Genomic DNA, 70,569 nt, shown 5'->3' on the forward strand with positions numbered 1-70,569 from the left:
CTTTTGTGTCCTGTGTGCTTCTGTAAACATCCAAAGATGTTCGCAGAAGCAGACACATCCTTGAAGCCTTCCCTTCAGTGGTACCACTGCTTCTCCTCTTCCCATAGTGAAATATTTGCGCACTAGAAGTCCAGATTTCACAGAGATGTAGACAGGCCCATGATTGCCAGATCCCAAGATGCTAAACGGGCCACTTTGTTGATCTCTAGCCCTGACACCAGCAAGCTTAACAAGGTCAAATAGCAAGGTGGTGCAGTAACTCATCCTCCCTTCTGACTGATTGTCAAGTATATACAGCCTTGGTCTCACCAGCAAGCCTGCATGGCTACAGTAGTCTTTTCACTAAGCAGTTTATCTATGAAACCTTCCAAAATGGCTACCAGAAATCTGCCACGATGCTCACGATCTTGTAGCCATGGAGATATACGTGATTCTTCTGATCTAAAATTTCAGAAGTCTGAGAATCTCTTGTTCTCCTAAACAACTCTAGCAGCCAAAATTTTTAGCATATTTTCAGAAGTCCAGTTTCCAGAGTGATTGAAGACCTCCTCAGTAAATATGACACAGTCCCAGAAGGGACTCGAAGAGGTTTTCTGTATTTGTGGGATTACTTTGATTCAATAGTAGAAGGAAGAAGCTGATTTTTAGAGCTCTTTTTTTATCACTTTCCAACCTATATTCATTGCAATAACATATGAATGAATAAAGTTATCAGCCTAGAGCTATTGGCTTCCCTATAGATTTGAGAAATGAGAAACACAGAGGAGAATCTCTGATTTGAGACTTTGAAAGAAGTAAATACCCATCTCTTTTTCTCAATAGAGACAATCTTCGGTAATATCAGAGTTACAAAGCAGGGGAAGAAAAAGCTCCATAAATTCACAGATCACTAAAGCTCTAGGCCTGGCATGTGGATCTGCATAAGGTGTGGTTGGTTATGAAGGAGCCAGTGCCATTAGCAACAACCTAGTGGTTGAAGTTGGGAAGATGTCCTCTGTTTTTAAGAGAGCCATCACCAAATTCTTTTGTCCATCCTCCCAACACCCTTCAACAGCCTGGTGGAATGCAGCAGATAAGAATTGGTTTTATATTAAGCATAAGGTTTCACAGACAAACCTAGCTTGTAAGAGTTCTTTTTTGTCAACTTTGTGATCACAACTAGTTGCATGGAATTAATCACTTATATTGTCACTTGGAAATCAAGAATAAAAGTGCTAATATCTGGAAGCTGGAGAGAGCAAGCATATGTGTTATCTACTGAGAAAGACAGGTAATATGCTCTGGGAAGAGAAAAGATCTGTGAGGTATTAGTGTTAGAAGAAGAATTAGAATGAAACCTAAATGAGAGGATTTCAAAATAGAACAAAAATGAAGAACAGAAGTGGGAAAACACAGTCAAATGCTTGAAACAGAAGCATCAGAAAACAAAAGGATGAAAGAAAAACTGGATATAGATAATCAGATAGAAAAGTTGTATTTGTCAGGATGATATATAAAGGATCTTTAAGTTTTGAAAAAAAATGAAAAGAGAGGAGGATCTAGTGATCAAAAATATCAGCAGATCTAAATGGCTAATGGAAAAATCCCAGTCTTGAGGCGTATACTCATACTCAATCCCAATCATGAGGCATGTATGTATGCTTAGCTCTACCTCACACAAGTAACACCACTGAGTTCAGCAGTAAGCTCCACCAGTGTAAATCACACTTCTCCCTCTCTTACACCCCCAGTTTCAGCAGATGCAGCCACAGTAAAGACTGGGAAAAAAGAAGACAGAAATCAAATGCAATTTCCAATTCAGATAAAACATCAGACTGTTAAAAGTACTGAAAGAAAATACTTCTCCTTTATCCTCACAAATGTGGTTCCAAATAAACCTAAAGGGCAGAAAGGGGAAAATTAACATACTGTTACACAGTTTAAAATGCTTTTATTTTAAAATATAGACTGTTCGGATTTTAAGAGGTCTTGATGCCCTGCAACAAGCAACTTTATTGCTAATTAAAGTACTGTGCTTCATAAATTTCCTTTTCTTATTTTTGTTATTCTCTGCAATTAACAGGATCTCTGAAGCGATTCCAGAAGCAGTAATAAATTAGTTCAATAAACTTCACCAAAGAAGCAAAGTAAACTTCACATTTCAACAAAATTGCTTAAAATCCAGAACAGACTCTGGAAGAGCACAGTGTTTACCACTGGTATTTATTCAATGTTTTTTTAAACTTCGCTTTATTCAAACCCGTTCTGGATATCACCCAAGAGAGCACCCTGTAGCATCCCAGCATGAGGCTGCTGACAGCCCACCCTTGTTCAGGCAGGCAGGCAGGCTCCATGCTGCTCCACCAGCCCTTCTGCTTCAGCCGGCACAGGGTGGGCTGCTCCATCATTTGCGCTTCATGCTTTTTTTTCAGAGAAGAAATAGAGAATAAAGGAAAAAAGTTGGTTTTAAGCATTCATTTAAAGATTTGCCATCTGAATGCTCTGCATTAATTTCCTTTAAAGCTGATCAGTTATAACATTATTTTCTGTGTATTAATTTAATTTAAAGCTGATCAGTTATAACATTGTTTTGTCATGTAATTGCTTCTTTTTCAAGTGTTCTGGGTTCTTTTTACTTTTATTCTTCATTGCATTTTACGTGTCAGTATATTAGAATGTCACAGTGCTGTCTGTAACTAAAATATACTGGCAATAAAAAAAAACCCCAAACTTTCTAGATATTGTAGACAGTCTGATTCTTCTCTGTTTTGGAGGTGTGAGAGCTGTGCTTGGAGTGCACATGTCTTTTTTAATTTCTTTTGAACACTACTTTTGGTTTTAAGTTCTTGAGTTTGTAAATGATAGACAAGCACACAATTGTCACTTAGCAACCAGCTTATATTTTATTTCAGAAACACTGTCTTGTATGTGATAATAGGATTGTTAAAACAGTTCCTTGTTATGACTGGCATGCTGTGCTCACCTTGCTTCTTACTTGGTTTAATTTTTGCTGTTGGGGATCTCTTAGTTTGCTGGTAAGTGGAGCATGAGGGAGCAGGAGAAACAAGTGGAGATGCCTCATCTCATGGAGGAACTGCCAGGCAGTTGTTTTCTTTTGTATGGAAAAGAACTCATAAAATCCAGAATCTCATTTAGGCCCTGACCCTGTAATGAACTCAGCAGAGTCACAGGGGTCCTGGGACATAGGAAAAGCTATAGGATAGAGAGCCTTGGACTGCAAATGCTGATAATTCAGGGTGCTGCACAAAACCTGTTGACCTGATGTTATTTAAAAGGATAGTTTGCTTTATGTTCGCTATCAGAAATTTAGCTGAATCGTTTAGGAGCTTGTTAACTCTTCGATTAGCTACCTTACAGCTGAAAGCCCCTAGAAAACTTTTGACACCCCACCCCCCCCCCTTTTTTGCTGGCGCTGTTCCTTTAAAGCAGCGTGACCTGATGGGATACCTGGCTGTGGTTTATAATACCTGCTGGAAGGGCTGCCTGCCTTCTGGCAAGAGTGTGGTCCTAGGAGTATCCTTAGACTATGGATGTGGAACAGCAAGGTTAAGTGACAGTGCTTTTCTTTTGATGCTTATTGTCAAGTAATTGTTCTTAGAGAGTTAGCAGGGGGCTTACTGGGTTTTTGGTTGCTTTCCAAGGACATTACCTGTAGCCATTTGCTAGCAGTTACTTTATTGTGTTGCCAAAAGAGTTTCTGTTGCTGCTAGGTCTGTCATATGAAATGATGCTGGTTTTCCTTGTCCTGAAAATAAAGAAAGGCTGAGCAGATTTGCTCCAGCAGAGTGGGTTAAAGAGCAGTCTATGACAAAATGGCTTTCTTTCCAGGGAGCATTCTACAGTGAGGTAAACTTAATTGGATAAAATGCAGTTTCCTAAAAAAAAAAAACAACAAAAACCAAACCTCTGACCTCATTTCTTTATCCTGCTTTTCTATATTTCTCGATTTATGGTGTACATTCTTAAAGTTAAGTGTCACTAAGGCTTGTGCTGTGGTTTGCTAGTGCATAGTTAGGTTTTGTGTAGCTTTCTGAGCCCATGCATGTGTGATAAGAGGCGAAAGGGCAGAAAGGAAAAGGCTCTGTTTCCTTCTCTCACTGACTGTGCTGAGGGGTTTTTCCTCTTCTCTTCTGTGCTGACTTCTTCTGGGGCCTAACAAAAAAGTAGCTAGACTTTGGGATGCTGCTTCCAAATGTCAGAGTGAAGAGGTCTGAGACCAAGACTGTGGGGAAAGGCAGTTCTGCACTTTCCCAGTTGCTTTCTGATGCTTTGCTGTCTCCTGGAGCTACCTCAGCAAACCTCAGGATTTTGTAGCAACAGCCTTGTAGGACTGCCAGAGCAGTGCCTAGATAGGCAAAGCAACCTGGCATCTAGCAATTCTTTTTTTTTTTTTTTTCTTTCTTTTTAATGTAGTGGACATCTTTCCTATGTAGAAAGTAGTAGTAGCGCAAGGGAAAAGTCTGAGGTACTACCTCTGTCTGCATGTACTTCTCCTGAGGCTGTAGAACTTAAAAACAAATAAGCCAACAGCTTCAGGAAGGAAAAAATAAGCATCCTATTGCTGGGCTATGTACATTTGTGAATGCTCTAGGCTTCAGCGGTGTGGCATGCCCTCATTACAAAAATGGCCATCTTGAAAGCATGCTAATATAGATTAATGAATATTCAAAAATAGTTTGTTTATTCAGCTTTGCCCATCGCAGATTTAAGGTCTGCGGTTGGACCATGGTAGTATCTTTTGTTAGCATACAACATTCTTTTAAGTTTTAGGGGGTTTACGTGGCTTTGTTTAGCAAGGCCTTTGCAATCTGTAGAAGCCATTCTTTGTGAACTGAGGAGAGGGGACAGAGGAGATGGCCTAAGAGCTGGCAGCACTCTGGTGCCATAAAAGGTGTGTGGCTGCTTCCATTTTTTGACCAAAACATTGCAAGAGGGGAAGGAGAAAGGTGTATTGAAGAGGCTTAAAGAGTAAAATGATGACAGCAGTGTACTGTGTGTACTATAGAGGGGGCAGAGCATCAGAACAGGAGGGAAGGACAACCCAAGAAGGTGGTCATCTGGACTTTGTGTCTGTGTGTGTGGGTGTTGTTTGGGGTTTTTTTTTTTGTTTGGGTTTCGGGGTTATTTGTTTTAAAGTCAGGTTGAACAGAAAAGTTGCGCTAGGCAAGAGCTGGTCTGTTGGCTGCTGGTAGTGAATGGTCCTGCCTTCTTGCATCTGTCTTCCAAGATCAATTGGTTTTAGTTACATATATTGACCATATGTTTCTTCTGGTATATTAGCAGGAAGGTACACTGGAGCTGACACTCAACTTTAAAACCTACTTATGATTGTATTAATAGTCCCTTAGAGAGATTAATTGATACTGTCTCAAAATGGTTGTTTCACACTGTCTTCTTGCAGGAAAACAGTATTTTTTGGAAGATGATTGATTCACAATGCTACCTCCTCTTTCACAGACTGACTGCTATTCAGAGGGGTTTAGTCTACCTAATTTTTCTGAGTTCACAGCCCCACTCTAGTAAATGTGTATATGTGGCAGGTCACAAGAAATCAGACACCTACAGTTTCTTGAGATTTTTCCTGAACTGAATATCTTATAAATTAGTTAGTATGTAACACTTGATAAGCATGTGGTCAGTAAACTTCTGAATGGCTCTGAATAAAGCCAAAATTAATCCTGGTTTTAATGTTGGAGGATGCAGCCTTTTTTCCAAAGCCAGGCTTAGAAGCTCTGTGAGTCTGAACGCTCTGAATTGAGACACTGTTTCTCAGAAACACATGGTTTTGGTTTTTGGCTTTTTTAAACAATAAAAGCTACTTCTTGAAAATGGGGAAAGGGGGATTCCTGCCTTTATGGGGTCAATGGGTGCTCGCCCTTTAAAGGGTGACTAACATGGGTTGTGGCTGATTTGTGATGTCCCAGTGTAGCTTTGCAGCCCTTCCTTCTGCTTGGTGGCATTGCTGAAGTACTTCATCTTCGTCCAGCACAGGAAAAGCAAAATTGCATTGGGATCTTAAAAAGGACTTGTGTACTGACCCTTGACTGACACACCTGGAGGCCCAAAGGGTACCATAGCAGAAAGGGGAATGCTATGCAGAAGTGTAATAAGAGAAAGATGCTATTAAGGAGGAACTAGCTAACCACACTGGTGCCAGAAACCTGAATTTTAGTCCCTTGAACTCTGTTAGCTCTACTTGTAATCAGGCACTAACCATCCTTAGGTCTGAAACCATCCTTAGGACCTAACTGATCTAGTTCCTGTGCAAATAATAGGCCTTATTATGGCAAATGACCACCTCGTTTCTGAGATGAATTGGACCTCATTTGATATTAAAATATCATGGGAAGATTAGAGATAGTACAAGGCAAGGTCAATCTAGTTCAGCATCCTGGCTCTGATAGTGAGCAGTAGTGAATGTCAGGGAAAGAGAGGAGCACAGGGCAAATGTAGTGGTATTTATCGAAAACAAACTCCCAACCTCCTGGCAGAGTATCTACAGATAGAGCCTATCTATAGAGAGGAAGTCTTTGGGCTAAGAAATCATCAGAACTGACCCTTTGTCATGCAACCTCACTTGTGACAAATTAGCACTTTAAAAATGTCTGAAAATTTCTGACTGGCTCTAATAATGATTTCATGAGGAGAGATGAAAAGGGAGAAGGAAAAAGACGTGCTCCACATGCTCCCTGCGATCATAAAATGCAGCAGAGTATTTTGAGAATGATGTTCCCTTTTAAAGTAATAGTGTGTTGAATGTGGAACTCTGAAGGCAATATTAATTGAGGGTAGTTGGGTTAAGGACATACAGAAGAGACCAGGAGCATATTATGATGGTCAGATGTAGGGTAAAGCATGAGAAGAACAGCCAGAACAGGACAGACAAGGCTGTAAGAGAGCTGAACTAGGAAAAGATAAATGACTGGGTCCTCCTGCAACACTGAAGGTGTACAGAAAGGTTCAAAAAAGGTTCAAAGCCCAGGTGGGATGGGACCTCCGAGACTATCCAGTCCCCTCCTGAAAGCCTGCTCTTCTTTTTGTCACTGCTTTATCACTGCTTTTGGCAAACAGGAGGAGGAGAGGCATTTGGAAGGAGTAAGGGTGAATAATGGAAAGAACATTAGGGGTGAAGCCTTAGCAACTTAAAAGCAGCTAATTAAAATCTAAAGGAGCACAAACAAAAGTGAGGGAGACCAGAGTGACTGATTTGTTGAAGGGTCAAGTCCCAGAGGGAGGATCCCAAATGACTTCTGAGAGGGGAGACTGGTGTGGAGAGAAAAACATTCTCTTAAGTTAGAAAGTAACACAGTTAAGAGGAAAATTATATATGATGGATAAATAAAGTGCATAGAATTGCATGTGTTATGTATGGGTAGATGTCACTTTCCATTTAAATGGAAAGGAAGATTTTTTTAATATATTTTGAGACCAAAGAAGGGGCAATTTTAATGGAGGAGTACTTGTGGTTATCAGCAATGATGTTTTGGTTTTCATATGGCCATCATTATACAAGTAGCAGCTTTGCAAATTAAAGCTAAAGTGCTTTCCTCTAGCACTTTGTTTCAGAAGTTCACATTATCAAACACTCATGTTTATGATATGTCTGGTATCTATCTGTATGATCTAGGAAAAGCTGAGTTGAAGGATCTACTACCTGAATTAAGAGAGGGTACAGCAATGAGGAGAGCATATCCTCTTAACTTATTTTTTCCCCTTTGAAGTATGAATAGGGAAGAGGCAAACTCCTGAAACGTAGGACTCAAAAAGGACAGGTGAGCATCTTAGAGAGTTTTTCCCCAGAGGCCAACCTGCAAGAAATATGTATTTAACTTAAACAGCAGAAAACTTGGGTTTTTTTACACTGAGAGGCTGTCATTAAGGTTACATGTCTATACCAGTTATGTGTGTATTTTATGTACTTAGCTTTATAAGAAATGCTGTTCTTACCATAATTAAATCACCTGACATCTGAAAATAACTGGGATTTCTCACTTTTATAATAATGGGTAGCAGCATACTGTAGCTTGAAAGCACAGGCCTACTACACTTGCAACTATTTGTTTGGTAGTGTAATTGAGTGGTTAGATAGTACCCTTACTACTATGGTATGAATTAATCTCCCTTTAAAAATAAAAAAAGTCAGCCTTCTAAGTGGTTTAATAGAGAGATAGCCTTAGCAACTTAAAAAAAAAAGTCATCAGGTTGGTTGTGTTAAATTTCCAGGGCAAAAAAAATTATTCTTACTTTATGTACTTGTGCATTTATATACAGGCTTGAATGCTTTAGGGTAAGTAAGTAATCTCTTGATGTGCCTCAAAGCTGTTAGCTGTTTTGTTTTTCCATGGTAACGGGAGTATAAAGCTGTATGAGCATGTTACTGAAGTAGGCAGATGTGACATTGTTTAGGAATGGGACTACATATGGGGACAGCAGCTCTAGGGTGATTCTGAGTGAGGGCATTTTCTAACACAGAGGTGCTGTGAATGTGTGCAGATGTGCTAATTTAAGGTAAGGCTTAGGGATCCAAAACCGGCCTAAAAGAATCTATCAATCTATAAAGTTTGTAGTGGTGAGAGGGATTATCGGATGATTACGCTGATGCAGCTCTTCCAGAAACATGGCTCAACATGTGATGAGGCCTGTGCCAGATCAAGGTCTAAATGTAGGGCTCTGTCTGAGGTTCAGATATGAAGACTTAATGATGTATCTTCTCTTTAAAATTTTTACATTCAAAATTCAAAAAAATAACATGGAGGTTGGACAGGCAGATGACATCTAAATTAATGCAGTTATCTGTATGCTTCAGTCAGTAATCTTACAATATTAACTAGGTGAACCCTGTTTACTTTTGTTTCTGCCTTGGCAGGACAGTATATATCAAGAGTACTTCAGCAGACTAGCTAAGATAGCTCTTTCGTGAAGAAATGGACAAAGGTAATGATTTATATTGGTGCAGCTTGATCACACACTGACCTCTCCCTAGCACTGATGCACTCTTATCCTTTTCCTCCCCTATTGAGATGACTCTGACCTACTAGAATGAGATAAAATCTACTAACTTGCATTTATAGTAAGGGAAGGGTTCTGGCAACCTTTTTCTCATCCGTACATATTGCATGAGGGAGGTCTCCCTGTCGCTGTTCCAACAAGCCATTGTGTAGTGATGAGTTGAGCTAACCTTGCTGACTGCGTCATGTTTCTTCCAAATGGATCCAGCCTGACTGAGGACAGAGCAGTGTGTGTGTACGTGCTTGAAAGAGCCCTTTCCTTGTGCAGTTAAAACAGGATGACTTCCTTGTCTCTCCTCCCTTCCTCTTGGTGCAGGTAAACATAGTTTGTTCTGGTTCAGAAGGCCACACGACCTGTACTAATACAAGGCAGCTTCATGCCAAACACACCTTCCCTTCTGTCGCACTTCATACTGATCTTCTAGTTGTTTGACTTGCTTTTCTTTTTCTGCAAGTGAAAATTAGTTTTTTATCCAGGCTCCCTAAGGAAGCAGACTTGTAGATAGTGCTGCCTTTCTGTTGATGTGAAACACTCTCTGCTGTTTGTTTTCAAGTAACTTTTGACCAAATTGGAAAAATTCAACCACAAAATACAACTTGGTGGCTGAGGAGAGACCCAAATTAATGCTGTGCAGAGGGAAAAAGGGGGAAACTGAGCAGTTTTCGTTAGCTGATCGGTTCTGTGCTGAGCTCCAGAACAGTACTGCTTGTCCACTGGAGAGTTAATGCACTTGAAAAACCTTTGTTAGCCCCAGCCTGGTCTAGTTAAAGATCAGGGCTATGCATGCCTCTTACTGCTGCAGCCCGTGAAGAAATGGGTGTATAGCTCTACTTTTGTCCTTATGTAACTGTGTTAACAAGGTTGTATCAGGGTAACTATTTTGAGTAGCAGCGGTTGTTTTCAAACCCTTCACGCAGTAAACTGTGCGGACTAGGCCCGCGATGGGTGCCCGGCAGCGAGGGGAGGGAAGGAGCTGCCCTGCCTCCGCGGCGCTGGCCTGAAAACAGGGCCGGGGCGCGGGGGGGGCGGTGGGGAAGCTGTTTCGTTGGGCTGGGACCTTATTCGGGTTTAATCCACGCCAGAAGGACGGACGGAGGCCTGCTCGGGTGACACGGTGACTGATCTCCAGTCCCAAGCGGATTATTTTGCCGAAGCGGTGTATTGGAGAGGGTACAACAGAGGTGCGTGCAGGCGCGCTTCCTGCTGCCGCGGGCCCAACATGGCGCAGGTACAGCTGTTAGCGCGGAGCGGGGCGTTCCGGCAGGGAGAGCTGCTCTTTCCCTCACGCTCCGCTCTGCGGCCCGGCGGAGCGGCCGCAGCGGCGCGCGGCACCCCACGCGTGAGGGCGGCGGGGTCCGCGCGGAGCGGCTGCGCTCGAGCGGGCATTTACGGTATGGGCGCGCGCGGGCGGCCGTTACGGTAGCGGGGGGGGGAGGAGGGACTACGTGCGCGGGGGCGGGGCGGGCAGTGCTGCGTGCTCGGCCCCGCGAGGCGCGTCTCCCTCGCGAGCTCGGTGAAAGGATTTGGCGCCAGGCGGGTCCGCTCTGCAGCTGCCGCAGCCGCACGAACCAGCCGCGCCACCCACCCACCGCCTCCCGCCGGGGCCTCGACCCAGAGCCGCCGCCGTCCGCCCCAGCCCAGAGTCGCCTGCGCGCCGCCCAGGGATCGAGCCGCCGCCGCCATGAGCTGCTCGCCCGTGAACGTGAAGAAGCTGAAGGTGTCGGAGCTGAAGGAGGAGCTGAAAAAGCGGCGCCTCTCCGACAAGGGCCTCAAGGCCGAGCTCATGGAGCGGCTCCAGGCCGCGCTAGACCAGGAGGAGGCCGGCGGGGGAGGCCCCGCCAGCAGCGCAGTTGAGCCTGGCAACGGCAGCATGGAGGGGGAGGCAGCCGAGAGCGGCGGGGGCGCCTCGCAGCTCCACCAAGGGGGAGGCACCGACCAGGCCGCGGCCTCCACCGCGGAGGACGACGACGAGGAAGGGCTGGAGGCCGCCGATGGCGACGCCATGGAGCTGGGCGAGGAGAACGGCGAGCGGGCGGGGGCCGGGGGCGGCCCCATGGAAGAGGAGGCGGGCGGCGAGGAGGAGGAAGAGGAGGAGGAGGAGGATGAGAACGGAGACGACCAGGGTTTCCAAGAGGGGGAGGACGAGCTCGCCGACGAGGAGGAGGCCGCGGCCGGGGACGCTAACGGGCACGGGGAGCAGCAGCAGCCCCAGACCCAGCAGCAGCAGCCCCCGCCGCTCCTCCAGCCGCGCGGCGCCGCCAAGGAAGCCCCCGGCAAAAGCGCTGGCGGCGCCTCGGGGCCCCCGGCAGCGGCCCCCTCCGGCCCGGCGGGTCCCGCCAAGCAGCAGCAGCAGCAGAAGAAAGCGGAAGGTGGCGGTGGCGGCGGCCGCCCCGGGGCTCAGGCCACCGGGGGTGAGTGTGCGCGGCGGGAAGCGGGGGGGGGGCGGGGGGGAGAAGAAGGCCGTTGATTCCACCCCCGGGAACCCCCGTCGCGGGGGAGGGGGGGGCAACGGCCAGGAGGGCGGTTTCCGGGGCGCGCGCGGGAGGGCGTTCGCGGCCGGTGCGAGAGCGGGCGCGACGGCGGCGCCTCCTCCGCGGGGGGGGGGGGGGGTTCCACTGCTCCTCGCGCGGCACCGCGTGCTCCGCTCCAGGCGCTGCGCCGGGCCCCGCACCGCGGGCGGGGGGGGGTCGGGGTCCCGTGAGGGGCCGTTGCGGGGGGCCGGCGGAGGAGGGGGAGGGGCCGGGGGACGCGGGGAAGGGGCCGCCGGGAAGGGGCCGCCGCGCCGGGCCGCGGGGGGAGGGGTGGCGGCGGAGGGGCCGCTGGGGCGCGCTGTATTGTGCTGAGGAGCGCTCGGCGGCGTGACGTCACTTCCGGCCTGGGCGCCGCACGGGATGGCGTTGGGAAGGCCTGGTACAATGGAGGCGGGAGGAGGCGGAATCCCTTCCCTGCAGGCAGCCGGGCGGCCCCACGCGGGGCTCCCGCCCGGGCTGCCGCGCACGGCCTGCCGAGAGGAGGCGCAGTCGTGCGGATCGCTCGGTGTCCTTGCGAGCGGCCGGGAGTGTCCTGCTTTTGGGGGGGGGGGGGGGGGCGGGGTGCGGATCTGGCGTCGCGGGAGGGGTTTTTTTGGTCCGGTTTTTTTTTTTTCCACCGCTTGGGAGCGGTCAGGCTTCTCTGTGGGGGTCTTCACATCGAGGACTGTACCGGCTGCTGCGGGGTGTACTGGCCGCTTCTGTCGCGGATCAGAGATGATTTAGCAGACAAGTTTTGACTCTTCTGAGAAAATTCGAGATACGGGTTTTTATCTTAGTACAAAATAAAATTCTTCTTTAGGGTACTACTGTTTTTCGTTTGCTGTAGGTTCTCACAGTTTCCAAAGTTGGAACCATCATACAGGTTTTTATTCCTAATTAAAGAGTTACTTTGTGTAATTAAAATAAATCACTAATTCTGTTACAGGAGATGCTAAAACAGAACAAAAAACTGGTGAGAAAAAGAGGGGAGTGAAGAGACCGCGTGAAGACCATGGCCGTGGATATTTTGAATACATTGAGGAAAACAAGTACAGTAGGTAAATGAACTTTACGCTGGGCAGCATTTTGTGAATGAGGAGAAATAAGGTACAGAAATGCTTATTTTAACTGTGTGAAAATACATGTAGTTTTAATATCTTTTGATTTTATTTTTTTTTGTTCAGGGCCAAATCCCCTCAACCACCTGTTGAAGAGGAAGATGAACATTTTGATGACACAGTGGTTTGTCTTGATACTTGTGAGTAAACATGCTTTCCTTTACTTCAGAAAGGTGTGGTGTTACGCTTTTAATCTTAAAACCACACTTTCTGAAAAGTGGGGTGAATACATTTGTTGACTTCATTACCAAGTAACTTTAAAAAAAATTAGAAATGGTGTTTCCACCCATTTTCAGTATACAAAAGCACAGAAGGATATATGGGTCTTTATATTAGCAGTAATAAGCTTGGTTTTCCCATAAAGTCTGTGATACAGAGTTTTCTGAAGAAATCTTAACTAAACACTAATCTAGTATGGAAACTAATCTGGCCAAGTGTAGAGTGAGCACAGAACACCCTAGAAACAGCTTGAGAAACTGATTATATAGCACATGAGCTTTTCACTTTAGAAAGTTCTGAGTCAGTAGTGCAGGTGGTTGCAGTACTACAACTTGTGAAGTGAGCTTCCTGCATAATTTGCTGAGGCCCTATTTATGTACCAACCAGTGGCGTATTTTTTCATGTTTTCTGATAACCAAAAAAAATCAGGTAAGGCCTTCTGAAAAATGACACATTTCATGCAACCTGGGAGTTTGTGGGGCAGGGGGGTGATTTGTGCAAATGGGATGGCAGAGAGAATTGGTCGGAAGGGCACAGAAATTGACAAGTACCTACAAACAGTGGGGGTTTTCTTGAGGCAGATTATAAATGTTACTATTACTGTGATGTACCATGACTGGGGGAAACTTTACATTCATATTCTCGAGGGTAAGTGTAAGGACTTAGTGCAGTATTAAAAAACTTTAATAAGCAATGTTTGAGCTTGTTGGATTCCTAAAAGTGCTGTGGAAGGAAAGCTTAAATTTTGGTATCATCTGGCATAATTGCTAGTAGTTCCAGGTGTGTTTTTCCCAATAAATGTTTGGAAATGGAAGGAGGTACTAGTTTACAGCCACGTAAATTGCTGAATATGCCATCCTTGACATTTTGGTAACTAAATCTCAAGTTTCTAGCTGCTAACCTGGTGAGTAGCCACCTTTGTGGGAGCTTCTGATGTTCCCAATAGCTGAGCAGTAGCTACTTTTCAGTATTATTTCTAGTAGAAAGTGTTGTTACTGGACAAACTTTGTGATTTAGTTTAAAGTGTTGACAGACTGCTTGGAGATCAGAATCAAACATAGCTTTAAGACTGAATTGTGTAACAACTTGGCGCTCTCTTTTCTGGACCATAATGATCCAGACATATAAGAGGTTTAGCACTCTTAAGGGCTTTTTATTACCCGTGTCTTAAAAGGAAGCTGTAACTTTAAATTCTGGTCTTGTCTGTTGTTATAAAAGTAACCTACACAGGTCGGTTTCTTCTGTATGATTTTATCTGGTTTTCATGCAACAAATAAAAGTTAGAACCACTTAATGAGAAAACACTTGGATCACAAATACTGTAGTTGCAACTGCGGATGGCTTTATGCAAACAAAACGAGATCTCATCCATGAGAGTGATCAGTGATATAGGGAAGACTGCACTTTGGTGTACTTAGGCAGCATGCAGATTTTATACCAGGGCAGAAGAACTCACTGCTTGCTAATTTTGCTCCTTTCTTGTAACTGTCAAATAGGTTTGGAGTTTCTTCAATGGATACCTTGCTCTGTGGAATCCAAGTGCTATATCCTGCACCTCATGTTACCATTTTGCATTGTCTTTTTGAAACCTACTACAAGATTAATTTGAAATTTCATGGTGCTGCAGCTCTGAAGATGTCTGTAAAACAAAGGTTCCACTTCAGTTCTTAAGAGTGATAGGTGAATTCATAGTGCAGATCGTGTTGCTTAGGTGAAATAGGTTCTCTTATCAATTCTGCGTGCTTAACCTATATGCATTTGACTTAACTGACTTTATTTTAATTGGCTTAATCTAATTGGACTTGCTAAATTACTATATTAACCAAAGACAGTACTATTTTCAGTACTTAAAAATACTCATGTTCTTATTTACTTTTCAGCTGCCCTTAGGTTTGGGCATGAGGGGTAAGAAGACTTGGAAAAAAGGTGTCTAGCAAATAATGCAGAAAGCATGATGCAGATTCCTTTGCTCTATATTGATGGAAATATCTCGGGTAACTGACCAAAAAGATTCAAATAGATGAGATGAAATTGAAGTTTTTAAACAGATGGAAAAAAAGTAGAGGGAATTTGGTGATAGAAGTGAAGATGGCACCTTGAAAATTATTTTTGTTAGCTAACTTTTCATAAGATTTTTGGCTGAGCTTCAGCCTGCAGCTCTATCTAGGCATGTGTTCAGTTTCTTTCCTGAAAGATGCTGAGCACTTGCTGGCAGTTTGTCTTGAAAATCACCTTTGAAAGCTGAGATCACCTTTAATGCACGAAATTGGACAGCTGTACTTTATTTTGTAATAAGAGTAAACAGAATGGTTTTTATATTAACAGATAACTGTGACCTGCATTTTAAAATCTCAAGAGACCGGTTTAGTGCTTCCTCTCTGACCATGGAAAGCTTTGCTTTCCTTTGGGCTGGAGGGAGAGCCTCCTATGGAGTTTCTAAAGGCAAAGTCTGCTTTGAGATGAAGGTGAGTTAAATTGATGTTTTATGGGAGACTGTTTTGCATGCTTAAATATAATATTGTTAATACTTGTCAAGTTTTTTTGTACTTACTTGAAACTAATTCAGGTGAACAGAACTTTCAGAAGGCCTTCTCTTACGAGCCTGTGAAATGGTTCTTGATAAAAGATGGCTCAAATTGCAAAACTGCTTCCTCTTTTATAAGAACTTCCATTTAACAAAACCCAAAAAAAAGCAGCTTGCATTTGCCCTGAATGTGTAACTTCTGGTCTCATTTTTGAACCAAGAATTTTATTTGGCACCTCATGCATCAACACTTGAAGAATTATGATACTTGCTAGTCAGAAGTTTGCTTGTACTTTCTGAAGGTTGCAGAAAGCTTGGCTTTTTTTTTTTTTAAAAAGGGATATAAATTATTTGAGCAGCCCTTTTTTTCCCTTCTTTCTTAGTCTTTGAGTTTGACTTGCTCTAAGCAGGGATTTGGGCTAGATGACCTCCAGAGGTCCCTTCTAACCTGAATAATTCTGACTTGTGTGTGCAGTGAATATGAGTATTTAGCAGGTATTTGAATTTTGAGAGCAAGAGTTCGCCTAAAGAGTAAGAATGGCAAAGAGCAATCAGCCTTGTAATAAACAGATTTCTCCAACTTGTTGATGAAAGAATAACAGAGGCACAAAGCTTGATTTTTTTTTTTTTGACTTGGTGATCTTAAAGCTTTCTTTGCATATGATGTGCCTGTTTATATAAATGCTTACTCTGTTCTCTTCCTCTAGTACTTTCAAATCTAACCACTACTGTGAGGAGTGGGTAGTGATCCCATTCTCCATGCTCTTGCATTGAGTGATTTCTGTCTGTTGGTACCTATAACTTTGGAAGGCCAGTGGAGTGAAATTGATGTCAATATTTATTGCCCTGTTCACTTTCAAATTGGTTTCACCTTGGTCACCTGACTCAAATAGTTGTGGAAACTGGTAGGATACTGATAAGTTTTTCACTTTAGTTTGGTGAAATTTTTAAAGGCAGTTAGAAAGTAGCTGGTTGCCTACAGATTCCGGTGTTTTTAGGTGGGTTTTTTTAATCTGGTTATGTCGTTTGGAAGCTGGCAACTTGCCCAGGAAGTCTGCTTACTGTGGAAAGGGATGAGTGTAGTATTTTCCCCAGTCTATGTAAAGCATTTTTTATCCATTACCACATTTTACTGGCAAAGTAATTTACTGTTAATCCCAACTTTATGGTGATTATTTTTAAAAAATACATATATATCTTGTTTTTAATTTTAATACAGTATCAAAAGGATTAAGGCTTTTGACCACTGAGAGGGGCTGCTATGACTAAGTGCTTTGAAGGTATATGGTATCTTGCGTCTTCATTGCTCAGTCAGGAGATGTAACTATTCAGTGATTGGCCTGTGATTTCATCTACTTAAGCATGTTTTATTTTTGCAGAAGGTGATTACTCAAACTTAACAAAGATTTAACCAAAGTGTAAAGGTTCCAGATACTACCGTTGCGTTTCTATCTTGTTAGTGTCTAATAAATACTACATACCTTTTAATGAATAATTTAAAAATAGGTTACAGAAAAGATTCCTGTTAAACACCTGTATACAAAAGACATTGACATACATGAAGTGCGAGTTGGCTGGTCACTCAACACAAGTGGAATGTTGCTTGGTAAGACTTAAACATTTGATTACTTCTTATTACTGATTGTGAACGTGGCTGAAGTTTCAAGTAATTTTTTCTTAAGCAGATGGGAAAAGCTTAGTGATGGTAGTCAGTGTGTTCTGAAAAGTGGTCTTAACTTGAATCGTTCACTGGACGCAGTGTGAGAAAGTTTATTACTGGGACCAAATAAAGTCGTTAAGTATTCAGGCCTGTGAGGATTACATGATTTGAGAGTTAATTCTTTCAGTGGTCAAGTATGGGTTGTGGAGAACACTCTTGAAAACCTGAGAAGAGTAAGGATTTCTCCTTTATCATGTAGTGTCATAAATAGGAAGAGGGTTTTTTGCCTTTTTTTTTTAAAGGGTGAGGCATGCTGCAAGATTTAACCAGTGAAGAAAAATTCCTGGATTAACTACATTATCATTCTTTTGGCTTGGGGGGAGAATCCTCACTTCTGAAAATACTTAGGAAGAAAGAAGTACAACTTTATTAGATACATGGGAACTGATCATAATGGTATTTATAACTAATACCTGCTGCTGAGACACAACTTTGTGGGAAATGTATATGAATTGGTTATGTTCTGATAGCAGCAGCAGCTTTCTAGTTAAGTACTTAAGTTCCACCTGAGTCCTTGTGTTTGACACTTCCTGTTAGCTTGTTCCTTGCAGCTTCACTCCTCAGCTGTTGCATAGGCTGAATGTCTGCTAAACTGCCTTTAAAATGGGGAGGGGTAAGTGCTATTGGAGACTAAATTCGGAAAGCTTTTCTGACTAACTACATTACAGGTGTACTGGTGCATAATCAGGTCTTCAGAGTTTAAAAATACTTGGACATGTCTTTATCTGGCAGTTCAGCTTTATGTCAACATGAATCTGGAACCAGCAGCATAAGGCTCTTAAAACTGGGATGGGAGAAACACTGGTGTTCCATCTCAAGTGAGAGAGTATTGAGTTCTTGAATACACGAATGAGCTGTAGCTGTTTGGGGGGGGGTCATAGCTTGTTTTGGGATTCATAAAAACATTCTGAACAGCAGCTTGCTTGAGTAGCTGTAAAGTGGTTGTATTTCTAAAAGGCTAGATGAAAATACCTATTTTTAATAAGTTTAAATTATTTCTTCAGGTGAAGAAGAATTTTCTTATGGGTATTCTCTAAAAGGAATAAAAACATGCAATTGTGAGACTGAAGACTTTGGTGAGAAGTTTGATGAAAATGATGTGATTGGATGTTTTGCTGTAAGTTTTCACTTATATTTTCTTCTGAGGAAAAACATTGAATTTTTAGACTGCTTTGATGTGAGAAGCAGTAAACCAAATACAGAAAAACTTGGATCAAGACAAGTTGTTTAACAACTTGGAGGCAGGGATAGCCAGTGTTATCAACAGTGACTGCTGTGAACATGTTACAATTTCATATTCACAGACAAATCTCTTTAAAGCCTTTGAAAAAAAATCAGATCTTAAACAAGGTGATCATTGACCTTAACTCACTTTAAAAGAAAGCTTTTAAGTAGTTCCTTTATGATATAACAGTGTTATAGAAGTTGAGTGAATATAACCAATATAGTGAAATTACTAATACAACTTTATAGAGCGAGGTGAGTAATTTTATCCAAACTAATGCTTTGTTTGAAAACCAGAATTTTGATGGTGATGAAGTGGAACTCTCATATTCCAAGAACGGACAAGAGCTTGGTGTTGCATTCAAAATAAGTAAGGAAGTTCTTGATGGGCGGCCACTCTTCCCACATGTTCTCTGCCATAACTGTGCAGTTGAGTTCAACTTTGGTCAGAAGGAGGAACCTTACTTTCCTGTACCTGAAGAGTATACCTTCATCCAGAAGGTCCCCCTGGAGGATAGGGTCCGAGGACCAAAGGGACCTGAGCAAAAGAAAGATTGTGAGGTAAATTCCTTGTTGATAATATCAAAGTTGAGATAGATGAACAGAAGTGGTGGAGTTTAAGCAGACTATTATACAACTCTCTTGATTTTTTTTTTTGTTCACCCACCCCCCGACACCCCCATCCCCCCACTCAGTTTCCATTAGGCTTGTTGGTCTATGTTGCATATTAAAGAAAATCTTTGAACTAGTATCTCAAGTATAGAACCTGTTGTCGTAGGTGGTGATGATGATTGGCTTGCCTGGAGCTGGCAAGACTACATGGGTTACCAAACATGCAGCAGCAAATCCTGGGAAATACAACATTCTTGGGACAAATACTATTATGGACAAAATGATGGTAAGTGATAATATGACATCTGATTTGTTGATATGTTAAAGACTTGCTGTAAGTCTAAGGTCTTTAGCTGCTATGGGGTTCTTTTGTATCAAAGAAAGCTAAGAAGCTGGCTACTGGTTAGCTAGTTACCATTAAAGATTTTTTATCTTGCTGAGCTGCTATTCATACATGGCACAGCAGGATTCTGAAGCTTTTTGTGGTACTATATAAGAAATAGTCATCTGTTGTTGACTATTTAAGTATTTTCATTTCTCTTTATATCACTGTCCTCAGAACAGAACATTTAGCTTTGAATTACTAATGTGATGAGTATACCTTAGATTCAGCTGTATTGATTCACCTAGATTCTTTGATTATAAAGCTCTGTGTCTTACGGAGGCTTTGGGAATTTCAGTTAATGAGTTTGTAGCTGTGGCCTTGAATTGAACAATCCTTGAAGTGAGCTGAAAAGCATTTAGCAAAGAAAAATGTCAGCCATGTGTATCAGGGCTGCTTTAACTCTGGGAAATCTCTCTGTAGGTTGCAGGTTTTAAGCGGCAGATGGCGGACACTGGAAAACTTAACACGCTGTTGCAGAGAGCTCCGCAGTGTCTTGGAAAGTTCATTGAGATTGCAGCTCGTAAGAAGAGGAATTTCATTTTGGATCAGGTAGAAGCTTCAGTGAAAAATGGTTAAAGAAATTTGGTTTTAGGTTGTAGTGCAGTAATTAAATGGGATTGAAGTTACATTGTAATAGCAGTTGTTTCACTTACTGACTTACTACTCATTCAGGGGACACAAATTTGAGATATTACTACAAATGCTTGTCTGAACTTCTCTGGATTTATGGGATGTGGGAGGAGTAGTCTTTTAACACGTGGATTTGAGCTCGTAACTTTGCATTATGCAGCATCTTTATGTCCAGTTATTTGTAAACTTCATTGCAAGCTCTTGTAGAGGTGAAGTCTATACACCATAAGTTGACTTCCTTAACTCTTACAATGACAGCTACGTGTAGTAAGTTACTGCATTTTTTTCAGACAAATGTGTCTGCAGCTGCGCAGAGGAGAAAAATGTGCCTGTTTGCAGGCTTCCAGCGCAAAGCAGTTGTTGTTTGCCCAAAAGATGAAGACTACAAGCAAAGAACACAAAAGAAGGCAGAGGTGGAGGGAAAAGATCTTCCAGAGCATGCAGTTCTCAAAATGAAAGGCATGGAACATAATCCTATACTGTGTTTTAGGATGCTGAGTATCTGTTTAAAGGATTAAGTAAACGTGAAGTCTAAAAAATCACTTTATCTTAAACAGTTGTACTTAAACAAAACTGGAAGACTATTGTAACTTGTAGGACAACACTATATTGTGTTCCCTCTGCTGCAGTCCTTAACACTACTCAGTTATGCTGATACGCTTCATGCAGATGCACAAAGCTGTCTTGGCATAAAGTGCCCTACATAAGTGACATATTTGGCAGAAACTGGTATTCTGAGTGGAGGCTTATAAAAGAAAAAAAGATATAGGCAGAATGTTTTCAAGGTTTGGAACAGTACTGGCAACTCCATGAAGACCTGTTTATCTCTTTTGTCACTGTTACATTTCTTAAATGCTCAAACTATGTAATTTTGTCCCTATGCTGAGGGAATGCAGGGGGTGGGAGGAAGAATGGGAGAAAGGTGGTTAAAGTACGGCTTTGATTGTAACTGAATGTAGATGCTGAATACTCAGTGTTTTTGCAATTATAGGGAACTTCACACTGCCAGAGGTAGCAGAATGTTTTGATGAAATAATCTATGTAGAGTTGCAAAAAGAAGAAGCTCAGAAGCTTTTGGAACAATATAAAGAAGAAAGTAAGAAATCTCTTCCACCGGAAAAGAAACAGAACACTGGCTCAAAGAAGAACAAGAAGAGCAATAAAAATCAGTTTAATAGGGGTCAGAGAGGTCGTGGAGGATTCAACATGCGGGGCAACTTCAGAGGAGGAGGTGAGCCTAGAAATAAGCCTGTAAATTTTGGAGGTTGCTGCTTCTGGGGAAGAAGAAATAAAAAGCTTGTAGTACTTGCATTGTGATTATGTAGTGGGAACCTTGATTTCAACTTCAGTAAGTTTATTAATGTATTCGTGCAAACTTAATTGTCCAACTTCAAAAGTGAGGATTGCCAAAATCCTGGATTACACTGTTCATGTGGTTTGAGGCACAGCTTTGAGTTTTTAGGTTAGGTTTAGTGGTTGCTTGTGTACCAGGTTGTATTGCTGGGGTAGTGTATGGTTAAATTACCATTTTTCACTGTGATCAGATGACTTAATGTTTGCGTTGAAATCTTTGCACTGAATTTGGACATCTTATTTCTATACCATCTTTTTTTTTGAACAATTAGTCTTCATGTAAGAAATATTTAAGACCTAACAATTGCTTGATTGAAGTAACTCTTTCCCTGCAGTCCCTGGCAATCGTGGTGGATACAACCGGAGGGGAGGCAACATGCCTCAGCGAGGTGGTGGAGGTGGCGGTGGTGGCGGTGGCAGCAGCGGTGCAATTGGCTACCCGTATCCTCGTGGCCCTGTCTTTCCAAGCAGAGGTGGCTACTCAAACAGAGGAAACTATAACAGAGGTGGAATGCCCAACAGGGGAAACTACAACCAGGTGATGCTTTTGGGGGGATTTATTAGTTGAACTACAGTACTTGAGATGATGCTGTTTGAAAGGTTTGGTGGCTGCGAATAGCCATAAACTTGGTTGTGGTACTGCATTAATCCCACGTGAAAAGGCCTGGCTTTCTAGTTTAGTGTATGTGCCCAGAACTCTGAATGTTGGGGAAGCTCTGATGCTGACGTGAGGGTTCCATGTTAAAACTGTCCCCCTGTCCTGTTAAAGATGAAGGTTTTTAGGGCCTGTGTGTGAAGGTTTGTGTTTTGATTTTTTCTTTTTTTCTTTTCATGTTTTTCCTTCAAATAGTAGTAACTGTTGTTTGGCCTTAGGGTCAAGGTGTGTCTTTATCAAGCATTTCGGGAACTTTCTGGAACTAGTTCTGGAGAGAGTCTTTGTTTTGGTGTCTGGTATCAAACACAACTAGTAAAGAAATACTGGTCTAGGTCTTAACTGGTGGAATATCAGTGGAAGTATTTGGAAACATAATTTGGATTACTGAAGAGCCAGCAGATGGAGCCCAAGCTAGTAAACATGGCTCAGGTTTGTCTTAATACTGACAAACAGGGGAAATGCAGTATTTTATCTACTGGTATTAATGTCCCTTCTTTTGTACCATAACTTTTATTTGGAGTTTTGTGGACTAGCTCTTCCATTTTCAGTTATATGTCCCGTATCATTTTGCCTGATGAAATAACACATCCTTGTAGCAACTACACAGCCTTTCCTAACTAAAAATAGGCAAGCTCTTGTATTTTTAGTTGTCCTGGTGCAGTTTAGCAGCTGGAAATAGGGTGAGTCAAAACTGGATTAGCCAGCTTTCCAGACCACTGGCAAGAACAGTTTTAGGCTGGCTTGTTAATTCTGAGGTTCTTGCCCCATTTTTAAGAAGCAGTTGCTTGGAGGGGGAGACTTTTGATATTTCAGTGGTTCTCAGGGAGGTGTTTTGGTTGGTTGGGTTTTTTAAACTAGGCCTGATACCTTGTATTTGAAGGATTCTATATGGTATGTTATGTTTTGGTGGTAACAGAGAGATTGGTATTAGTACACTTCTGAAAAATCCATATAGGTTAAGTAGTTAAAAACTGTTCTCCTCTTGCAGAACTTCAGAGGAAGGGGAAATAATCGTGGCTACAAAAACCAATCTCAGGGCTACAACCAGTGGCAGCAGGGTGTAAGTAGTCATAACTTTACTTTTTCACTGATTGTTAACTTGAATGTTTCAAAATGCTCTCTGAAATAATTAGATGTGTAATCAAAACTGGATAGCAAAATCTTTTAATGCCAGGTAATATTACTATAAATAGTTTTCTGTGCAAAACTTAATCTGGCTTGATGGTCTTGATATATCAAATATCAGCTATGGCTTATTGGTCTTAACGGTATGTAGTATTTGGCTTCACATTACTACTGTGAAGTGAACTCAACTGCCTTCAGTTGTTTAGGAACTTACTGCTATTTGAGAGGACTTTAATCTTCTCAAGTTCCAGGAGAACTAGATGTTTATTAAACACTTTTCTGTAAGAAATGTAACCATATGTGATTACAGGTTAAAATTAACTCTTTATCCATTTATTGCAGCAATTCTGGGGTCAGAAGCCATGGAGTCAGCATTATCACCAAGGATATTATTGAATACCCAAATAAATGAACTGATACATATTTCTCCAAAACCTTCACAAGAAGTCGACTGTTTTCTTTAGTAGGCTAACTTTTTAAACATTCCACAAGAGGAAGTGCCTGCGGGTTCCTTTTTTAGAAGCTTTGTGGGTTGATTTTTTTCTTTTCTTTTTTGTACATTTTTAATTGCAGTTTTAAAGTGATTCGTAAGAGAACCTCAGCATTGTGCACGATAAGAGAATGTGTCAGTATTTCAGGGTTCTACATTTTATCTGTAAAATGTGACTTTTTTTTTACCACAACAAAAGTAAAACGTTGCTTTGTACCTGGTGTCTTTTTATTAAAGAATTTTCTCCTTTTTCCCCATCCCCCAATTTCTAAGAAACAGTCGTGAGTCATGTCACAATATGATAGAAATGTTAGCAACCAGATTCGTACAGAGGCTCCTTAGTAGCCCTCATGAATACCATGAGATCATGTAAAGCTCCAATATTACACTCCATCCTCTCTATGAAGCTTCTGGGTGGGGAGGGGAGGAGGGGGAGGTAAAAGTTTCTGGCAATAACTAGGACTTTTTTGTAACATTTGGAACTCAATAAGATGTTGGGGGCAAAGAGGAAACCTGGGGCTAAACAGTGAAGGTGGAGTGTATGTAGAAGCTCTTAAAGTTGTAAAACTTGGTTGCGTTATTTGTGGAGGCTCAAACTTGTGAAGGTACAACACCATAATTTCTTTTCCATTTGTTCTGCATTTTGATTCTGAAAAGAAGCTGGCTTTGCCCATTTCTTATTAAACAAAACTTGTTGTAAATCCAGTTGTCTAATGGGATCTATATGAAGTTAGCTGTGTGTCTGTATAACTCTTTCCCCACAAAATACTGTATACCTAGTGTGCTTGTAGTAGTTACTCCACCATTTTGTAAGCTAATGAAACTGTGAGTCACCCATTTTATATCTAATTTTTAATCATGTCAATTCTCAAATGGGTGTCTCCATAGCCTGCTGATTCCTTTTCTCTTTAAAGAAAGTGGGTGGAGAAATTTAACTCTAGACGTTTGTTTGCAATAAAATAAATTCATTTTACTCTTGTTTTGGGATTGTTGCCATCAAGGTTTAAAATCCCTTTAAGGCTATAAAGAGGAAGAGAATGTATGAAAGCTATAATGTTGGACAGTTTTAAACTCATTACTGTGTACATGCTGAAATACTTGTGTTTCTTGAAAAATCTAAATTGGTGGTTGCTCTGTTAGAGATACATCACGTGTATAATCTCACAATTTAACATGGTTATATGTATAGGGCAAAAGTCTTCTAAGTTGCGCTTGCATCATGTAAATCCACTTAACCTATTTATTGTAAAATAGACATTAGGGAAGGAGTGGGGAAGAAACTGGGCAGGGAGTAGGACAGAAGGAGGGTTGTCATAGAGAATGAACCCCGGAGTTGAACAGAGCGCTTCAATCTGTTTTAACTGCTATTTTGTTCAGATTTACGCTTTTGTAAAATTGTAGTGGCAACGTTAGCTAATAATTTCCTTGCATTTTAATGCGTAAGACAGGGGAGAGAGGTAGCCGTCGTAAGTCAGACTTGTGGTATACATGTGAGAACACGTCACTGCCAGCATCCGGCTGCTGGGATTTGTCTGCTGAGCTCCTCGTGGCAGTGTACAGACCAGCAGAGGCTTACCAGGAGCGTAGACCTAGAGTTGGTGTAGTGTGCTTGAAACTTCTCAAAAGTTAGTCTTCAGAAGTAAAGTTGTGTTGCTCTTCTAGCTTTTACAGCAAACAGATGACATTGCATATTGACATTAAACATTAATAGCACCACCTCCTTGTTAATATTGCTTTAAATCATCCCTTTACTTTGAATGAGAAAAATGTAAATTGTCTCTTTAAAGAAACACTATTTAATGAACTAGAAATGTGGGGAATCTCAACCCAAATCTGTTTTGCTGAAATGGAATTTTCTTTAGACTTGCAAAAAAGCTTAGTGTAATTAAAGTACACCTCCCACCCTCCTCACAAGAACTAACACTTTGTATGGAGTGCTGATCCTTTGCTTACTTTGGTACTCTATAAAATTATACAGTCTTAAACTGAAATATAAGAGCCTACACTTACTATGTGTTTGTGAAGCTTGTATTTTAATTCAAAAGTCTGGGATGTTTTGTTTTAAGCTCTTCAATGTACGGTGTTAAAAAAGCCACCTATGAGGGGAAGTGCATCAACTGTCTTGCACTTGAAAGAGGAGTATCTGTTTCTACTAAAAATAATCCTGTATGAAAAAAGCTGGTTTTGTTAAGTTCAGCACTATCTGCTGCCTGTGTTCTGAGGTACAGAACTCAGAAAAGTTCCAGCATGGGTGCCACTGAGGCCTCTGTTGTCCAGAAAGGTGACACAGCAGGGTAGATGCTTCCCCACTCTGTCACAGTAGAGCAGAGACCATCACTTGTGTGAGGCTTGTTCAGCCTGGGTCCACCTGCAAAGGAGAGACACCAACACTTAGATTTGTAGTTTGTTTTAAAAAGGCAATAGGAAACTTAGCTGATGGCTGCAGAAATGTGAGGAAAGCACAGCTGTATGTTGCCAAAAGGAGAGGGCTGAGCTGTCTGTCGAGTAACTTCCTGCAGCTTATAAGGACTTCTTTATGTAAGAAAAAGTACCAGTATGACAGCAGCTGCACTGCTGGCAGTGGTGGTGCAGATGCTAGTGACACACAACATGCGTTTTGGGTTCATGTTTGGTTTTTTTTCAAATGGGGTACAACCTAGGTTTGCTTTTTTCTAACTGAGGTGTGGTTTTTTTCTAATGGAGTACAAACCTGGAGAGCCTTGGAGCTGGTTCAGCAGCAGTAGAAACGTGGCACGTGCTGTCTGTGCATCTATTAGCAGCAGTAGCACTAACGTTGCTGCTGGTGGTACTCTCCTTGCAGCCCTGTCTGATGAAGCTGCTTACATCTCATCTTAAAACAGCTTGTAGCCACCCTGTATTGCATGATGGGGTCACGTGTGCTTAGCCGCAGACCAAAGGCAGGTTTGTGCTGGATGTCTCGGGAGGAAGTTCCCTCTTAAATATTCCAGTTGTTTTTCTGCCTTTGCTAGTAACCATCGCTAGGATACACGCAGAGTAAAGGGAGGTGCTTCCCTGACACACCATGGCATTGGCAAGGGGCTCTGTCCTGTAAACCGACCCTTACCTGTGGGACCTCAGGGCCTGGCTTTTGTTCTGGGGTGCCTTACAAAATCCCTGTCCCCAAACCTCAGCTCTGCTGTCATGAGCTGGCCCTTCTAGCGTGCTGCACTGCATGGGGAGTACTTGGCAATGCTGTCGTGTGCGTGTAGGAGCTCAGTGTAAGTGGCACCTGTATGCAAGTTCCTTTCAGTGCCTACTGCAGAATAATTCTTGATCAGCAAAAACATTTTTAGAAATTCTGCCCAGTTTTTCTGATAATGGAATAAAGTGTGTGTTTTGGCAATGCCATGTGCAGTCCATGCCACTTGCATAAAAAAAAAAATTCTTCTGCATGGTATAAGCCTCTAGGTTTTTTTTTAAATCTCTTACAAGACTCTTGACCAATGCTTTTAATGGAAATAGGTGATGAAGTCATCTTTCAAGATTCAGAGGTTTCCTTGTTCATGACCTTTTGGAAAACTAGGCCAGTGCTTTCTAAAAGTGCAACCTCAGACTAAGCCACAAGAAATCAAACTGAGTTAGAGAGACATGAGGTACTTCAATACTTCTGCAGAAGTTTAACTGCTAGAGGTTAACTCCCAAACGAAGAAGTGTGCATGTACTCTAGTTGTGAACTAGTAAGGTAGGAGTAAGTGCAGCTGGAGCCATCTCAGCCTGAAGTGCTGCGGAGGGTGGGGAGAGCTCCAGGATGTCAGAAACAGCCGCTGAGAGGAAAGCGGAAATTCAGAAGAGCAGCTTTGTAACTCTGGTGTTAACAAACTGGCTGTGGTGAAGGTAGAGCAGCGCCTCTCTCTGTCATGCAGTTCACCTCATCCTAGACAAAGCCACCCCATGTAGGCGGAGGGGGCAAGGAAGCCTCTCTTTATTTTAATAGCAGATTAGTGATTATTTCTGTGCAGCTTTTCTCGGTGACTGAGGCACGAGCTGTCTCCTCCAGTGCAGCAGGCCTCTCTAGAGCTAGCCGTCGCAGGGAATCGGCTGAAATCGGGACCTGGCCAGTAATTGATCTGGATGTGGCTCTTGCCTTAGTTTGTTTTTCTGCCAGTACTGGCAGCGGCAGAAAGATTCAGCAAGGAATCAGTTGCTACGTAAACTCAGCTGTAGCTTAAAAAAGATGCTAAATGCTTAACACATCGTCAACATCAAAAGAGAAAAAACAGAGGCAAATGCAAAAAACCTTGTAATACAATCACTCATGCGGGTGATGCGATATACAAGTGTTACTTTAGGGCAAGTTTTTTCTCTTTTCTGGTTTAGTAGACACTGTCCAATCTGCAGAGTAATTTTGGTCCTAAAAGTTACTGAAATTGAAACTATGGGTAAGACGGCTCAGCCAATTTTTCCCTCAAACTGTTTCATTCTCAAAAAATGTTTACGACTTGGGAGTCAAGGGCAGATGCAATTTACACTACATAGAGATTGGGGGATCTGCTGCCTGGTTAGCGCGCAAGGATTGAAAGGGCACTCATTTTTCTCAGTGTTACCTCTCCCTTAACTAGGGAGAGCAGACAGCTGCTTATTAGGACACCTCTGATAACTAATGTGGCATAAAAATGCAAGTATGGGTTTTCTGGTCTAAGCGTGACTCTCGTTTATGTCACATCAGCCTATGTTAACTCTTCTGCCACTCTGTGCTCTGGAGGTTTTCCCCCAAGTTCAAACAAAAACTGATATGCCTTAGACATGGGGAGGTCTGCGCTGGCGAGGCGCACTGATGGAGCACAAGTTCTGAAATGGTGCTGATGCCCAAGAGAGTTGTAAAATAAAAAGGCCCAGAATAGTACTGAAGATCTCCCTGGATGTAAATGCATGCTTAAAATACCAGTGATTGTTTACAAAGTGAGAGATGCACAAAAGGCTCCTCTTCTTTAATCTCCATGTAACCTGTTCAGACGCAGGCTAGAGCTACGTTCGGGCTCTGCTGAACTTTCAGCTTTGTGGGGCTGTTGAGCAAGTTAGATAAGATAAGCCCTTGTATTATAAAAGGACTTTTGTCTCTGTGGTAAGAAGGTAGTAAGAGATGGGGGAGAGGAAATGAATAAGCCTCGATGGAGGGATTTACTGTAATATTTTTTTCTGAAAGAAATGACACTTGGGGTTTGCTCACATCATGCTGAGAAACAAGATTCAGAAATAGTTGAGCTAGCAGAGGCGGGCCCACATGCAGCATTGTGTGCAGGTTGCGAGCAGCGGAGCTACGTACCCAAAGCCTGGCAGCTCCACGCTGTGCACACTTTGTCTTCTCTGCTTCATGCTCTCTGCTGCTGTTGGAGCACCTGGGGTGCTGTGGCGCCTCCAGCCCAGCCTGGGAGCACTGCATCAGAGGGAATGAATTCCTGAAAGCAGAATGGGACGTTATTGTGTGGGTGGTCCTTTGCGCCACACTGGGCTTTTTCTGCCTCAGGTTTTGCAGATTCTCCATCTCTTAGTAGGTTGCAGAATCACAGAAATGTTGTTCACAAGGCACTCTGGAGATGTAGTCCATCCTCCGGCTCAGGTCAGCCGAGGCTTTGTCTAGCTGAAGCTCGAAAACCTGCAAGCGTGGAAATTACACGACCTCTCTGGGCAACCTATTGCAGCGCTGCACTGCCCTCGTAGTAAAACAATTTGTCCTGCTGCTTGGTTGGAAGCTCCCAAGCTAGAGTTTGTAGCCATTGCCCCTGCCACATCATCTGCACCTATCAAGAGGCGTTTGGCTCCATCTTTCTGAGTGTCCTGCAGATAATATTAGGCAGTTATTAGGTCACCCCACAGCCTGCTCCTCCTCAGACTAAGTCCAACTCCTTCCATCGTTTTTCCAGAGGACATGCACTTGAGCGCCCTGAACACCTTGGGAGCCCTTCACTGGACCCTCTACGGTTTTTCGACATCCTTGTTGACCAAGAGGCCCAAAGCTGGACAGCAATATCGGACGTGCTCCCTCAGCAGCATCATGTACCGAAGGAAAAGTGCGTCCCTTGATCTGTTGGCCACAAAGTTCCTGATGGAGCCCAGACCGTGGCTTGCCTTATTTGCAGTGAGAACACTCTCTTGGCCCACGTTCAACTTGGTGTCCACTGTAAGTCCTTTTCAGCAGGGTGGCTATTCAGCCAGCTGCTTCCCAGCCTCTCGTGTACACTCTATTATGCAAGCAGCTACCCTGTAATGATAATAATAATAACAATAATAATAACAATAATAATAATAATAATAATACTTTTAAAAAAAGATAATTTATTGTTAAATAGTAAGCCAAGCATCTTAAAAAGAAATAATAGACATAAGTTACTTGTGCAAGCTAAATGTCTTGTGTATTCCCCCTGTTTGCTCTGAGAGACCTCGGAGAAAGTGGCTGTGATAACACAGTAAGAATTATTTCAGTACTTACGTATCAGAGGATGCAACACTTAAACATCACAAAGCGCATTTGGTTTCCAGACCTAAGACATTCCTTCAGTCACAGCTTTTGTATGAACTTGCCTGCCCCTTTTTTATTACAAAGAGAAGGAAAGCGTCTCCTGCGTGGAGCAGGGGCCACCAAGTGCCACACTGGCTGCCGGTGCTTGAGCCGACGGGCTGTCTCCCATACGTGGCTGCGGGAGGAGCTGCTTTCTCTGACAACAAGGAAGAGGTGGAAGGAACCGCTGTGATGCAGGGCTCCCGCCTGCTGGGCAGCACCCTGAGCCTAGCCCTGCTCAGCGTTGAGGAAACTCCACGGTCTGCTCCTGCTCGGCGGTGGAGAAGGAGGTGGAGGCCAGGAGACGCTTCCAAAAAAACAGTGTCTCCCCTGGTGCTGCCAGACATTCTCGGGAGGTGGCCGCTGCTGCTGCTGTTAGCACAGCCCCAGGATATTTATGTGCCTCCACGGCTCGGCAGCTGGCCAGTCCTTTTTTCTTTTTTTTCCTTTAAGGAAACGCCCACGGAAGGGAAATGAGAGACTCCAACCGTTTATTTCGGCAGATCCTAGTGCAGAAAACGAAGAGGAGAGAAGTTTTCAGGGATGAGCTTGCTTCTGTAGACACTTACTGCCTTGAAAGGTGTATTATCCAGTACCAAGTGTAAGTATCCCTCTGTAGTTCCGGAACAAACCAGTGAAAATTACACTGCTGAAAGCAACCGAAAGGCTGGTGGGGGAAGGGAGTGTATGGGTTCCTCCTTGAACCAGGGTGGCTGTACCTTAACCATTCCAATTAGTGTGGATCCCACTGCAGGTCACCAGTAGGTGGACGTTGTTGCTGATGTTCCAGTAACTGAACTCCTCTGAGTTTTGTCGGGTTTGCTGCCATAGCAGGAGCGTGCAATTTAACACAGGGCTGTGGTTTGTGGCATCCCACAGCCTTGCGGTTCTCAGAGTGCTCCTGACGTGCGGGGAGTGCGGCCGCACGTGCGTGTCCACGTACGTGTGTGTGCGCGGGGGCATCCTTTGCTCTGCTCGAACTGAACGTTATTCCGAGGGAGCGGCTTGTTGGCAGTGTGGTAGGTGGTCACTCTGTGACTCACTTAGATGTTCTCAAGATGCATCTCAGATCATCTCGAGAGCACCCATGTGGGTGATAGAGGTGTACAAGCTGAGGTATGGTGTCTCCAATAGAAGGATGAATGGAGATAGATACAGAAAATGTTGAGTAGAAATGGTGAACGGTGACTGGCTTTTGGGATGGAGAGGACCATCATGCTTGTTAGCGGGGCTAAGAAGCCCTCTGCAGTAGTGGTTCAAGGGGACTTTGTGAGGTTTAGGAAGAAAGGGCTGAGCTCTTTTTATCCATCTGGGAGCCTGCGTAGGTGGTTGCTGAAGAACATGGCACTTGGAAACTATCATCAGAGCTAAGAAACTGAGTCAAACAAGTTCTGTCATGGCCTCCCAATGCTGCCTCAAGGTGACCCTCAAAGGCTCTACATGTTGCATTACAAGCACAGCATGTGACAATCACTGGCAGTTCCAAATTTTTTTGTGAGACCTGAACAGAGTATCATTCCCTCTGAGGAACAGGCTGCTGAAATTTTTTTTCCTCTGTATTTTCTCTATGAAGGACTCCTGCAACAGCCATTGTGATAATGTATTCACCCAATAATAAAGTCAGTTACTGTCTTTACATCTTCAGCCATGCTGCTACTATCTCGTCCCGAGCCTGGCTGTTTCCTAACAGGGAAGGGGATGGTAGCTTCCCTTTAATTGCTTAAGTAACATGTCCCAAATGTTCTGTGGGCGGGGATTGTGGGCACCCTGGCTGTGAATTTGCTCAGAAGGAGTCATGGGCAAATGGGCTGGGTGGATCTCTCATCCCATTTCCGCAGCATATGAGCAAAGTGTCACAGTGATGAGGTGGTGGAGAGAGAGATCTCTCACTGGGTTTGTCCACTCGCCAAAGGTAAAGGTGGTGAGAACTCTTGACCTGGATGATGGAAAGCATGAGCATCAGCCAGAGTTGTAAAGCTTGTAGGTGAACTCTGAAAACCTGCCATGCATGTATATGTGGGCTTCAAGGCCAAGACATCTTGCGGATAAATGCACACCATGACCACCAGAGCTGATCATGAGCCATTTGCCACCAGTAGGAGAGATGAGGATCTGTTGTCTGGGCAGAGAAGCCACGCTGGCTGAAAGCGCTTCTTTGTAACCACATTTGACAAAATAAACAAGGAGTTTAAAAAATAAGCAAAGCGTGTGTTTCATTCTCTCCAGAGCATGAAGGCACAGAACGGGAATCGTTGGTTCTGTTAAATGGATCACCACAATATACAGGCTGGGTATTTTTGGAGATGTGGCCAGTCTGAAGAGAAAGAGCCCTGCAGTGGTAATTGTCTGCTCCCACGGCACATTTTATGCACTGCCAGTGGGCTCCTGGCACGTTCAGGGAAGTTGGGGGCTGCGACGCAGTCTTGCTCATGATAGATGACAGAAGTTGGAAGAATTAAAATATCCTCCTCAGAACGAACTGCTCTTAATCTTTAAACCAAGCAGATACAGGGATGCTGTGACCTGTTCCAGCAGGAACAGGCAGACCCACTGCTGGATAGCTCTCAGGCAAACTATGAGCCCATGCAGAAAAAAATAGAGAGCGTGTGAAAACGTGGGGGCCTACAGTCTTAGTCAGGGTTTTGGTAGCCATGAACAGAAGTCTGTGTTTTACTCCTGTTGTCTCATCCAAGGCTTTACCTTCTCTTTTCTTCTTCTCATCAGCCCGCTCCCTGCCCCCATTTGAGGGTTTAACAGCCATACTTGCTCAGTGCAATATTGTAAGTAAGTGTAAGAAGGATGTAAGTTCCAAGGCCTTGAGTCACATTAACGAAAACTCAGCTCCACTTCTGACATTTAATTCGTTCTTTGTTCTTCAAATTAAAAAAAATAATCATCAAAAGATCATCCTCTTGATCATATGGACATACTGTAAAGACTTTGTTTTGATCAGTTTTTCAAGGCAGCAAAATATTTGTTTCAAAATCTAAATGGAGCAAACCAAACAACTTTCACTGGTAACCACTGAGCTCTTGAGCTGAATGCCTGGACAGAGGACTGAGAGAAGTATGGGAATTAGTCTACTAAGCTGGAGAAAATCTTTCACTTGGGAGCTCATTACAGCTGAGTTCACACAGTACTTCATTGTTACCTGGGTTGCTTACACCAGAAATAACTAACAAAAGTACTTCCCCCCCCCAAAAAAATCACCCTACCAAAAGCCAGACTCATTTGTTAATGACAGAAGGTGACCTTTCCTTTGTAGCGCTGGAGGACCTGGAGGGCATGGTGGTGACACACAAAATAGCCTGGAAGCCTGCAAAATGCAGCCAGAAGGCAATGCCAACAATGTCTCCCCAAAATCTCTGCTTGGGTAAAGACGTAAATGATGAGTTTGGGATGACAGTTGTAACTGCCTCTGCTGTTGACTTAAAAAAAGTTCTTGGGTTTTCAGCCCGTTGTGATTGTCAATGGCTGAAGCATTGCATTTGCTTTTGTGAAAGGCACTGAAGAGCAGAGGCGATCTGATCACACGCACCTCTAATAACGGAGTTGCCAATTAACCTTACGTTGCTGTGTTTCTGACTGTTGCCTTGACAGTGACTTTCCTTCCCGAAGGGCTTGGAGGAGGCGCGCCCTGGCACAGAGCGCTCTGGTCGCTGCCGGGCGCCCTGTGCGTGCAGTCCTGCTGGAGGGGGCTGGCAGACACCTTTTCCCAAGAGCATGGCTACTGCGGGGAGTGGGAAGAGTGAGGTGTGGAGGAGCGACTGGGGACACAAACCCATATATTCATTGTGGTGGTGGTTTAGGTTGCTTCAAGGGAGGATTTTACTAACTTCAGGGATAAAAACTAAGTGCTTGCCAGTCACTGTTTAGTGACCAATGTAACTGTCAGTAAAATAAACAAGATTTTAGCAACTTTATAGCTTAAACTTGCTATACTTCATTCTCTCCTTTTTAAGGCTCGCTCAGAGGGCTGAAAACCAAACACCTTCAAAATTACTATTTCTCTTCCTTTCTAACTGTCCAGTATGTTTTCAGGAATATTTTGAACATTGATAAAGCAAGAACTATCACATCTGTCAGCAGCAGCAATACTTAAAATAAAGATATCAAGTCCAATAATAAAACACAGATGCATGCTATGTGTTTCCAACAATGACTTAGGGATATGGCTCACTAATTTTAAAAAGTTAGGAAATTGTTTTCAAATGTTAAAATTACTTCTATTAAGTTACTACAATTTTTATTTTCTTGTGAATGTATCCTAATTCATGGCAACTAACAGCTTTGAGATTTTGGTTTTTGTCCTGTCCCTCACCCTTTCAACATGGGTTTGCAACCCATCAGTCACTTTCAATCCACTTTCCATAGCTGGCGCAGTAGCTGCTGTAGCCAGTGCTTCAAGGAATTATGTCGGATTTTTTTTTCCCCCTGCATGTTTAGTCATGAGCACTCTTCCCTCTGTTATTGCAGACCCTCCCCTTTCACGCCAACCGAGTCCTGCTCACAGCTTCCTTGTCTTATTCCTCCCGCCCCTTTCAGCAAAGGCTGACTTTTTGTTAGCTCAATTTCACCTCAACTTTTGCTAGATAATGAAGCTCAAATGTGTCGGCCAGACTGCCTGCATATTGCCTCTTTCCCCATTTTTCTGTTAACATCTGGCATACTCATTTTACATTCTGCACAGTGAGGCAGAAGTACTAGATCAGTATTAGATCTACGCAGTGCAGATACATCTAGATTTTCAGTTATCGGCCCGAATTGCTAATACTGTAGTTAAGCTGCTATTGAGCTAACATCCTTAAATGCAGCAGCTTAAACCAACACCAATTAACACTGGAGAGGATCTAATGCTGCAGTTTTTCCCAGATTTTTAAATTTACACAGTATCGTGATGCTTCTGCTTTTTTCTTGACGTAGCGACAGTACTTGTACGTTTTGAAGGATGCCATTATGCACATGCTAACTTCTTTCCTATCGGTACAAAACAGCATTCTCTTCCTTGTCTACAACTGCTCTTTGCCAAAGAGCAAATTTTCATCTGCATGCTTTTGTTTCCTAACTCCCCAGCTGAACTATGACCTCGTAGCCAAAAGACCCCCTGCTTAGGTTGCAGTTCCTTTTCTTAGGTCAGATAGGAAAGACCATGTATTAAAATAGGAGTTTGCTAAGTCCTCGCTCATGGCTCGCTCAGTTTCCCACTGCTGCTCCAGGAGCTTTACCAGGCAACACCTCCTACTCCATCTGAAGGGAAGGAGCCTCCCTCCCCCTCAGCACAGCACTGGCGGAAACGTTTTTCTCTTCTGAATTAAGACTGAGCTACCAGTTACCTTCTGAGTTTAGATTTTGCAGTGAGGAGAGAAAGTGTTTCATTGCACTAACTCAAGTTTTCTGGAGAATTTTTATATAAAACTATTAAACTGAATGTCCTCCATAAAATTTATCTTTATTGTTTCCTCCAGAAGAAACAGGAGGAATAAAGGGAAAAAAAAGGAAACAGAGTATACAGGTTTGTTTTCTTACTGTAAGAGGCTAATCCACAGCGGGTAAAAGTTTAATTATCTTAGTGTAAATAGCATGTTTGTTTGGTGCTTTCATGTATGTTGCCAAATCAAACAAGTAGAGCAATGCTGCTGTTTACATCTGGATTCCCAAACCTCCCTACTCCTACTTAACAACAGATGGCAAACTCTCTCAGACTAAGTATAGGGTGGGGGAAAAGGACTATTTTTGCTCAGTGAATGCCTTTAGACCAAAAAGTGCTTCTAGCATAATATACTAGAAATAATTTTGTGAAAAAAGTAAATACATTGTGTCACTGCTGCAGACAGAAGCAAGCAAGGAATATTATGCCATCTCATCTTTTTACCAATATGCAATTAGATTTAACACTATTTCCAAATAAGATGGTTTTCTTGAAATTATAGGGTGATATTTCTTTTAACTGAAAATGTACAGTAGAACATGCCTTTTTTTAAAAAAAACTACTGACCATTACTGCTTACAAATAATGTAAATTATTATTCCACCAATAGTAAGGAAATGCCTTAAATAGAAGAACAAGATTTTTAATCAAGTAAAAAGATCAGTTACTTACATTGCTTAGAGTGCTTCTGAAGTGTGATTTTATTCTTAGTTTCATACAGACAGAACAAAAATGGAAATCCTTCAACTTCACAGTGTATGTAAGTTATCTGACGTTATTCTGTGGCTGAAATCTTACAAAGCCTACTGGTATCACCCACCTTGCACAAGCAAAGGCTTCACCTACTGTTTAAATATTCCTGTTTTACAAACAGCACAATTAACAGTAGCACTGAAGGATACATTTACTCAGAGAACAGCTGATGAAAATACTTAAAATATTTTCCTGTATTTAAGAGAGATGTAATTACAACTTCGCTAAAACGAACCATTCTGTTTATAACGGAAGTTAAAGCAGTCCCCAAACACTGTCATTAATCCTCTGAAACCATGTAACAGAACACATCAGTTCTCAGATGTTTAACAGAAGGTCATTCCTAACGGTGTACATAGTCATATACATACATATATGAAACAAAGGAAGGCTTGTATACTGACTTAACAGACTCACTATGAATTTCTTACACGGATTTGCTAGGAAAACCAGCATGATTTATCAGTTTTGGGCACCTCACACATTTACAGGGAAGACTGCCGTTTTTGGACTACCTTCTCCCAAAGCTGTATTAGACCACAGATTCCTCTATAGCAGACTATGAATTGCTTCTTTCATTGCCAGTTTGTTTTCTTTCTGGATCAAGAGAACTGCCTTCAAATAAAATTTTGTTTCTCATTCCTTCTTTAAGCATTCTTTGCCGGATCCTGTGTTGGGCCAAATTGTATCTGCAGTAGAACCTAGAGGAGGGGATGAAAAGAAAACACGATTTATAGGAGTGACAGTATCAAATCAGAGTTATTCAGCCAGTTGAAAAGTTGAAACCACATATAATAACGCTAGTAAAATTCATTATGAAATGATGCATAATGAAAATACTAGGGTAACTGCTATTTCTTGAAGGCAAACATGCAGCCACTGCGGAGCAGGATATACAAGTCCAACGGAAAACACTAATTTCTATAATTTTGATCCTAATTTCATGACCATTTAATATGCTGCCTTTATAATTGGGACAGAAGGATGGCATATGTGAAAGAAAAAAGAAAGAATTAAGAAAGACAGAAATAACTGGGTGATTTGATCTCTTAGGATTCAAGAAACAATAGCGAGTTTTTAAAAAAAAATTAACATAAAAATTCAGAGGCATTGAACTCTTTTCCTTTAAAAAATAAGTATTTTGGGGAGAAGGAAGAGGATGCTTTGCTAGGCGAGTTTTTTATGGAGTTTCAAAAACAGTGTGAAAGGTCACACCGGGATCATGTTGTACAAAGCAGCCAACATAGGTCTGTCAAAATTCAAGAAGCATTTTACATACCAGTATCCTAACATCGTGCAAATAAAGCCACCGACTGCAAAGTCACAAGATCTTCTAACTTTACCTGAAAGAAAAACAAAAATCCTCAAAAAAATAAGGGAAAAAACCTTGGATGACTTCCCATTATTAATAAAACCTAACAGCATATAGGAATTGGTTTTTATTTGCAAATTAATATATAAAACCCAGAAGGAGTAAGTACTTACTAGTTGCTAAAAAATGTCCAAGACCCACAACTAAAGATCCCAGGGAGCCATACAGCACTGATTCTCGTGCACATGGGACACTTTTAACATCAAGAAATCCTAGGAGTTTAAAGGACTGTAAGAAAAAAAAACAAAACAAACCATAAATTTAAAAAATTACTTTTGTAGAAGTCTATGATGCCAACTCCATTGTAACACTGACATGTTATCTTAGTAATCAAAAATAAACACCTGAGGACTTCCTACTGGGAAGGGTTACATCTGAGCAAAAGTGAACACGCACAGCTGTATCAGGAATGGTTTCAGAGTAGTTAATGATCAATACAGGCGACATCATTTTGTACAAACCTGTTGATCCCTCCTTTCTATTGAATATTATAAAAGAACTATTTCATTTTTTCCTTTATGTTCCGAAAAAAAGGAAGGGGGGGAAAACCCAGGGAGAAGAGAGAAAATCCAGGATCTTTGTTCAAAACCAACATACATCACAACAAACAGGTAAGGTTACAATCAATTATGTGGCAAGTTATGCACATAATTTTAATATCTGAAAGGGCAAATGTGCTTAAAAAAAAAGTTAAATTACTGGAGAATGTGCATGTAGTAGAAAACCTTACACTGAACACTGAATAAAAACATTTATAAACGAGTAATTTTTAACCTAATCCTATGCATAGGCAGGGGCTGTGCACAGAAATTCTTCTATATACAACACGTAATTTTTTAAATGAACCTAATGGTAAAAATTATCCAAACTATTTCATACTCTGGCTCACATCTATAACCTACCCTCGCTTCTATCTATGAGTTTTCTATTTAATTTTCAAATGGTAATTACATGTGGCATTCATAAACCCAACTGTGAACTCACAAATGTTTTTCATTTCAGAGATGCCTGCACTGGCTTCTGCATAACCCAAGTCTTCTAACTTGAATACAACTTGTGTTTCCCACCTGACAAACATCCTAGCAAAAACACACATTGGCCTCACAGGCACGAGTGGGAAACTACATGCAAAAAGGCCTCAAGATGACATGGGTCAGGGTTAAGGTGACTGCACCATAGTAACATCTGCACATCTTTCTGCTATGAATTCTTTTGTTAGGGATGGTGTGAAAATTTGTCTTCATTCTATTGTGTTTAAATTCTTGGACCATTAAATATCACACGTGCAACGGTATCAACTAAAACCTTGAAAGATGATTTTTAAATGGTTGTAATTTCTGTAAAGCTATTCTACTTGGACACAGCAGATTTTGAAGATGGAGTACTACAGCCAACTGCTTGTGGAGGGCTGACAACTCTGTGAGACAAGCCGTTGTAAAACACGTCTGACTGTGGTAAAAGGGACGGCAAGCATCTGACAACAGCTGGATTTGTATGCAAGTATGGAAATTCCCATTGATAATTTTATCTATGTTCCCTATGGATGACCATCAGCTGTTTCCACATAATCCCTGTGTACAAGTGAGACAAAAAGGATTTGGTCTATGTTGGTCTAATCTCCTAATGAGTAATTTCAAGTTCTTTCATATGGAAGAAGTCACTTGATATGTTGCTGTTGTTGGCTAGGAAGGCATCCCTGTTACATCCGTGCAGCATGATGCATCCTTTTAAAATAGTATTTCACCTGTTGCTATACTTGAAATCACTTGTTATGACTCTAACCATTGCTAACAACCGGCATGACGAAGGCTCAAGTGTCATGACAGTGTTTCACCCACAAAGAAAAAGCCCTGTAGAGGGGTCCGTGGAAAAATAAACACAAAACCCCCACCCATTCACTCGGCCCTACAGAGCCTCAGTTCTGCCGTCGCTTTCCATGTATTGTTCCCTTATTACTTCCTCTGGAGCAAAACCAGCGGGGGTTCACAACTGGTTTGCGATAACCTCTCGTGCCCTCAGCGCAGGACTCCCCCTCTGCTTCCGCGGGCACTAACGCGCGTGGGCGCGGGGCGGCCGCACAGCTCCTCCTCCTCCTCCTCCTCCTCTTTCCAGGGCCCGGCTGCGCTTCAGCGGGGCGGGCGGTGAAACCTTAAAACGCGTGAAAGGCTCCACGCACCGCCGGCCTCCTGCGTCTGTGGGGACGACAGACCCGGCCCGGCCCTGCCCTGCCACCCACCGGCGACGCCGCTCCGGGGGCCTGCCCGCCGCCCACTCCGCGAAGCCAGGCGAGGCGAGGCGGGACCGTACGGGTACGCCTCCCTCAGCCGCTCGCCTCAAGCCGGGGTGTGGGGGCAGCCCCCCGCGCGCTCCGGTGAAGGGGGCGGGCTCCGGCCGCGCGTGCGGCCCTCACCGCCCCCCTCCATCCTCCATTACCTTCCTCGACTCAGAGTCGCCCTCGTCCGCCATGATGTGACAGCGCCTTCCCCGGCCCGGGCCCGCGCCCCCTCCCGCCTCGTTGCGCACCAACGAGGCCGGACTACGGCCGCCTAGAGAAGGCACGAGGAAGGGCCGCTCTATCCGCCCCGGCCCGCCCCATCTCTATGGTGCCCGCGGGGGGGCGGGGGCGGGCGAGCGCGCCGGCGCCATTTTAGGTCTAGCGCTGAGATTCCAGCAAAATCCTTTGTTCAGTGAAATGGGTCACGGAGCAGGGCGCGCGCGCGCGCGCACGCAGGCACGCACGCGGGGGGGCGGGGGTGGGGGGAGGGGAGAGGGAGCGCGGCGCTGGCCCTTAGCCCGCCCCGCCCTCTCCAGCGCCAGGCGCGCGCCTCCGCCGGGCGCGGGCGGCGGCCCGTCCCTCGCGGTGCGCAGGGGCGCCGGGGGTGGTGTCGTGTCCGGCCCTCGCTGCCCGGCCTGGCCCAGCCGGAGAGGCCGCCTGCGGTTCGCCACCGCGCGCGGCAGTGATTCGCGGCAGCGCCCTGAGGGCCCAGCGCCACGCAGGCTTTGGTCCGGGGCAGGCCGGCCAGTCCCTGCCCGTGCCGCCCGCCTCCCGGCGGCGCTTCGCCGGGGTTTTCAATTCGCTGTTCTGGGAGCGGCAGCTCCGGCACCATGATCGGCCGTGTCACTCGTGTCCTCGGCCCTTTGTGCATGGGGAGAGTGACACAAGTCCTCCATACGCCTCCCTGTTGCTTTCTGTGTCGCGGCGCTCCTTGCCGCAGAACAACGTGGTGAGCACGGGTTTAAAAACAGCTGCCTGCTGGGTGGTGTACCATGAACCCTCGAAGAGAGGCCCTGCCTCCGTCCAGCGGCCCCAGCCTGTCTGGGCTGCGTTACTGAAAGCTAAGAGAGTAGTAACAGGGCGAGGAGGCACAAACACGCTCGGTGAGTAGCACCTAGTGGGAGAAGGAGGTTATGAGAGCCTTCACGCGGTGTAGAGAGCCTGAACAACACCGACGTTGCCGATGGGGGAGAGGTTATGTTCAGTGTCTGCAGGATACAACCCAGAGTGCTGGAATGGGATGAGGGAAAGGTGATGTGCAACTGGGAGAAAAGTACCCTGCTGGCAGGGGGAAGGAGGTGGAGGAAGAGTTGTTTGTTTTAGGAAGAACTGTTTCGAAATCAGTGCTCTTGAAAGTTATCCCGTGTGGGACATTTACAACTCCTAGACAAAACACTAGTGGGTTCAGTAGGGGTAAGTCCTGTGTTAAATCAGGTAGACATACTGGAAATGATGCTTTAGACACATAATTGTACCTGTAGTAATATCTAAAAGGTAAATGGTGCTCAGCAACATAGGACAAGAGTTTTACAGTTTTGCAAGATACTGTAAAAATACGTTTTTCAGCAAGAAAACAAGTCTCCACCTGCTAAGTAGTGAATTACAGGGTAGGTTCAATTTAGAATCTTTTCCATCTTAGCAGTGAAGTGTAACAAGGCAGAGAGATGTGTAGTATTGCTCTTCGATTTAAAAAATAGTGTGTCTTGAAACATTACTCTCTTGGGAGGAATGAGATATTTTTAGCCCTTGTTTAATATTATTTTTGATGGGTTTTTTTAATCCTATGCTGAACGAAAATGCCAACTTGCATTTTCTTTTCTGTTACGTGTTTTCAGGATTTTGGCAACTGTACTTTTACACATAATCAATTTTCATGTCTCACTAGTTGAAAAGTGCTACCGTATGTTTGCATAAACGATTTTAAATCTCTGATGGATTAGAAAAAAAGTCTCAGTCCTTCCCAGCAGTCCCAAATCTATCATTTTATCATTTTTCTAGACTTTGCAGGCAATGCTCAGAATTCATGGAACGCACTGATTCAATACATTTACTATCCGTTTTAAAAAGAACAGTAAATGTTGCTTGAATTGTGGGTAGTTTAGCCTTTTTAAAGCTGATATATATTACGTATGTAGTGCTGCAAACATAGGACATATACTACAATATGTGAAAAACAAAATTATGGTCATACTCCCTCCTTGGAAAAGTTTGTCATGTATGTTTTTATCTTAGTTGGTTTAAAAAACGTGTTTTATTAAGCAATGACAAGCATTGAGGACTATAGTAAGAAATCACAAGAGCATGCTGATATGTCCGAGATTAACAAGGCCACAATGGTGAAAAACAAGACACTGCTTTTGCTGCCGATGAGGTGGCCTGCCTGCGGAAGTTCCTATTTTGAAGAAGATCTTTCTTGCTTTGAAACAGGAAATTGGTTTTAGAATTAAGGTGCTGGAGAGCAGAGTACACAAACAGAGCATCTTCGCCTGATAGTCAAGAATAGGCTAAGGGGAGGTGAGTGGTTTTCCCCCTTGTGCTGCATGTCACCTGTTCCTTTTCCAGATATCCAAATCACACAAATTAATATCCATTGGCAATAAACATAGCATTAAAATTTTTTTCCCTATCTTTGGTATTTAGTTGTTAATCTGCTTTACTGCTGTACCTCACAGTTCTGCCTCATCTGTTTTAGAAGTTGCTCTAAAATGAATAACTATTACCCTTTGTGGAGTTAGAAGTACACAGAGGGCTGCTTGACAGTGCTTGGAATCAGTGAAGACACTTGAGCTGGAGCCTCCTTAGCTTAAAAGCAGAGGGGCTGCTGATGTGATGCTTTTGTGATAGTCTCAAGCGTGCAGCTGGCTTTCCTTCATGGCCCGTAGGGACCTGAGACGTTGGGGTGTGGGGAGCACGGGGCGATGTCCTCCGGCTTTTCTCCTGACGTGTTTTGAAGGCTCTGGAAGTAGGATGTTCTTTTTCACACCCTGGATTCAAATAAAAATGTGGATAACTTGTTCTAGCTAGCTAGAATGCAGGTTTTAGCCAGTTAGTTGATAAAGTGGGATGAGGCTGTGTGGGCATGCGGTACTGTTATGTTTATGAGGGTGATAGTACAGGGAATGTGAGAGCTGCTTAGATATGCCCACTGCCTTGCCAAAATGATTTGCTACAAGGGCTGGACCGACCTTTGATTAAACCCTTAGTACAGCTGGCCCAGCAGAGGCACATCCCAGAATGCCTTCCATTGTATTCTCCTGGTGTGTCCTGTGGGGAAGGTGCCAGAGCAAGAGCCCTGGCCTACACGCCTTCCTCCACTGACAGGGACGCTGCGCCGTTTCTGGAAGCCGGGCACCTTGTGTATACGTTTGGGATTGCTGCCTTGGTTTTCTGACCCTAAAGGACACGACTGATACTTCTTTCCTTAGTGACGTGATCTGGAGCTGGAGACCCTTGGCAGAAGCTGCCTGTGCATGCTCGATTTTATCCATCATAGCGTGCTGGCTGACTTTTGCTCTCAGCAGTTGTAACTTTTCCTATATTTATGCAGTCCTTATTTTTATTAGCGTAGATCAATAAGGTGTAGCATCCTTTGCTGTGAAGCTGCATGCCTGTCCACTCCACCCTGAAATTGCCAGCTTGGGAATGGTTTGGATTGGTCCTTGGCAGCAGTCCTTCTTCTGTCCCATCATCCTTCACCTCCGTGTTTGAAGGTCAGGCCAGGCAAAACTCTTGTCATTCCAGCAGCAGGAAAGAGGCCACCACATACAGGACGTAGGGCAGCGGACAAAAGGCACTCATGTCACACAGTGCAGACAGGCACCTGGCTCACTGACTTCTCCAGTGCTTATTTCCTTCATCACACAGAGCATTTTCTTGAGGGATCTGAACCTACATACAAGGATTTCATCACTTCTGAAACAATCTGGGCTGTAGTCCCTAGAAGAAGGAAGCCATCACACAAATGTGGGATTTCCTACCTTTAGCACCTCTTGGTCATGTAAGTTATTCCTACAGCATAAGTTGTTTATGTAGCCTCATGGAGAAGCAAGCACCTGCAAAATATGTATCAGTCTGTCCTAAGAAATACATTTAATAGGCGGTATGAATGATAACCACTTTAGGTTGATGGCTACCATAGACCTTTCAGATAACTAACCTTTGGTGAGATGAATTCAGCATCTCCCTAAGGGTTGCATGCTCTGCCTAGGTAGTCTGCGAAGGCTCTCCTCCTGGTCTGTCTGTAGCAGTTGTTATTGGCAAGTAGGGACTGTTCTGTCTGTTGGTGTCAAACCACTCTTTGCTCTGTCTTTTGGCTCCACATGTAGCTTAACCTGTTCCAAGGTGGGCTGCTGACACCAGAGGTGGTCCAGGCCTTCCTCTTACTTCTTTACTGTGCAGTCCTGCTGTCTCCTTTGTACCACCAGCTCTGCCACCTGGTTCAGCTGAAAATTAACACTACACAGAAAGCTGTTTCCTGGCCATTGAACATGAGGAGAGAAACACGCTGGTCTTTTGAGAGCAGTGCAGATTTAGATCAAGTGCCTCAAGAAGTCGCTGTGTTGCAGATGTTGTTTGGTAGGTAGCAGGCCATCAGGTTCCTGGGCTAGTAATTGAGGAATGCCTCAAGTCAAATTTTGGAGATGACCAGCAGGACTTTTTATCTGTCTTCATGGTTACCCTGAAGTTACTTAAATAGCAGTCACGCAATTGCTTGTGGTGACCACGTGCCATTTTGTAAGCCGTGAAAGCAAGCGGTACTTAGAATTGCCAGAAGTCAGGAGGAGGATGGTTATTCCACTCATGTCCTCAGTTGTCATGAGGGTGTTTGTCCTTCAGAAGGAGGACAGTATGTTATTGGATGCAAGTGTGTAGGAGTTAGGTATTTTGATAGCTTCGTGTTGGTAAATAGTTACTGTGACGGCTGTAGAGCTACTGTGCAGTAGGTTATGTTGGAGTAACCACCCTTGTGGGGATGGGGCAGGCACAAAGAGTGTGTGCAGGTTGCGGTTGCCAAGGCAGTCAGCAGCCACGCTCGTGCAATTGAATAAAAAAAAAAAAAATTACTTTTTTTTTTCCCCAAGCATTAATGTAATTCAAATTAGATTTCAACCACAAGACAGTTTTATCCTGCGTTGGCTTCACTGATAATTTCTGTAGGTTGACTTTGCCTAACTTATTCCTAACTGCCTGTACAAATGATCTTTTCAGCTGCAACACGTAAGAGATGTTAATTCAACGTACTCCTCTAAAAGCCAAGGAAACAAGGGCAGGCTTCTAATGGCTTTATTTCTTCTGCCAGATCCTTTAATCTGTTTATCTTATTCAGGTACCCAATTGAAAAAGAAAGAGGGGTTTATATTAAAAAAGAAGGCTTATATGAAACCTAACTGTTATAATTGCAGCTATGCTGTTAGATGTAGAGCTACATTTAGAATTTCCTGACTTAGTAGCAATTGGACTTAAGGATGCTTCCGACTAAAAATAGAACGGAGTTTTTCTTAATTAACGAAAATTTTTCATATAAAGTAAATTATTTCTATTTTGTCTATAAAGCATGTCTTAAATGTAGTAGTGGCAAACACTAAGCTTTCTTGTACGACACTGTAATCCACTTCAAGCAGATGATGGTAGTATTTATTTCTGCTGGGTTTGGTCAATTTTTTTAAGTCACAACTTTGTAAGATGTAGAGCTTGTTTACTGAAATTGAAGACATTAGGAGATACATGCTATTTCTGAAACAAATCTGAATAATGATGACCTAGTAACCATAGGGTCATAGAAACAGGAGTGTGGAAGGGAACTCTTGCCTCAGAGCTACTTTACTTAAGCCTGTTTCATTCCTGACATGTTTATCTAACTTTCTTTTAAAACTTCCCCTTCCATTTCACATCTTAATTTTTCAAAATGCAGTAGCTGTCCTGAGGTTTCTATCATGAACAGTGTTAAGGGGGGTTATTACAAACTCTGAGCCTCGTGTTCCATGTCTGTCATATGAATGTGTCAGGCTTAATCTTTGTTAACTCCTGAGAGAAAACTGGAGACTAGAACTAGTAAGATACTTGTATGGTAATTGTTTCTTTTGGGATGTGGTTTCTGAGAATTCGTAACAAACTGAAGAGGGTTGAGCCAGTAAGAAACTTGTTTAGAAATAAGCTATTTAAACCAGCACAACAGAACTACAAAATTCACAGGGGGAAAAAAAACCCACCTATATTGAAGGCTATTAAATGCTTAGGCGCCCTCTCAGGTGTAAGAATGCCCTCACCACAAGTCACTGAAGGCTGCAAGGGTGTTCTGAGGCAGTATCATTGTGTGGTTCTCCTGTCCTTACACTTTTCCCTGTATATCCAACACTAGATAAATTAACTTTTTGCATTAGTCACTGTGGCTCTTGCATTTTTGCCAAGATTAGGTTGAAGCCCAGAGAAGGGAAATAACGTTTTTATTATATTAATGTACTATGGTCTGGACAACTGGTTCATTTTTAACACAGACAGTGATATAATATAATGATATCACTGAACTGAAGGGTAAGAGAGGAGGGAAGTGGCGTGCCAGGAGCCACTTTGACCATGTGTTTTGCATGCAATGTGCTGTTAAAGTAGATTTATAATTAGCAGCGTACAGGGAAAGAGGCTGTTCTGAGGAGTCACATTCAAGGAGCAGAGCATATCAGAGTAGACACTCAACTCAGACAACTGGGAAGGATGTTCAGAAACGATGCCATGTAACAACTAGAAAAAAATACGGTGTATCAGGTAGATCTCAATATATCTTGGGTTTTGGCAGGGTGTGTGTGTGTTGGTTTGTTTGGTGGTGGGGTTTTTTTGGCAGGGGTGGGTAAGGGGTTTGGATTTTGGTTTTCAATTTTGTAATCAGGTACCAGACATGTTATAGTAGGTTTCACTGACTTAGCCCCACTTTGTCTGGTGACACGACTGTCTTCTAGTACCCTGTCAGGTGCAAAGTGTTTTGTTCCACTGGAAGTAACAGTATACAGACAGCCACCATCCAAAACACATGGAGAGATTCAGAGAAGTTAGGGTATGTTTTTTCATCATGCTACAAAGGCTGTTTTCAGTATGCTAGGGCAGGATCTCCTGTACAAAATAGCGCACCTTTGGCAAAAGGCAGAGGAAAGAAAGCATATGGCTTTAGAAGGTTCTCATAAGAAACGGTCAGTCTGCAAGGCTGAGATTTGAGAGACCAAAGTCAAACACGAGATATTATTTCCAAACAGTTGTCTCAGATTTGCAGGCACCTCAGGTGTCCTGCTATGGTGTCCAGATTCCCTGGCAAGAATTCAAGGTTTTTCTTGTTCAGTGACAGAGATGACTTCATGTCTTGCACACTGCGAGTGTTAATTTAGCATATAAATTTTTCTGTACCTGATGTGGTTTCTGCTGCTTTCTGAGAAGGGTCAGAGATTAAACATACTTCATACTTTGTTGCTAGTGTTTTCGGATCCAGTATTTTTTGCTCTTTTCCTGGTGCCATGCTGTGACCTGGCCTCAAGACTGAGTTGGTCTGTTGGTGACTGGCTACTGAGGGCTCTGACCTTCTGTTGGATTTTGATTTTGGAGAATCCTGGTTTCCTGCATAGAGCATTGGGCGCTGGACTAAAGTCACACCTATGAATTAACTCTACAGAGCACCTGATGCAAGACAGCCAGCAGAATTTGGTGGGGGGCAGAAGCTGTGCTCTGAGGTTTTGGAAAATAGTAGGGCAACTGGAACTCTCTGGATGGACTGGGGGGATTCGTGTGCACCCTCTACACAGAGCTGTTAGTTTCCGTTGCCCTGCATGTGCACTGTGGTGCTGCTGGGGAAGCCTTCAGGAGTTTCCTCAACCTTAGTGTAGGGCCCAGTGCCGTTATCCTCACCAGTGAAATAGCTAGCTGCCCCCTAAATTCAGTTGCAGACTCCCTGGGCATGGGCATCTATTCAGTGGCTACTGATCTATGCAAAAGGTTTTCTTTATTTATGCTGGTAGTTTTATTTTCCCATACATTTTCTCATGCTGATAGTTTTATTTTCCCAGCGTGTCAAACCAATGCCTTCTCAGTACCTCTGCAGGAATGAGAGTGGAAGCTAAACATGCGCTTAATTACCTCACTTATAAACTGTTTAAAATTCTAAGAGAGCTGGATATAATTGATGTCTAATAGATTAGTTTTTCTGGTCTGCTAAAGCTAAAATAGCCTAACACCAGCCAGAGGTAGCTGGTGAGTTATTCTGCCAGTCCTGGGGTAGTCTGTATTGACAGGAAGATTCAACAGCAGGTTTCATCAAACCCGGTGCTTCAGAGAGGGGCCATTTCTAAGGTGAGGAAGGGAAAGGAGTACTTGTTTTGATGAATGGTCCTTCAGAGTGCTAACTTGGGCTTATGATAGTATAATTGTGAATAATAGTGTCAGATCCATCCAATTCTCTCTTCGTCCATGCGCTTGGGAGCGCTACGTATGTTCCTGTATTTTATGGTTTTCTTTTTACATTTGTTTGCTTCCTGGGAGGTTACTTTAAATTCCTTGATCAAGATGATCATTGCAATACACCAGTTTGTCTTAAATCCACCATCTTTTTCAAAAGCATGTAAAGAAGATTAAAAAACTAATGCTGTTCAAAGTTCTGTGTTTTGGTTTTTTTTAACAACCTAACTATAGGCAAGGCTCAGATTTGTTCGGAAAATATTAGAGGTCTCTTTAAAATCTTATCTATAACTGGCATAATTATCTGCTCAGACGAATTGTAGTGGAAGACCAATCCTTAAGAACTACTTCAGGCATTACGCTGCTATTTTTAAGTCAAATCATGGAACAGTCCCTGAATCCTCAGCATTTCATTTATTAGGTCTTTCTCAAAAAAATGTAGAGCTGCTATGCACTCAGAGGAGTAGAATTTAAGCATTTTGATTTTATTTAAACCTCAGTAACGATCAGCTCCTTAGTTACTAGAGGTGTGTCTGCTAAGAACAATCTGTCACCTGTCACTGGGCTTTTGAGCAACTGTGATTTCAGATCCAGAGCTAAGGCAGGTAATTAACAAAATTGTGTAGACTTCAGTTGAGAAAAGTGCTAAATTTTGATATTATCGTTATCCACAAGAATGCTTTTTCAATTAATTTCACATTCTTACACAATTTCAATCTATAGTTATGAAGAATGACATATGGACTGATTTTAGCTCATTTGTAAAGGTGTAAAGCTACAAACTGTCCAGAATCTGTGAAGTTATATAAATGCTGGTAAAATCTAATTTTTTCATAATTAATACATCTCAGTTTCTGGAAAGTTTCTGGAATCCATTTTAACAGACATACACTGATATTTCACCAAAACACTAAGCTCTCTGGATCCCTAAAGCTTACTGATAACTTCAAATTTATTGAGGTTATTAGTAAGATTTTTTTTTTTGGAAAAAAAGAGGTCAGAATACAGGCACTATGAATTTTGACAAGTGCTAAAATACCATGTAATCAGTGCAGAATAGCATCATTAAATAAAACAATAAATTGTGTTTTTGTTTCCCGAAAGGTAAGAAATTGGTTTTGGACCTCTATCCCAATAACAACAAAGTTACCATATTTAATGGCACTATAAACTCAGGAAAATAGGGCTGGAAGGGATCCTGAGATGTCATTTTGTCCAAAATTGTATAGGAAGTATGGACTAGACAAAAGCTGCACACAAATCCTTTCTGCTGCTGACATTCTTCTTGCGTATGTACACTTTCAAGTCATCATTACAGATGAATGCTTCCACAAAATACTGATGTGAAAGGAACATTAAATTTCATCTATTTAATTCTTAGTACCGATATATTATCCTGTTGGTGCAGCCTTCTTTCACATTCAGCTAACATGTCTGATCAGAGTAAATCAAACCTCTGGGAAAGCTGTGATTAGGAGGACAGGTACCATATACCTTGTATGTTTCCTGTTGTGAGTCAGGCTGGTCGGGGCTGCCCGCATGGAGCAGGAACCTGAGCACTCTGAGCAGAGTAGCTGGAGGAGCCCCAAGAAGATGATTCACTTCATGTGCATTATGAAACACAGTAGGCTTCACTGGAAGAATTCATGACTTTCACATCTTCCTTAACTCCAGCCATGAACCAGTGAGGGCCACACCCCTGTGCTTGGTAAATGCAGCATAGGCTTTTTTACTTTTGGCCTTACCGCATGCAGTGTGGAAGCTGAACATGTATTTAGTCGTCTCCCTGCAAAAGGGTGGATCCTGGACAACAAGCAGAGTGCCAGTCTTCTCAACAGCCTCTGAATTGCTGATGATTGCTGTGCCCTGCATGACCTTGGCAAGGAAGCAAGACACTTACCCTCTTGACTTGCGATACACTATCCCATCCTCGCTGGCTGGCTGTGCCCTTTTTGACTTTCCTTGTGTGACCACCTGGCTGGGGGCTTTGACTACCATCTTGAGAGCCCTGAGGAACCACCCCACGTTTCTCCAGAGCTCTGGGTAACCTGCCCTCACCAGCCTTGGGCACACTGGCCTGTTAGGGAGAAGGAGGTAGCCAGGATGGCTTGTATATTTTGCCCAGGAGGAAGCAGTGGTGGAAGACTGCTTGTTTGCTGCTTTGTGAAGAGCTGACAGGAAAGGGGAAGGAACTGGTGCATGGTTTGCTTAAATGCTCCATTAAAAGGAGTTGGTGGGAAATGGGGTGGTTGGAGGGAAACGTGATAAAGGTTTTGTAAGCAACAGCCACAGATGGGAAATTTCATAAAGGTTAGCGAGGTAGAGGGTGGAGCTGGTGGCTCCTGCCCTGGAGGGTTTGGTGGAACCATCTCAGGAACCTTCTCAGCAAAAAAATCTCCTCCCCCTCCATGATCAAAAGCTTTCTCTCTCTTTGCCCCATTTCCTCTCTCAAGAGAGATCACCTATCCTTCCACTGCCAGCTTCACGGTGGTACATATCCTATGCTTTCTCCCCAGTAGGGTCCTGATAGACAGACGACTTCTTTCCCAGAACTTTGTCTCTGGCAGGAAGAAGCACTGAGGCATGCAGGTATCTTTGCTTCTGTCTTCCATGGGAAGGTTCAGGACAGCTGTTCAAACAGTAGCCGTGTAATCCAGGGTCAGAGACCTGTGTTCTGCTCCCTTTCAGGTCCCCCAAAGAATACAAATACTTGGAAAGCGTGCAGCTCTAGGCAAAGATCAGACATGTAATTACAGAAGTGGGTCAGCGAAGGTGTTTGAACACCACCAAGCGTTCTTGGTGCCACCATACCATTCTCACTCCATCCCAGCAGTGCTAAGCCCCTCCTACAGATCTCGTCATTGATCTTCTGTGGTTAGAAGGTAACACTCTTATTCCAGGCTTAGTTGATCAAGTCAGAAATGCTCAATTTCATTGCCTTTTTGAAGGTCCCATCCTGCTTCAGAAACTATTTTAAAACTGTTTTTGAAATTCTTTGGGCTATTTGACAGCAGGTGCTGACCAAGGAAGTTCCATCTGGGGGAAGATTCTTCCAGTTACTGCAAGCCAAGTTGTTTTCACCTAAGTGTTGCCCTCAGACAGAGGAAGTGAATGCATGAGTCAGATTAAAAAAAAATAAAATACCTCCACTGTTTTATCACTCATCAGAATACACGGATTTCATATGTGTCATTTGCTTGACTTGCCTGCAGCAATTCTGGGTGTATATCTGCCAGCCCCAGTTTCTTTTCACATTGCTGAGGATATTCAAGTCTTACTGCTACAGAACAGCAACTGCACGGCACCATCAGTGAACTGAAAGAACACCTTGGTGTTGCAAGAGAAAGCTACAGAGAAAATATTCAGTGCCACCATCAAAAGTCCATGCTATTGTGATACAGCTTAGAGTTCAGTTATCACTGTGTGATCAAATTGGATTTGTCAATGTCTCAGACAATTTTCAGTTAACAAATTGCACAAGATGCTCTTTACAAGGCTGATGGGTGATTTTCCCGTACTTTCTGTGCTGCTATTGGAAAGGAACACTGGGAACCAATTTTGAAACTCACTGTCTCCACTCCCATAGAGACTGTGGGTCAGGCAAATTCTAGACTGAAAGTTGGTTTGAAAATTGATGTGTTTTGCTGAACAGAGGTAAGAACGACTAGCTGAACAATCTGTGAGTCAGACATGAGCGTTCATATCCTGGTCTGAGGGTTTGACTGTCTCAGGGGCAAGCAGAGGCTTTGACAGCAAAGAAGAATGTAAGGACTTGTATCCCTGAGCAGCCAGTATTCCTGTCTGTGCTGGGATGAGTCAGCCAGTGCGCTGAGCTGACGTTACCCTGCTATATTCCACTTTTCCTCACATGGCTGTCCAAGGCTGTTTTATTAGAATAGAAAAGCAATTAAGTCAGACAACAGAACTCTCTAAACTACGTTGTAAGACAGAATAAAGAAGATTTTGAAAATAAATCTATCCTCTACTTGGTGGGTCCTTACAGGGCAGATATCCTTTCCTACAGCGAGTCCCTAGAGGAGTCCCTAGAGGAAAGGGGTCCCTCTTGTCTTCTGTCCAGGCTCCTGCCTTGTCTTCTCAACAGCAGCTTAATCTCTGACCAAGCTTCCTCCCTAAATCCTTGGTTTGATGCAAAACCTGGCTGCTCTGATTGCTATCCAAGACCTTTATTTACTATGGGACCCATCTCTTGACTCTGTTCTGGCCCTAACTATTTAGACAACACCCTGGTGCTATGTTTTTCCTAGCAGCTCCTAAGTCTTAAGCTGTGTCTGGACCAGCTGGAGCATGAAGCCACGCACTTTGCAAGCTCATCAGGAGAGTGACTGAGCTGTTCCCTCAGGGAACGCCTACCCATGTGGGTGAGAGGGCTTCAGAGGAGGTGGGCCTTTGAGACAAATTGCTCATCCAGGAAGAAAGGTAGTAGGCTGGAAAGCTGATTCCCTCACATCAGCCTCTACCTTCCCTGGCAAGGGTCCAAAGAGCATTTGAGCCTCTTCTGACGTGAGCTGGGAGGAAGGTTCAGAATGAAATCTGGGAAAGGCTACATGATGGAGAGCTTACTCAATCCTGCAAATCCTGTCCGTGCCAAACAAGTTCCTTTCAAGTATGTGTGAGTTTCGTTACTCCCATGACAGTAATAAATCAGCTGGAAGAGTACGTTATGTTTGGCTGGCTAAACCAAGAGGGACCCCGTGCCACTGTGTAGGCAACTGAATCATGCCCTGACTGTCTGGCAGCTTGAGTCTGAAGAACCCAAGCCACAGCTCCCCTCTCTGTATGTCTAATCACTACCTTATACATTGCATAATGCATTCTCGTCTATGAAGTGACCATCATGTTCTTCTCAGCTAATTACTTTACTGTAAAGTGTACGTACAAGTATTGCATACATGTAAAATCAAGTCATTGGCAATACTATGTGTCTGTTCACGTTGTGTATCTTCAGACGCCACAGTTAGACTTCTGAGCTACACGTTTCTTCCATAAAATACCATCTCTGTCTTCTGAGTGGCTTTGTTCCTCCTTTGATGGACTTTAGACCATCATGTTCTGCTTCTTAATTTAGCGTCTAATTGCTTATTAGTCGTACTGTAAGGTTCTTTATGACTTCAGTTACATGGCTACAGTAATTAGTGTTTATATTCCCGAGGCCTGCGTAGCAGCACTTTAACACTGCGTAAGGAGATGAAACACTCCACATCAGAGCATGAATTGCTCCCAGGACTTCTGATTTTACATCCTCAAGTTTTGTAGAGCCTTGCTGTGGGAGTCTTTCCAGAAATGGGGTCATGGGTAATCCGGTATAGTAATTTTGAGTGGATTTCACAGCAGAGATGCAGAAAAATGTTCACAGGAAGCTTCCAAGATCATGTAGCTTTCACTGCATCAAGGAGCACAGGGACTTTTCAATAACAAACACTTGTTTGTTAGCGCTGTGATCAGCTGTCATTTGCAGGACTTGAGCAAAAATATTTGATGTCTGATTTTGCTGTCTTCAACATTTCTGTATTCTTGACTACATTTTTGTAAAATGTTGGAGCAACTTCTAGAAACATCAAAATTCATGCTAAAAATTAATTCCACCCTGCTAGCATTTGTTTCCAGATGTTTCCTCTGATTTGACTGATTAGCATCCATTAGGAAGGCTGTTCTTCCACTGAAGTGATTACTTGCAGGTGCTAGCACTGCATTGAGTTGAAGAGGTACAGGGCACAGTCCACACATCCGTTCTGCTGCCTTTCACAGGAGATGCAAGTTGCTATTGTGGTGGGCGCAGCTTGTCTTCACACTGCCGGTTCTGAGCATTGACCACAGGCCTCTGCTGTGCATACCTAACCTGGGCTGTGGTATGTCTCTTGTTAGGCTAAATACCTCATTATATTTTCATCAGCTCTTTCCAAGTGAAACTTAATTGAGTGATTAATAATATGTAGGGAGAGTTAAGCTTTTTAAGTTTTGCATGGTTTTCTGCCAATTATTGCGTGAAAGACTGGCTCGCTTTGTTGCTACGGAGCTTCTCTGCGAGGCATGACTTTGGTTTATTCAATAATACATGTATTTCTGAGAGCAACTTACATAAGAGTTGATCTATCCAAACTTTGTCTTCATACAAGACTGATTTTTGACCACTCGGCGTCCGTGCAAATATGAAAGCAGACACTGAACAAAGTGTCCCCCGTTCAGTATTTGGGTAAGAGGGACAGGCAGCCTCGCAGTGACTGTACTTGTCTCTAAGCTGCCATTGCTGCCTTTACCTTTTCCACTCAAGATGCTGCAGCATAGTCTCCTTGCAGCCTCTTGGAGACCTTGCTACGTGATCATACATTGCTGCTGCTTCTGCTGGCTTGGCTTTTGCAGGCCAAATGATAGATTGCAGCCCTCAGAGATGGCAACAGTGCCGCCTCTTGTACTGGTGTGAGCTGTACCCACCTGTAAGGAGCTAATGGGACCTGGAGGTCCCTGCTCCTTCCTCCTCCTCCTCCTCCTCCTCCTCCTCCTCCTCCTCGTCCTCCTCTTCTCCCCTGCCTGGGGTTTGTGGCTGTGCTGGCTCTCAGCAACACGGGGCAGGTGATGCAGTGCTCGCTGCCGGCAGGTGGTCTCGGGGGTACCTGCAACTTCTCTGAAGCCGTTTTTACGCCACACACAGGGCAATAGAGTGAGGATTCCTTCTGCTCTCCTTAGAGCAAAGCAAATCTGTTAGCTTTAATCTCGGAAGTCGTTTTCTTAACATCATTTCTGCAGCAGCCAGTTTCCATGGAATCCAAGAAATGACTTGCAGCGCGTACAGGAAAGAAGACCGCTGACCTGCTTGTCCTTCCCTGGCCCACGTGGCTGGGCTTTCCTCCATTTGCACATGCACATGCATTGCTCATTGCCGTGAGGTGGACAGGCTCAGGCCCAAAGGCTTCAGCTTGTTCCACTGGCAGCAGCCTCAGCGCAGTGCCTCTCCCTGCTGCTGCCCGTCCTCCTCATCCCGCCTCATCCTGCCTTGCTGGGCAGCTTGTCCCGCAGCCAGGGCAGGAGGGCAGAGGGAGGAAGGGTCTCGAGATGTCTTCACCCCTCCACCGCTGTAGCGTTCCCAGGGCCCAGCAGTGATGGAAGGATTTGTGGTTGGCTTTGAAGGTACATGTGCCCCTTCCTTTTTGGAGCCCTTACCCACTCATGACATGTTTTGTTCACTCATTTATTCCACTGCTCCTAGCATACTCCTATAGGTTAACTTGTTAAACAAGTATATTTAGAATACTAGTCATATATGTATTGCACTTAATTTATAAATATTCTTGGAATTCTTCCTAACTACTACCAGAAATATCTGCTCTGGTTAAGTCTCATCAGCTTACCTGCTAGCATCTCCAGGTTAAGGTTATGTTACCTGCTTCTCTTTAAATGCACTAGGCGCAAACACACCGTTGTGCCTTTTGAGGCCAGCTTTGAAGAGTGAAGCTGTATAAGCAGCATGAGCATCAGTCTGTCCTCGTTCAGTTGTCCTGCCTGGAAAGTGCTCTTTTCCAGCCACAAACCATGACGGGATCAGCAAGAAGAGGGAGCAGCAAAGAAGAGGGTCAGCAAAACCACTACAATGGAGTTGCTGAGGGCAGACTTTGGCCTGTTCAGGACACTGGTTGAGAGGGTCCCGTGGGAGATGGTCCTGAAGGCCAAAGGGGTCCAGGAAGGCTGGACCTTCTTCAAGAAGGAAACCTTAAAGGTGCAGGAGCAGGCAGTCCCCATGTGCCGTAAGAAGAGCTGGCGGGGAAGACGACCAGCCTGGCTGAACAGGGAACATTTGCTGGGACTCAGGGAAAAAAGGAGAGTTTACCACCTTTGGAAGAAGGGGCAGGCAAGTGAAGAATAGAAGGATCTTGCTAGGTCATGCAGAGAGGGAATTAGAAAGGCAAAAGCTCAGCTAGAGCTCAATATGGCCACCGTCATAAGGGATAACAAAAAATGCTTCTATAAAATGCATTAACAGCAAAAAGAGAGCCAAGGAGAATCTCCATCCTTTACTGGGTGTGGGAGGGAACATTGTCAACAAGGATGAGGAAAAAGCTGAGGTACTTAATGCCTTCTTTGCCTCAGTCTTTAATAGCCAGACCAGTTATCCTCAGGGAATCCAGTTCCCTGAGCTGGAAGACAGGGATGGAGAGCAAAATAAACTCCCCATGATCCAGGAGGGAGCAGTTAACAACCTGCTATGCCACCTGGACACTCATGAGTCTATGGGGCCTGATGGCATCCACCCAAGGGTACTGAGGGAGCTGGCGGAGGAGCTTGCCAAGCCACTCGCCATCATTTATCAACAGTCCTGGTTAACAGGGGAGGTCCCGGATGACTGGAGGCTTGCCAACATGACGCCCATCTACAAGAAGGGCCAGAAGGAGGATCCGGGGAACTACAGGCCTGTCAGCCTGACCTCGGTGCCGGGGAAGATTATGGAGAGGTTCATCTTGAGGGCGCTCCCAGGGCACGTGCAGGAAAACGAAGGGATCAGGCCAAGCCAGCACGGGTTCATGAAAGGCAGGTCCTGCTTGACCAACCTGATCACCTTCTATGAGCAGGTGACCTGCCTAGTGGGTGAGGGAAAGGCTGTGGATGTTGTCTACCTGGACTTCAGTAAAGCCTTTGACACTGTCCCCCACAGTATTCTCCTGGAGAAGCTGGCAGCTTGTGGCTCAGACAGGTGCACTCTTTGCTGGGTGAAAAACTGGCTGGATGGCCGAGCCCAGAGAGTGGTAGTGAAAGGAATGAAATCCAGTTGGTGGCCGGTCACAAGCGGAGTCCCTCAGGGCTCAGTTTTGGGACCGGTCTTGTTTAATGTCTTTATCGATGATTGGATGAGGGGATTGAGTGCTCCCTCAGCAAGTTTGCAGATGACACCAAGTTGGGTGGGAGTGTTGATCTGCTCAAGAGTAGGAGGCTCTGCAGAGTGATCTGGACAGGCTGGATCGATGGTCTGAGGCCAATTTTATGAGGTTCAACAAGGCCAAGTGCCGGGTCCTGCACTTGGCTCACAACAACCCCATGCAACGCTACAGGCTTGGGGATGAGTGGCTGGAAAGCTGCCCTGCAGAAAAGGACCTGGGGGTGTTGATTGACAGCCAGCTGAAGATGAGCCAGCAGTGTGCCCAGGTGGCCAAGAAGGCCAAGGGCATCCTGGCCTGTATCAGAAATGGTGTGGCCAGCAGGAGTAGGGAGGTGATCGTGCCTCGTAACTCAGCACTGGTGAGGCCGCACCTCGAATGCTGTGTTCAGTTTTGGGCCCCTCACTACAAGAAGGACATTGAGGTGCTGGAGTGTGTCCAGAGAAGGGTGACAAAGCTGGTGAGGGGTCTGGAGCACAAGTCTTATGAGGAGCGGCTGAGGGAACTGGGGTTGTTCAGTCTGGAGAAGAGGAGGCTGAGGGGAGACCTCATCGCTCTCTACAGTTACCTGAAAGGGGGTTGCAGAGAGGTGGGTGGTGGTCTCTTCTCCCAAGTGACTAGTGACAGGACAGGAGGAAGCGGCCTCAAGTTGTGCCAGGGGAGATACAGGCTGGATATTAGGAAAAATTTCTTCACTGAGAGAGTGGTGAAGCATTGGAAGAGGCTGCCCAGGGAGGTGGTGGAGTCACCATCACTGGAGGTGTTCAAGGAACGTGTGGACATGGCATTGTGGGACATGGTTTAGTGGGCATGATGGTGTTAGTTGGTGGTTGGACTTGATGATCTTACCCAACCTTAGTGATTCTGTGATTCTGCGTGATTTCAGAGAGCTGTTCTCTTATTGGGGATGATGGCTGAGTTGTCCCAGCACTGTTAGTCCGGCATGAAATATGGTGGTGGCGAGTGGATGTTTGCTTGGGACTGACCGTGGGATGACTTGTAGCATTTCCATAATCAAGACTTTGACTTGTATCGGGAGAATTAGTGCCTGGCACCAGGCGATATTTTTTTAATTGGATTGTGGACTTCCTTGAGCTTTCAGCAACCGGGTGTTGATGAGCTGCTCTTTCTCTGGGTGTTTTCTGGACCTAACTAGCCGTGAAGGTAAGCTCTTCCAGCCAGCAAAGAGTGGCGACCGCTTTGGATGGCCTTGGTGGCCAGGCCCTCTCTGTGCCTCAGGGTGGAGCAGCCACCCCCCAGCTGTCTCAGCCTGCCTGTCCTGGACTCCTCCTTTGGCTGCCAGAGCTAAATGTGCCTTAGCGTGCCTGCATTCTCCTTAGCCCAATCCCTGTGCCCACAGGAGGGAAGAGTGACTCGAGTCTGTCCTTTAGCCCCATGGTGGCTGAGCTCTCCCATCCCCACAGCCAGGAGTTTACCACAGAAAAAGCAGTTTCCACCTTTACTGTTGTTCCAAGCCTCATCTAAGCATGGCAAGGCAAGCAGAACCCCAGCTTTTTGTTTAAATGGGAATATTGCATTATGCAAACATTAGAAAAGCCCTTACCTTCCTCACAAAGTATAAAAGCCAGACTATTTATTTCTTTGCGGCTTGTCCAAGTGAACCAGGTTATTGACTGAGTGCCTTAAGCGTGTCCCTGTACTGAAATCTGCAGTAGAGCCTTACGCATCCCACTCCACCCCATCCCCTGCGTGGGACTGTTACAGGAGCCAGGCTTGCTGCGCAGTTTGGTGGGACAGCATTTCATTCCCCATTCAAAGCCCAGCTTTGTTATTTTTCAGGCTTGCTTCTCAGACTCTCATAGCATGGGAATGGAGGGGAGCCTCCCTGAAGGCAGGCAGTCCCTACGTCTGCTGCTGGGGAGGTGGGAGAGAGGAGGGTGTTTGCCCCCCTGCCTGCTGCCTGGGCAATCAGGGCAGTGCCAGGACGAACCCTTCCCTCCCATGGCCTTGCTCCCACAGGGATGGACAAAGCCGCTGGAGAATCACAGAATCATGAAGGTTGGAAAAGACCTGTAAGATCGTCAAGTCCAACCATTACAAAAAAAAAACCAAAAACCACCCCACCCACCCACAAAAACCACCACACAAAAACCCACCCACACCACACAGCACCATGCCCATCAAGCCACGTCCCACCATGCCACATCCACACACTCCTTGAATATACCTCCAGGGGGGGTGACTCCACTACCTCCCTGGGCAGCCTGTTCCACTGTGTTACCACTCTCTCAGTAAAGAAATTTTTCCTAATATCCAGTGTGTATCTCCCCTGGCGCAACTTGAGGCCATTTCCTCTTGTCCTGTCACTAGTCACTTTGGAGAAGAGACCAGCACAAGAGAAGACTCCAGGAGCGCTTGTGTCTAGTGTTTCTGTCGCGACGTGGCCTTGCAGGTGGGATGCTGGCACCAGGGATTGCAGGGGGGAGTGATGGCTGGGCTTTCTCAAGCCTCTCCACAGCTGTCTCCCTCCCAAGACAGGTGGTGGTTCATAAGGAGCCACAAACCTGTATCACGTTATTCCAGAACTAGAGATTTTGTCTGTGCGTTTGGATAGAGAGAGGAGACTTGTCTGACCCAGGCTCAGCTGCAGCTTTTGGTTGCGTTCCTTCAAACACTGCAGGCACCAGCATAGAGCATGTTACTTAAAACCATGGTTTTAATTTAAAAGCAGCTTTAGCCCTTGGTCTAAGTGGCAGCTCTCTCTCATGCTGAAAGGTCACTTAAGGCTAGAACAATTGCATCGGGGGCTTCTTCTGAAGTGAGAGTAAGGTGATGCTATGGGGAGGGGGGGACCAAGATGGAGCCCTTGAAATCCCTTGCTGGGTCTCCAAGAGTCTGTCCTGTGGCCCAGTGAGTGGCCCAGTGCTGTGTGGCAGTGGCCCAGGTCCCCTCGCAGGCTCTGCATTTGCTGCAGCACCCCAACGGCAGAGATTTAACTTTGTGGACAGTGTGTCCCCATGGGTCTTGTCCCAAAAGCAAGTTGTTGTTGGGAAAGGAGCACCAAGAGAGCTTTTATGGGCTGCTCAGATGGGAAGGCAAAGGTTTCCTTATTCTGAGGTCATCATGGAAGGGTGATGTCATCAGCACAGGCTTCCACAGTTGAAAAACTGGAAGAGCTGTTAATTGACTACTTTGGCCTCTCCAGCTGCCTATGGACATGGGGTTTCTAATGTTTCTCAAAGGCTAGCTTCTCAAAATCGAGCTGACTGTCACTGGAAGTGCACTTTTAGGGTGGGTTTTTTCCTATAAAATGGAAAGATTCAAATATATGAAGGTGATCAGCTGAAAAGTAAACTACTTCAGCACTTTTCTCCAGCTTGCAGACACAGCTTAAAGGCAACAGCTGGCTCAGGAAGATGGCAGAAAGTCACTTGGAGTCTGCAAGGAGGGACAGAATAGAGTTTTTCCAGGCTACCACATATACGCTGCAAAGGCCACCACTGGTGGACATTAAACAAGAGCCCGTTCTGGGGGGGGTTGATGCTACTTCAAGACATTCTCAGTAAACCTCCCCAGAAGATAAGGAAGAAGAAGTGTAGATTAGCTCATGACACCGTCAGGGAAGAGTGTCATGACCTATAGGGTTACCTGGTCTGCAGGTAAAAGGCAGGTCCTCAGAGACCATTTAGGAAGTTGAACATCTGTAGAGGACAGAGTGAAGGAGAAAAAGATGACTCTGAGGAGCTGATTGCTCTGGATGTGCTACAAATAGGTTATGCCACAGGCTAGGACCGGGAAGGTGCGTAGTCAAGCTCTGAACAGATTCCTTTTAGAACTTGGTTTAATTCTGCAGTATTAGTGTATTATCAATAAATAATTACATGCCAGTATATTTAGTATAAAAGCCTTTTTTTTCTATTTGAAGACAATCTCAGCAGTGTTAGCACCAACCATTACGCCTTTGAAGCTCAGTGCAGCTATAGAGGTGCTAGAGGCTGCCTGTCTCTCTGAAGGGTGCCTTGCAGGTTCCCATGCCATGCTCATCCGTACTCTCCGAAAGCATGGGGTGAGCATGGTATCCCTGTGTGCGTGCCACCGCATGGCTGTTTCACCAGAGGAGTGTTTGTGCGGGAAGCCGTGGGGCAGAAGCAGCAGTCTGGGCCACAGAGACTGTCCTTCCTTTAAACCTCTTAACATACACAGAAGCCATAAGGCTCCTGGAAGGGCAAAGCAGTTTAAAGAAAGCAGTTGCAGAGGTGAGAACATCCTCAAAAGCTGGGAACTCCCTGAGGCGTTTTTCTGCCCTCAACTCCAGAGTGCTGGAGGCAGGAGCTAGCTGAGCAGCCTCCACTCAGCCAGTCACCCCAGGTATCATTGGTTCTTGTTCAGTGCTTTTACTGAACTTTCCAAGTCTCTCTGACATAAAAAATAATTGACCTTTACAGTTGCGTTTGAGCCAGCCACATTGCCATCAGCTCTTGCTGGTCCTCACTGCTCAGATGGTATTTGCATAATGGCATGTGAATTAATTTGTTGGAAGCTGACACTTCATGACAGGATTAGATTAGGTAGTGACTAACATGGGGCTGGTGCACAAAATTTAAGATGCAGAGCATCTTTTGGGGGGAAAAAAAAAAGGAGGGAGATTCCAGTGCTCTTGGAAATCCACACTTTTTAGGATTCTTATGACTTGAGTAATGAATGAGTTGAGGTACAGAAGAAACATAAACTCAATTCCAGCAATTTAAAGGATCAGGAATTCCTCCCAGGCAAAAAACAAGCAGCTATTGTGTGCTTGCACTGGGAGGGCTGGGGGGAGGCAGCGTTTCCCACAGGCAAATTAGGAATGGGAAAGCCAGAACAAAACCTGCAAGCCTCAGAAGTCCGAGTAGGGAACACAAGCCATTTTCTGTGCGACATGATTTGTATTGTCATTAGGTGGGTTTAATGGGGCTTTATTCTTACTCTGGGAGGAAAGCCTGGCTTTGCTTGAGCTAACAGTAATGACCATTCAGAACTGGGAAACGTGAGGGAGCCAGCCAAAATCACATTCGCCATGTCACAAATGGCGCACGCTGGGAACAGAGGGTCTCCTCCTCCCCCCTGCCATCCCTTGCTGGCTGTGGAGCTTGGCCACTTTTCACTAGAGCCTGATAAAAACTTGCCTGTGCCCTGCTTGACGGGGGGGGGGTGGGGGGGGGTGGGGGGCGGTGGGGGGGTTCTGATTCACATCATTTTTCTCACTGTAAAGGAAGACCTGTATCAGCCGCCGTCAGCCATGCTGGGACCAGACCCGAACCCCACAAAAGCTGTGTTTGAACCCCGCACACTGCTGCTCCGCAGTCGCCTGGGGCAGAAGATGAGGATGGCATCATGGCTGCGTGTATTGGGTTTGCGTGGCAGCGTTTTGGTAGCGGGGGGAGGCTAAAGGGTGGCTTCTGTGAGAAGCTGCTAGAAGCTTCCCCGGTGTCCGACAGAGCCAATGCAGCCGGCTCCAAGACAGACCCGCCGCTGGCCAAGGCCAAGGCCGAGCCAGTCAGCGACGGTGGTAGCGCCTCTGGGATAACAGATTGAAGAAGGGGGAAAAAAGTAAAATGATTTATCGGAACATGTCTGATGATGGAGTCTACCTAGGCAGCAGTAAGGATGACGCTCATAAGGGTAGGTTGAAGAACTGCTGGAGAAGAAACCGAGTTGTGATGAAACACTACGGAGCTGATAAACAACTGCATGAATTAAGCTTATTGTAATGGTTTGGGGTGAAGGGAAGTTGTGATCCGTGTGACCTGCGTGATTTTTACAATGGGATGACACTCCATTAAGTTTCTGGGTTTTTTTCAAATACGTTTCACCTTCCAGTTACTTCTTGTCTTTACAGATGGCTTTCGGTATGCTTATTGTAATTTGAAAATCGCCCTCTATGCTCTCTTAACGTGACCCTTCTGGGCATGTTGGCTGAAGCGTGTGGGTGCTCTCTGGACCTAACAGCACCTTTTTGCTGCTTGAGCTGCCCGGCTGCTCTGCCGTACCACTGGCTAAGTTGTTTCATCCCTTGTAGTACTTTTCTTCTTTCTCCCTTCTGCATTTTGCTCCTTTTTGAAGAAAAACAGGGTTAAGAAGAAAGTCAACATTTTTATGTACTTTCTTTCCCCAGGCTCCTCTTCTTGTTCGTCTCTTATGTTGGCAGACACAGGACTCACTCCTAACTGAAAATGGGTAATCTGTTTCTCTTAAGCCGGGCAGGGATTTGGGAGATGGTATATGTCTCAGAGGGTTGAACGTTTAGCTTTTCTTCTCAGGTTTTTACAATTTGCCACTTGTTTGTGAACTGCTTTGCCCTGTACCTTCCTCCTCGTTGGTTTTGAGCCATGTGGCCAATTTCAGACCAATTTGATGCAGCGGGCAGCAGAGATCGGAAAAACATGAATGCTCAGGAAAACAAACTTCATTAGTTTTCGCAGCTCATGGAATCAGCTTGTTTAAACTCCTCATCTAATGACGATAGGAGAAGCAGAGGGAAATACTGCCTTTATCCTGAATTTTGCAAGCACCTTAAGTCTGCAGATGTAAGCTTTCAATGTGAGCGGAATTTACCTGGGAAGTGGAACACTCTGGGAATGAGTTTCTAAACATGGTAAAGCCAGAATAACTACCCCGTGCTCAGCCGTACTCTCTCTTAATTTTTGTTTTATCCTTACGAAGTCTAACAATATTTTTTCTTATTTTAGTGAGAAATTTTGACTATAAATATCTCTGCCCAGGTAATGGACTTGCTGTCTAAAACCAGGAACCTGGTGGGCTCAAGATTAGAGAAGACCAGCAGCAAGGTTGTTATGTGGACAGTTTGAAGGTGGTGCCTTGTCGTAATGACGCGCAGATCGAGAGGAACAAGGGAGTAAGGTGAGAACAATGGCTACGACTGCCATGAATGCCACCAGCAGGCGGTCTCACGTGGTCGTCACCATGCGATTCAAACAGGTGTAGTGTGCGGGCACTGTTTCCTCTGTTCAGTGTAGCTGTTTAGCACTCTTAATGAATTTAGCCCTGTTAGAGGCACCATAAAATGAACTCGTGGAAGTTTATGCAGACACAAAATCCAGGGTGGCTCTGTTTTACCTAGACCCACCATAGTTTATTGCCACCTCCAGGACAGCGAGCAGATGAGAGCATGTTGGGTTTCCTCACCCTGGGCTGCAGGGTCAGCCTCGCCAGCCCACATTTTTGGCGCTCGCACCCTGTCCACCCCTGCTGCTCTCAGAGTGAGGATCGCCAGAGGCAGAGACGTCCTAAACCACTGCCTGTTTGCAGATTGACTCCGTATTGAAGATCCTCTATGTCCCAAATATTACAAGTGGTCTTGGAAAATATCTCACTGGTGTCCCGAAATAACCTACGGTCACTGTTTATCTGTGGTAGCTGCTGCTTGCCCGTTAGCGAAATGCAGAACTCCTGGCCTCGGTACAACAAGCGGCCCTATAGAGAGCAAGCTCATACAGCGCGGCACAAGTGTGGGGCAGTCTGTGGCACCTCCCCGATGAGCGGTATTGCTTAATCCCGAGAGGCGGGAGGTCATTTCTTTTCAGGCACACCTTTGCAGTTCTCATATTTAAAGCAATTCTGCACGTAGAAGATGTTCCAATACCGGTAACTATCCCAAGATATTTCCTCTGAGTTTCTGCAGCGTATCGTTTTCTGTATCTTACTTAATAATGTCTGAGCAAACGATTTGGTAATTGTTCCTGCTGTTGATAGCATATTGAAACAGATTTTTCTCGACTGAAGCAATCACCAAACGGTCAGTTATAAATCTGGTGGGCTTGGCAGGAAGCAAAAGGCAAAAATCCTCAGGACTGGGAAGAGGCAGATTAAAGGAAGGAACATGTGTAAATCTAACGTCTAACACGTCTAAGTCTAACCACATTAAGAACTGTCATCAGGGTTTTTTGGATGGTTTGTTTTTTAATCCTTTCCTGTGAAGTAAAGAATAAATTTCTAGGTATGAAAGAAATCTTCCCTCCATTCAGGATTCTTTGCTACATGGTTAATAAATGAATAAAGCCTGAGATGTACGTAAGCACAAATATAGTGAAGCATGTACATAAGCATGACTATACTGAAGTTTCTAACCTGGTAGCTTTCCCCCTCCGTGCCCCCCTCCCACACCCCTTGCCCCCCAATTTGATTTTGATAGTTACGCTTCTATCGTTCACATCTTTTCACTTTATTTTCCCTTAGCGCTCTGGCCGAGGTTGCTACGGGAAAGAAGGTGCTGCATATCCCATGCAGGGACTCGGTCCTGAGGAAACAGCAGGGCCCATCATGGTAAACTGATTCTTGAATTTATAACCCAGTTCACCTGTTGAAATAGAATTGCATGGCTCGAACGTTGGTGAAAGTGGGTGTAGCTTCAAACTTAACTGCTTTCTATGCAACATAAAGGTGAGAACCCTTCTGCTGGTCAAAAGTTTCTTGCCACTATTAAACGCACTACTCAAATGGAGAGCACGTCTGTTTTCAGAGCAGAAGTGTGACTGGCACAAAATCTCTCTCTCTCTCTCGCCATTAGAGATACAAACCCCATTTCTGCTGAAAGAGTTTTCGGCATATTTGTAAAAATGTATCTAAATGCAGATCAATCTAGCTAGATAACTCATAAGCACGTGTTTTATAATGTTACAGGGCATCTTGAGAAACAAGGGTTAAAAGTAAGAAAGAAAAATGTAGAGAAGATCCTTTGTAACAACTGCACCCGGTACTTAGACATAGTAGAGATAAAGACTGTCTCCACTGACTCTCTGCTGATAAAGATTGTCTTCACTGACTCTCTGCTAACTAGCAATAATGATTAGCACAAGGACGAATCGTAGAAAAATAGAGAAGACTGCCAAAATAGTGCCCTAGAGTTAACTTGTCTCATTAGAATCTCATTTTAATACTAAAGAACACACCTCCTAGCTAGAGAAGCCCCAACCCAATTTAGCCCCCTACTCTCTGAGCATGCGTGGTGAATTAAAAGAGAACTGTAACTTCAAGATGAAGTAAGAAAAGTATTAACCAATAGTTAATTAAGGGGTAGCACCAGTAGGCGTAACTAACTTTGTTAACTGTTTTAAATACCTGTCATGATTTTAACCCTGTGTGCAAGCTTTGTGGAGAAATCCTCTTGCACCCGGCGCCGCAAGAAACATGCCTGCTTTATAACTCTTTGTGAGTTGTGAAGTTTGTTTCCACGTGTCAATATAAAAGCCATGTTCTTTACATAAAACTAGGCAGTGTTACGAAACAGCGACTTTGTTTCCTGAATGCTGAGATTAGTGTTTGTGCTGCGCACCAGATATTGCATTCCTAAATCAGATGAAGCTCCCGTAGGTTCTTCTTTGTCTCAGGTGAATTAACTGTACACTCCAGCATCTTTGAAGAGGTATTTTTGTTAAAGAAAGGACTATCAAGCGAAAGATGGAAGGATACAAATAGAAAATGTGCCCATGTGAAAACGTTGACTGTAAATGCTGGTAGTCCTAAAACAGCTTACCTGAGCTTCTTCAAATGCTAACTCCCGTCATTCACCGAAGGTGTTTTGAACAACTTTAAGGACAGATTCTTCAACTGTTACTTGTACAAATACCATCAAAGTGGTTTTGCGAGGTTGGTTTTTTGCGTTGATGCTAGCGTAAGCCAGAGTTACCAGGATTCAAGTGCCTCCAGCATTAAGTTTTGCAAAAGCCGCCTGTGTCCTCTCCTCTTTCTGTCTGTCGGTCTGTCGGTCTGTCTGTCTGTCTTCCTGTCTCATTTCTTGTGAAAGTGTTAAAAAGAGTTAAGTTATAGCCAGATTGCGAAGAGGCTAGGGTTCTGCTTTTATGTTTAAGGTCCTTAACGGTCGATTTTTCCATGTTAATGCTTATCTGATTTTTGGTAGCGTTGACAACTCTTTCAAAAAGCCTCCTTCAAAATCTAATGTCAGTTCATACTTTTCATATGCTTACAGATTGCGGACGTGAGTCCAGCAGCCGTCTGTTACGAGGAAACTCTGTCAACTTTATGATATGCTGAAAGGTACACTTCCATAATTTTTCCCTCTGTGGTCTTGGTGCAAATTGCAGCCAGGTGGTGGGCAGAACGACAAAAGATACCAGTTCAAAGTGATTGACAGCTCAGAATGAAGAAAGAGTGAATCTGTCAGTAAGCAAGGGCAGCATATGAAGAGCTTATTCTGTATTCTTATGAACGAACGGCACATATTTTCACAACTACGTTGTATGACAGCGGTAACTCTTTTTCCTGAGAATTCTGGGTCTCTCTCACAGGTGTGACTTAATTCAGCGTCTTTCCTTCCCTTTCTCTCCCAGCACCTCTAACACTAAGCTGTAGTTTGGGGTCCCACAGACCAAACATGGCTGAAACATAGAACAGACAGATGATCCGTGCTGCCAGGCATTTGTCGTCTCTGCTTCCCAATCCCAGATCCCAGCGATAGTGCCACGCAGAGCTATTCCTTCCTGCCAGCAGCCGCTTGCTTCCCGGCCACTTTCCCAGTCCGTCGTCTCCTTCTGGAGGAGAGGGTTCCCTCTCTCCTCCCCTTTGCTCTGCTCCTGCCCTTTCTGGGGCTCAGCACTGAAAACCGCTCTCTTTGCAGTCCTTTCAGTCAGGCTTTCTCTGGGACTCCAGCACTAATTCCTTCTTATTCCAGCTCCCATAAAAAGAGGTCAGGCACTTACACGTCTCTTATCCCAAAGCGGATGGATCGTGGCTCCGCAAGCTCGTAGCCGCAGCAGCCTGGCTGTTAGGAGCTATCAGGAGCAGAAGATTTGATGTTTCCAGCACCAGTTCAGTGCTGCAAAGAGCTGAATTGCTTTCACGTGCCGATGAACGCAGACCAACAAACTCCCCACGCCTGAGCCAGCTCCATGCCGGGGCAGGTGGACTTGTCTCTGCAGGGGATTTGTCTGCCTACCTGGCGTACCCACAGTTACAGTGGACGAGGGCTGGTTTTCAGGTATCCCATCCCACATTGCCCCGCATACTGGAGGCACAGCAGCTATGGCTACGTTGCTGCCGGTTAGGGTTAGCTGGAGAAGAGAAGGTTTTTCGTGGGCTGGCAGGGGCAAAACCAAACCAGGCTGTGATTGCTGGTAACAGTACAGGAGAGGGCATCAGATGCTTCCACCTGAGGAGCAAAGTGGCCGTGAGACCTTTTCACTTGTGAAGTTCCAGAGCTACATGGGATATTTCTGAACAGGGAAAAGAACAAAAGGGGGGGGGGGGGGGAGGAAAAAAAAAGAAGAGTAATTTTTGACAGGAAATCTTGCTGTTTGCTGGGATTATTTGGGTACCAGCTTCTGTTTTGTCTTTTATGTATTTTCATATTTAAAAGGACAAAACAGATGAGGAAGAAAGCAGTGTAAATGCAAGTCCCGGGGAGAAGCTTATAAGAGACCTGAAGGCTGAAAACAACAAAGTGTTGTCCAGTCTGGCTGGGCTCGGGAGCACAGGGCCACCAACAGCCAACGAAACACGTACCTATTTCTGCATAAATAGAGCTACAAATAGCAAGTAGATTTTGACTTCCCCAAACGTTACCAGGAGGCATCTTTGGTAATCTGTAACATCGAAGAAGTGTGGTGGGAATGCAGCTGAGGTAGGTCCACGGGTAAATTTCTTACAAAGTGGGTGGCAGAGAACATTTTGAACAACTGTGAACACGCTGCGCGGCTGCCACGGTGCTGGTCCTCGTCCCTCACGGGGTTTGCTATTTTACACGTAGATACCCTGGTTAAAGCTGTTCAGAAGAGGTGCGGGTTTTGCTGGCTGAGCATGAGCGTCGGATCCGGAGCACACGGGCAACGAGGGAGTCCCGGCTGGAGGAAGCCCGGAAGGAGTGGGAGCACCAGTATGCTGCTGTGGCTCAGGCGAGTTTCCCAGTAACAGGCATTGCAGCCAGATACCTTAACCTGTGGTCTGATGTTTTCCCCTTCTTGTCATCTTTAAGATTTGTTACTCACACACCTCTCTGCCAGCAATGCCCCGACAAGACCTTCCAGGGGCTTTTAAGCCTGGGTAAACTGGCAATAACGTAGCCCTTGGTTAAGGGTCCACAATGTAATATCAAATCTCTCATGAGTTCGGCTGACAGAATATGCTGTCTGCTTCTAACTACATTATAGTTTGTGGTCTTCATTTTGTCGTTACAAGAAATTATTACGGAAATAAGAGATGCCAGTGAATGCACCGAGCCATGTCGAAGCAGCTCAGGCTTGTGTCGTTTCAAAGTCCTTGACAGGGAGAACCAAAGATATTCCCTGTAAAACCAGTCATGAGATAAACACCCTAGAACGTGGGGCAGACGCGTTCTTTGCTCTTTTTCTTAAAAGAGGGTAATACTGCTTTTAATTTGGGGCACGTTTCTGAAAGCAACCGATCTCAACGTGACTTATTTAGCCAGACAGAAGCATTTCAGTAGGAGGCTGTGGCGTGTAAGAGCCAAGGAGTGCGTGATGGGAAAAGTGCGTGCTCTGGGAAAGAAGGGGTCTGATGGTGACTTGCTTAATAAATCGTTCAAGGCACACCTTCACTGAAAGGCCGTATGCTGCTCCCCTCCCAGGTGCTCTTCACGAACCGTTTCTTTGCTTCAACATGGGTAACTGCCAAAGGGAGGCGTCAGGGAATTCGCTATCTGCGTAGAGCGGCGATCGTGGCAAGCGGGCTGGGTTTAATGGGGAGAGCACAGCTTCACAGGAATCCAGCGCGTTTTGTGGGGGTCTCTTGATTTTTGCACGAAGCACGCATCATGCCTTAAGCAAAAGTGCTTGACTTCTTCCTTAATGAGGGAAGGTGACTCCAGGTCTGGAGCTTCTGCCAATGGAAAGAAGCGTGGTGTCAGTCTTTCAGGTCTAATGATTGCTTCCTGATCGTGCTTGGTAAACTGATGGGAAATTTAGGGACTTAATTCTGTGGGGAATGCTGAACCCCGCGTGGCGTGTGTGGCTAAATGTGGTAGTTCAGGTGCCTTCTTAGTCTGGACGGTTGTATCAGTCTTGGCTGGCAGCTGCCACAGGCGTTTGGGCACACAGGGCTGTATCCTGTTCTGCTGAGGACAGCTCCTCGTTCACTGACTGCACCAACTCGTTTTCCTGCATTGATTTGCCTGGGGTTTGCTTTCTTAGGACAGTGAAATGAACTTAATCAGGCATCTATTAACTTTGTTTCCTCTACCTAGTAAGCTGTCAGGTACGGTTTTAGAGAAATAACGGTGACAAGGCTTTGCTGGTGTGGTAGTGTTTTCCTTATGTGGTGGAGAGAATGCTTAAATTGGTAGGAGAGAGTCACCAAAAACCGGGCCCTGTTGCACGTGTTGCAAATGCTTTTGCAGTTCAGCTTGTC

At 44.4% G+C, this 70,569-nt stretch overlaps 2 protein-coding genes across 4 annotated transcripts; one reads left to right on the forward strand and one right to left on the reverse strand.

Annotated features, from left to right (window-relative positions):
* Nucleotides 1-10,690: 10,690 nt before the first annotated feature.
* HNRNPU (heterogeneous nuclear ribonucleoprotein U) lies at nt 10,691-25,461 on the forward strand. Of its 3 annotated transcripts, none has more exons than XM_059835892.1 (14): nt 10,691-11,420; nt 12,466-12,577; nt 12,704-12,777; nt 15,182-15,321; nt 16,887-16,986; nt 18,105-18,217; nt 18,622-18,885; nt 19,103-19,222; nt 19,742-19,870; nt 20,242-20,410; nt 20,943-21,182; nt 21,640-21,842; nt 22,948-23,019; nt 23,427-25,461. In XM_059835892.1, exons 1-14 carry the CDS (start codon nt 10,691-10,693, stop codon nt 23,478-23,480), a joined length of 2,520 nt encoding a protein of 839 aa, XP_059691875.1. In that variant the 3' UTR covers nt 23,481-25,461. The 3 variants fall into 3 exon arrangements, with proteins under 3 accessions (XP_059691875.1, XP_059691876.1, XP_059691877.1); XM_059835893.1 differs by having other exon boundaries at nt 12,469-12,577; XM_059835894.1 differs by having other exon boundaries at nt 10,691-11,384.
* A 10,937-nt stretch (nt 25,462-36,398) lies between these two features.
* Nucleotides 36,399-40,183, reverse strand: LOC104256290 (cytochrome c oxidase assembly protein COX20, mitochondrial). The gene is made up of 4 exons (XM_059835596.1): nt 40,078-40,183; nt 37,758-37,872; nt 37,552-37,615; nt 36,399-36,973 (listed from the first exon to the last, which is right to left on the reverse strand). Exons 1-4 carry the CDS (start codon nt 40,108-40,110, stop codon nt 36,832-36,834), a joined length of 354 nt encoding a protein of 117 aa, XP_059691579.1. The 5' UTR covers nt 40,111-40,183; the 3' UTR covers nt 36,399-36,831.
* Between the last annotated feature and the right edge of the window lie 30,386 nt (nt 40,184-70,569).

The sequence above is a fragment of the Gavia stellata genome, chromosome 2 (genome assembly GCF_030936135.1).
Source record: "Gavia stellata isolate bGavSte3 chromosome 2, bGavSte3.hap2, whole genome shotgun sequence".
NCBI classification, from domain to species: domain Eukaryota; kingdom Metazoa; phylum Chordata; class Aves; order Gaviiformes; family Gaviidae; genus Gavia; species Gavia stellata.

What these genes read in the sequence shown, in the direction of transcription:
- LOC104256290 (XM_059835596.1), bottom strand. Translation starts at nt 40,110, where the DNA reads ATGGCGGACGAGGGCGACTCTGAGTCGAGGAAG. An exon ending in GCGACTCTGAGTCGAGGAAG is followed by an intron (nt 37,873 to 40,077) that starts GTAATGGAGGAT and finishes TTTTTCTTACAG; the next exon opens with TCCTTTAAACTCCTAGGATT. An exon ending in TGGACATTTTTTAGCAACTA is followed by an intron (nt 37,616 to 37,757) that starts GTAAGTACTTAC and finishes TTTTTCTTTCAG; the next exon opens with GTAAAGTTAGAAGATCTTGT.
- HNRNPU (XM_059835892.1), top strand. Translation starts at nt 10,691, where the DNA reads ATGAGCTGCTCGCCCGTGAACGTGAAGAAGCTGAAGGTGTCGGAGCTG. An exon ending in AAGTCTGCTTTGAGATGAAG is followed by an intron (nt 15,322 to 16,886) that starts GTGAGTTAAATT and finishes ATTTAAAAATAG; the next exon opens with GTTACAGAAAAGATTCCTGT. An exon ending in ACAACCAGTGGCAGCAGGGT is followed by an intron (nt 23,020 to 23,426) that starts GTAAGTAGTCAT and finishes CATTTATTGCAG; the next exon opens with CAATTCTGGGGTCAGAAGCC.